We start from the raw sequence: 60,948 nt of genomic DNA, 5'->3' as shown, positions 1-60,948 counted from the left end.
CCCAGCTCCTGAGCATCCTCATGGCACAGCAGAGCAGCACCACAGGCTGCCTGACAAACCCTCAGGAAAGCTGGATTTGGATTTTGGTGCCTGCGCTTAAAAAAACGTCACTTCTTGTGGTGAAATGACAACCTGGGGCAGGGTTAGAGGTTCCCCAAATTGCAGTAACTGATGTGAAACCACGCATTCCTCGGGGCTGGGGGAAGTCATTCTGCGTGCTGCATGCTCTGACAGCTGTTAAATTCACCTTCTTAAATGGTGCTTTTGGCTCTGCTGGTACCCAGAGCCCAGACTGAGATGTCATTTGCTCCTCAGTAAGAGCTTCTAATGGATGTGATGGATTTTCCCTCCACGCAACGGGGCTTGTTTTAAAATAAACACTTGACTTTGGGGCTCGGGAAGCTATCAGGGAATGAATGCATCTGATGCACACACAGACAGGGCCGTGATTTGGCATCTTAAAATGTTTTTCCCCCGAAGCTGGTTGGGATGGAATGACATGATTTATTTTTTAATGGCCCTAGACACCACAGCCGGGAGTTTTTGTCGGTTTTTTTTGTTTAGTTTTGTTTTTTCTTTTTATTTTTTTTTTCTTCTCATAGTTGATGAGGAAAAAAGGTCATTTGGGATAATTTTGCCCCCTGTTTCCAGATCCTGGTCTAGTGGAAGGTGTTGGGTTTTTAAGGTCCATTCCAAGCCAAATCATCAAGTGATGTTCACACCCTCTGCACCCCATCACCCCACTCCCTGGGAAAGGGTTTTTTAGCCAAATTTCTGAGTGTCAAAACATTGTGGGGCACAAGGAAGAGTCTCAGCCTCTGCTGGGGGTTGTGGAGTCAAGAACATAAATCCCAAACCCTCAGTAGCTGCATGACATCTTTATTTTTACTGGCAAGAGAAGCAGTATACACAGCGACATTGCAGTCTCTTAGCTCGTTAAAAATATCTCAATAAATAAAACAAATAAGCAACATATACACTGGAACAGAAAATGAAAACCAAAAAAAAAAATTAAAAATTAAAAAAAAATCAAAAAAGGGGGAAGGGGATGAGCGGTAGCAAATCATGGGGCAATAAGGGAGAGGTGGCAGAGTGTGGAGGGCAGTCTGTAATCCAGGCTGTACTTGAAACAATTCATGCAGGGAGCTGGGGGCATTTTTTCCTTCTTTTCGTCTTTTTGCTGAGAGCCTTGGTCCAGTTTTGCCATGACTGTACAAGAAATCAGGTTTGGAATTTAAAAAAAAATAAAAATATAAAGAATAATACAGTTAAGGGGAAGTAAAACTCGAACCCAAAGATGCCTCATAAATGCGTTCCTGAATTAAGATTGTTTCCAGAAAAAAAAAATAAAATAAAAAATTAGCGATAAAACACCAAACGCACGGACAGACAGACAGACACAGAACCTCAACAACAAAGAACAACCAGGAATGTTGCTTCTCCTTCTCTCTCTGGTCAGTCGTTCTGGGGAGAGATGCTGCAAAGGCTCAGCCCCTTCTCTTCGGTGCTGTTTTGCTACTCAGTCTGAAATGCTCTGCAAGAGTTCAGAGCGAGGGAGGTCAAGAGGGGTCTTTCGGACCAGTTTTCTTGAGGTTTTTAAGGTTTCAGAAGCTACAAACTTGGATATATTCCAATTCCACTTCAGTCGCAGACACTGGACAGTCTGGAGAAAAGGAAAAAAAAAAAAAAAAAGAAAAGAGAAGAAAAATAAATACACCAAAAAATGCAGGACATCTTTCTGAGCTAGGTTGTGTGGGAAGGGCTTTTTCCCTACAAATCCAGGCTGTGGTTCATCAGCAGGTGTTGAATCCTGCCCCTGGTTCCAGCAGCGTGGAGTTAATCCAGGCACTGGGCAAGATCCAGTGTGCAAGTGGAAGCACAATTCCTTAGGCTTTTGGATAGACAGGCTAAATTCAGAGTCTGGTAATGTCACAGCCTGGTTTGCAGTGGGGTTTAAAATGGTAAATCTCTAGGCAGGGGCAATGTATCCATCAAAACAGCAGAATCCCAGAATGGTTCGGGTTGGGAAGGACATTAAAGCTCTTCTCATTCCTCCTCCCTGACATGGGCAGGGACAACTTCCACTATCCCAGATTGCTCCAACCTGGCGTGGAACCCTTCCAGGAGCAGGGTAAATTCTGTGGGACAAACTCCATGACCCAGCAGTGCCCCTGGGATCCCCTCTCCTGCTCAGGGCAGGGATGGCTTTGCAGGCAAGGTGCTGTTCCTGCCTTCAGCAAAGCCACCTCAGCTCAGATATCAAAAAGCAGATATAATTATTTCCTCCCACTGAGGAAAGCTTCCATTTAGCTGATTTCCTTTCCTTTCCCTCTCCAAGTTATTAATTATCTAATTACAACCACATTCTGCAGACCAGCTCGGGGACTTGTCAGGCTGCCCAGGAGCACTTAGGAGAGCTCCACCTCTCCCGGTGGTTTGGGGATGCCCACGTCTGACAGATGACAGGCTGACCCTTTCCCCATCCAGGGAGGGCTCCAGGAAAGCAAAATGAAACCCAGGGAGGAGGAAGATACCACGGAGCAATTTGCTGATTTTATTATTTTTTTAACTTATTATTTTTTCCAGCCAGCAGAAGGAAGGGGTGGAGGATGGTCACACGAGGTTTTGCTGTGCCCTGCTCCTCTCTGAATATGGCTGACACAAAACTGAGGTAAAACCAGATAAAAAGCTGGTCTGGTTCCAGGGATTTTTTTAAATCCCACCCAAGAGCAGAGAGCTCAGCACAAAGCTGCTCCTGGGGCAGAGCTGACGTCTTTAACCCTGGCTAGGACCCCCTGCTCTGGCTGCTGCTGCCCTGAGGCTGCTCCTTCCCACTGATTCTTTCTGGTTTCCACCTCCAGCTGGAGAAAAGTGGGAATTCCACAGCACTTCGGTGCTGAGGGGCTGATTTTTGAGGGGATGGTGATGGCCTGCCCTGTGGATTGTAGATTTTCCAGAGCTCTGGGATGGCTCTGCCACATTCCACCTCATGCTGGTTCCCTGGAACTGGATTGGCTTTGAGGAGCCTTTCGACCCAGACTGTGATGTGATTCTGTGAAATGGTGCTCTGAAATCAGACTCTGAAATAAGGGTCTGTAATCAGACTCTGAAATCACTCTGAAATCAGGCTCTGCGATCACACTCTGAAATTGGGCTCTGAAATCAGACTCTGAAATCACTTTGAAATCAGACTCTGAAATAACACTCTGAAATCACACTCTGAAATCAGGCTCTGCAATCACACTCTGAAATCACAGTCTGAAATCACACTCTGAAATCCCTCTGAAATCACCTTCTGAAATCCCTCTGAAATCACACTCTGAATCTGGCATGTGATCCTCATGTCAGCAACCTGGCCCTGTTTGGCTATTGCAGGGGGAAGGAAGGGCTGAGGAAGTGCGAAAATGCCCCAAAAACCTCTGTGAGCCATCCAAGCTGGCCTTGCACACTCCCAGGGATGGGAACTGCTTTCTCCTGGGATTTCTTGGGGATTTCCAAGCATTTCTCTTATCCTAACACAGAGCCCAGCTGTGATGCTCTGCCTCAGCACAGCTTCCTCTGTCTGAGGCCTTTGCTGATCCATTTTTCCCTGTTTTTGAAGCATTCCCCAGCCCAGCATGGATGTCACAGGAGCAGGGAGCTGCTGGCCTGATGGAAGGTGGCAGCAGGAGCACGGCCCTGGCTGCAGGAAATTTCCCAACAGGTCCCCCAGGCCTTTGCTTATACAGGATTGGGGTGGGTTTGGTTACAAAAGGATTGAAATCATTTCCGTGACATGGCCGAGAGTGCAAATGAAATGTGAAATGCAGGAAAACTGCTGGAGTTTGTTTGGGCTTTTTGGTTTTGGTGGGTTTTGCTGTTTTGTTTTGGTTTTGGTTGTTGGTTATTTTTTTAAGGTAGCTTTTGCAATTTCTTTTAAAGTTGAGGGTGTAGAAAAAAGGCTCTGCCCCCAGGGCCTTTTTGTTTTCTTTCCCTACATCCCAGGCACGTTTTAGGGTGAATGGCGAAGGAGAAATCCCATGTGGGGTTGGTTCTTCTCAGAGGTAAGGCCTGAACAAGATGGGACAGAGCAAACACATCAAGGTGAGGAAAATGTGGCATTCATAGAATCCCAGAATGGTTTGGGTTGGGACGGATTGTAAAGTCCATCCTGTTCCATGCCTGCCATGGTCAGAGACGCCTTCCACTATCCCATGTTGCTCCAAGCCCTTCCTTAAACACTTCCAGGGATCCAGGGGCAGCCACAGCTCCTTTGGGCACCCTGTGCCAGGGCCTCACCACACTCAGAGTGAGGAATTTTATTCCTCACTGAATCTCTCATCTTTCTAGTGTAAAAAATTATTCTGGAATAGTCCCACCAGTAGCTTCAAGCAATGCTGGGTTACAGCACAAAAGGTGATGCTCCTGCTTTAGAAAATCACTCAAATCCCATTCCTGGGCTCAGGAGCCATAATTCCTAGCTGTTTTGGGAATAACTCCCCTAAAAAGCCCTGTGGCACAGAGCAATCAAAAGATCTACGGTCAGGTTTGGACACTTGGCCTTGATTCCTTTGTTGCTGTTGTTTTTGTCTTGTGGGCAAATAAAAAATACAGCCCAGCTGTTTCAGGGTATGGGGAGAGTGGGAAACAGCCAAAATTGCTGATGGCATCCCGATGACTGGGAGGATCACTGCTGAAGGCATGTTCCCAAATTATTTCATGAAGTTCTCAGAGTTCTCAGCTCTCCCTGGAGCCAGAATCGATGGCAGCCACTCCAGAGGGTGGTTTGGGCTGGAAGGGACCTTAAAGCTCATCCCATTTCATGGGCAGGGACACCTTCCATCAGACCAGGTTGCTCGGGACCTCATCCAATCTCTCCTTGCTTAAGTTTAAAATGCTCAAATTCATTTAAATTTAAGCTTATTTAATTTAAATAGAAACATGTTTCAATTTACAAAAAAAAGACACCTTAAAACAGCAGAATTCCCTTGATTTTTTTGGGGGGATGTTTCCCACCGGAAAAGCCTAAACCCAGAAGAAATCCCTTGATTTTTGGGGTGTTACCAGGAAAGGGTAAACCCAGCAGAAATCCCTTGAGGCAGGAAAGGAGGGAGCCCTGGAAAAGGCAGCAGGAGCAGGCTGCAAGGCTTCAGAGGGGAGGAAGCAGCAGGGAAAGGAATTCAGATAATTGTGTCCGTGCGAGGGGGTGGAGAGAGGGCCAAAATCAGATCGAGTGCTGCGGGTAGGGACAGACTGAAACCAGATCCCCTGGCTCGGGCTGTGCTGCCTCTGCTGCTCCATCCTTATCAACCATCCGCTCTTGAAGTCTCCCAGATGAAGGCAAAGCCACAATTATGTGCATCTTACAGCTGGGAAACCATTTCAAAACACATCCCTGGCAGAGGCTCATTCCTGAGCCCCGGGGAGAAGCCTCTCTCTGAGTCAGCCCAGCCTTTGCAGAGCTTGGGGGATTTATCTGCCCATGGCTGGCTGGGGGTGAAACATCCTCCCTGTGTCCTGCAGCTCCCCAGTTTGTTATCAGGAGCAGTTTGATGGGTGTGTGGCATGAGGAAATGGAGACTGGGGCTTTGTCTCCTCTCCCTGGGGCTGTTTCTTCCTCTCCACACCTTCTTGTGCATCAGTTTGCTGACACCTCACTGTCCAGGGAGGATCATAAAGAGGTGATGCCACAAGAAGAAGCCAAGGGGAGAGCCCTGGTCCTTCCTGCCTGGGTCTGCTCCCAGCCATTGGAGCAGCATGGAGCACGGCCACGAGGTTAGAGAGCTCCAGTTGTGAGTGCTCCTCTCACATATTGCCAGGAATGGCTCTGTAATTTTGCTTTAAATATTTTTTCCCCCCTCACACAGCTGCAGAAAGGGTTATTGTTGTCCAGAGAATCCCAGAGTGGTTTGGGTTGGAAGGGACCTTAAAGTCCATCTCATTTCACCCCCTGCCATGGGTAGTGACAGTTTCCACTATCTCAGGTTGCTCCAAGCCCTGTCCAACCTGGCCTTGAATGGAAAGAACCCCTTGAGAAGAAGAGAGGGATGCTCACCAAGCAGAGGAATTCAATGGCTTCTACCTGTGGGCTCAACAACTTCCCATGGAAAAACTTTGGGAAGGTTTTCCAAAACACCTAGAAGGAGCCAATTCTTCAACATTTCAGGTCAAATCAAACTAAAATATCAAATTCAGCTAAAATCACTCTTGTGGGCCTGTGCTCACCACAGGAAGGAGAAGGGAATGCTGACAAGTGAAGCACTTTGCTGCTGGGATGCTCAGATGTTCTCTGTTAGGTTCTGCCTCCCTGCAGCAATATTTGGGCAGCCAGGAATGTTGGCCCCAAGGTGCTGCGTCCCTCCCTCACCAGAAAGTTAAAACAAATATAAAAACAGCTTTAAACCAACATTTAAAAAAAGCTTTAAACAGCAACGGCGCATTTCCCCCAGCCCTGCACTCCTCCACAGGCCGAGCAGGGCTGGTGGCAGCTGGAGGAGGAGGAGGAGGCAGGTTTGTGGGAGCCCCCTTTTGAAAACCTTGGCAGCACATCACTGGAATGGCAGCTCGGAATTGCCGAGGGGCGGAAGCCGCTAATGAGCAGTGGAGCAGGGAAAAGCAGCAGAGCTGCCCCGTGTAGTTTGGGAGAGCCAGGAGCGGCCTGGCTGCCTGGTGGGTGGTTTGGGGGAACAAGCACTGAAGGACACCAGTGGCATCTCCTGGGCCAGGGATGGGGGCAAAGAGGGGCAGGAGTGGCCCCTACCGGCCCTCCTGGCTAGCAGAGCTCATCATCGCTTTCTCTGGCTCAAATTCACTGCCCCACACCAAAAACAGGAGAGGGGTGTGGAACAAAAGGGCAGGGAATGAGGTGTTCTCCTGGTGCAGCTCCAGGGAAATACCCAGGCTGGGGAGGAGAGCTTGCACAGACACTGATGTGTCCCTAAAAAGCGGCTCTGAGGCTCACACCACATTTCCACCTTCCTCTGCCTCCTAGGTCCCACATCCTGCAGCCTTCTTGGATCCAGGAGGGCTCCAGCTGCCAGGCACTGCCTGAAATGCACACCCAAAACGGGGCCAAAGCAGTGGGAATGGCTGCTGGAAATCAGAGAAGGAGGGTGGAGTTGTCACAGGTGATCCATCTGCTTCTGCTGAGATGCTCACAGTGACATATCCCACCCTGCACAGACACAGCTGGCAGCCCGAGGGAGAATTTAATTTGATTTAATTTAGGACAAAGCTGGCAGTCACTGGGACATGGTCTCTGGTCCCTCTAAGCCTCTACAGGGATAAACACAACTGAGATATGAACTGGGCTGTGAGAACACCCCCCTGCCTCCACCCTGTTTTAGCAGAGCAGATATTATTGGCCAAGGGAAACCTTTCCTCCACCCCCTCAGCGCTCCTGCCAAAATAATACAAATTCTAGGAAAGACACCTTCTCTAAAAATAAACATATACATCTGTGCCTTTCTTCTTTTTCCAAGGGAACTCTGTTGGTCTGGCCTCCTCAGCCAGCAGCTCCTCTGCTCTCACAGTTTTCCTGTGTGCAGCTGCAGTTCCCAAACCCCAGCAGCAGCAGCATCCCTGTGGGATGCTCCGGGATTTTCCTACCCCATGGATGAGACTTTTCCTATGTTTTCCCACTTTGCCTGTCCTTGCACAGATTAAATATTTTGGGAGCAAGTCTGGCTGTACCTGTGGCTGAGCATAAAGAGGAGCAGCCTCAGTTTTTTTCACCAGTGCAGCACAAAGGCTCTATAGTAACCTTTACTCCTAGGAGTAAATCAGGGGAAGGATGACAGCCATCCATTATGACTGACTCAGCTGCGTGGATTAATGCCAGTGGAATTAATAACAACACAACCCCCCTGTTTTAAAAGCATCTAGGGTTTAAACTCCTTCTTTCAAATAAAATAATGGAAAAACAAACAAACAAAAAAAAATTGGGGCCACCCACTAAAAAGCAGAGACAAAAACCCCACGGAATTCTGGGGGCTTCTGGGAACAATCCACGGGACAGGTACGACTGCCCCGGGAACTCGGGGTGCTTTTTCATGTCCCTGACACAAAGCAGCTGAGACACCTGCAGGCCAGATGTGCACAGCTGTACGTGTGCTGCTGCCCATCAGCCCTCGGCTCCCACCCCGCTCCAGATGCCGGCCCTCACAAACACAGCTTGGAGCGGGGAGCTGGGAGCTCAGGCGTTTCCCCCTTCTCAGGAGACTCCTCCGCACGCAAAGTCCTCAGCAAGAGTCCCCCTGGCTTGCACCATGCAAATCTGGGCCAGAGACCCCCAGGGGGAATTTGGGGAGAGACACTGGCACCCCACAGCTGTGAAGTTTTAATGTTCCTGCATTAAAAATTGCCCCTGGTGGGGGAGGTTTTAGGAGAGCAGATATTATTGGCCAAAGGGAAGCCTTTCCACCACCCCCTCTGCATTTAAGACCCAAAACTTCATCAATACCTGCCTTGGAATTGGTGAATTCTGGTGTTTATCCACAGTTTTGCCATCTCCCCATGGGCACACATGTAAAGGATTTTACCCTTTCCTGCAAAAAGTATGGCATTGGTGCCTAAAACTCTGGGAAGCAAAATCTTGCCTGTCCTGAGTTAGCCTTGGAGATGATTGCTGAAAAAAGATCCTTTTTCTTGGCATTTGGAGTAGGAATGAAGCTGTGTTTGCTTCTCAAAACTGCCAAAGAAATGCTGGGGCAGCTTTTCCTGAAGCATGGATGGATTTAATCCTGTTTTTACTCTTATGGATCCTTACAAAACACCACATGGAGCCCTCAGTGGGAAGAAGCAAGGAAGATTCCCCATCTCCTTGCCCACTGTGCTCAATGCCCAGGTTTTAAGACTCCCATCCCAGGTGACATTCCCAGATGTCTGCAGGAGAAAGGATACTACTCTGGCATCTTCCCCCCATTGTAAGGCACACCCTGAAGGTCCCTAAATTCCTCAATCCCAATTCCCTGGTCCCATCCTCAGTGTTTCCCACATGGCAGGTGCTGTTCCTTGCTCCTCAGTAATTCCCTGGGCTCTGAGCAGTGGAGGTGATTCAGCCCCAGGACTTTGGGAAGTGATTGTGCCTGGCCAGATCTCCATCTGGGATTAATCAGCATGTCTTCCTTGAAGTCAAGGGGCCAAATTCTCACTTGGAATAAACCGGCTTAACCCTGCTGCAGTCAATAAAGGCCCTCTGATCTTTTTTTTACGGCAAGAATTGCTCAACTCTTTAAAATACCTGGGGTTAGAGGGTGCTGCCCTCGTGAAGGGGGAGTTGTATTTTATTTGACAAACAATCCTGCTGGGGGAAGGAGTCCTCGGCATGGAGTGAGCCACTCTGGGTTTTGTGGGGCTGGGGTAAATCATTGGGATTGGGGTTTTGGCACCCTGGGAATGGTGACAGTGAGTTGGAATTTGAATAGGTGTGACAGGCCTGGCTTGCTCTGCTTGCCTTATCTCCTCCTGCCCCGGGGCTTTTTCTCTCCCTTTTCCTTGGCCTGGCAGCTACATCAGCACAGCACAAGCCTGGCAAAAGCCACCCTGATTCCCACATCTCTCCTCAGCCCCACATTTCTTCCAGCCTTTAGTGCAAATACTGCACAGAATGGTTGTTTTTCCTAAACTTTACAGCTGCTGCCTTCCATGCAGATGGCTTTACCCATGCTTAGAATCACAGAACATCCCATTCAAAGCAGGTTTAAAACCCTTAAACCTTGGCTTCTTACATCAAGCCCTCTGGATTTCAGCCCCAGTCCTTTAAGGTACTCAACCCATTCCCTGCCCTGGTGTTTATAATCATCTCTACCCCTCTCTTTCCTCTTCTTCCTCCTCTCCTTGCCAGCCTCTTCCCAAGGGCTTCCTGGGGGTGCCTTGTGCAGGGCCAGGAGTTGGACTTGATGCAGGCAACAGCACAGTGGCTGGTCAGGGTGGGGATATTTATGTTTATTTCTGTGGGTTTGGATGCTGCCATCCTCCTCCTGTGGTCAGTGCATCCCCCCTGCTCCCTGTCCGGGCTCTGAGCATCCATGAATCATCTTTCCAAGACTCCCAGGAGCGGCACCACTGCCTTGAGCCCAGCATGGGGCTGGCCAGCTGCTTTATGGGCTTCTCTGAAACTTCTCCATGGGTCCAAAGGCAAACCGCAGGGAGCAGGACAGGGAGCCAGATCTTACTCACACTCTCTTCAGTTTCCAGCCTGGATAGCACAGGGAGCTTCCCAAACCTTCTGCTCTGCTCCAAAAGCCTCCCCTCCCATCAATGGACACCCTGAGGGGTCTAATTCCCAAAGCAATGACTGACTAATGATTTCTAGAATCTTGTTTTATTCTGCTTGCTGTCTGTGCCGCTGCTCCCTGCTCCTTTCCTATCAATAGATCCCTTCAGATCTCCTGTGTCACCTTTTGATTACACTTCTGGATTTTAGAGGTAAAACAAAGTTATCACTCCCTTGCTGCTGCTTTCCAAAGGGGAGCAAACACCAAGTTCAAATTTTCAGAGGAAGAAGCGTGCAGAGGTGGAACCTCTCTGCTCAAGGAGCAGGCAGATTGGCTGGGCAGTGTTTAGCAGAGGATGGAATCAAATGTTCAATATTTCAGTGTGTGCTGCTCGAGTGTGGAAACCCAGGGCACAGGAAAGATTTCTCTGTCTTCTCTGGGGTGCCCTGACCCCCAGGGCAGCACTGACTTTGACCCTCATTTGTGGAGAAAGTGTCCTAGAGTTCAAGATAGACTGGAATCCACAAAAGTGTGAAATAGAGAGTAGTGTAGGTGTATCACTTGGTGAGAAATTGAGGTTTTGGGATTTTTAGTATGTTGTGGATGGCAGCAAGATGGAGGGCACAGGGGGTCATCCTGGGTTTCTTCCTCATTCTTCTTCATGGGTTTGGGTGGCATTTTGTAACTGGGCAGAAAAGCCCCCATTGCAGCTCTGTGGGATCAGTTATTGGGTTAAAAGGGGAAATAATCCAGGTGTCAGCTCTTAATTGGATGGTTTAGCTTTAAAACACCTTGTAACAGGAGATTGTTGGCCATTTTGTGCCTTCTAATGAAAAGCTGCAGAACTCACAATAGTGAGACTGTTTTACTGATAAGAAATAAGAAACACTTGAGTCCAAACATGAATTCCTATCTCAAGTGCCTTCAACCAAGACACAGAGAAACCCACAACTGGTACCTCCACACTCGAAGAGCAGGCACATCTGCTGGTCAGTGTTTAGCAGAGGATGCAATCACATGTTCAACATTTTAGTGTGTGCTGCTCAAGAAGCAAAAAGATCGGCTGGTTGGTGTTTGGCAGAGGATGCAATCACATGTTCAATATTTCAGTGTGTGCTGCTCAAGGAGCAAGGGGAGGATGCAATCACATGTTCAATATTTCAGTGTGTGCTGCTCAAGGAGCAAGGGAAGGATGCAATCACATGTTCAATATTTTAGCGTGAGCTGCTCCAGGAGCAAACAGATCAGTTGGTTGCTGTTTAGGGGTGGATGCAATCACATGTTCAATATTTCAGTGTGAGCTGCTCAAGGAGCAAACAGATCGGCTGGACAGTGTTTAGCAGAGCATGCAATCACATGTTCAATATTTCAGTGTGAGCTGCTCGCCCCGCTGGCCGGCTGGGGTTTAGCACATGCTCTGCTGACTCAGAGCAGGCACAGCCAGAGACTCCCAGGAACATGATTTGTGTGCAGCAGGCACTCAGCAGCCGAGGGAAAAAAAGCCCTGGAAAATCGGTTTCCACGGTCCTTTCCAGCCTGTCATGCTGCAGAAGGGCAGATGTGTGTTCTCCTGTCTGCAGTTGTCAGGTTTTGGGGGTTTGGGTGATTAAAGGAACGGGTTAAGTGGACGAGCGAGCGCGGCTGACTCAGCTCGGCAGCAGCTGGCTGGCCTTGTTTAGGTTTGCCAGCTGCAAAAGCTGGGCTTGTTTGAGCCTCGGCGAGTGACCCCTGCGAGGTTCCCGCTGGGATAATAACCTGTGGCACTGATGCAATCCCTGCTCTGGGGGGAGCAGGAGGAGCAGCATCTGCTCCCAACAAAGGCTCCGTGCTGGAGCTTGGCCGTGCTTCTTCTCTCTGGGCTCCGCTGCAGGCAGAGCTGAGCCCAGCTGAGCCCAGCTGAGCCAAGCTGGTGCTGCTGGGAGCCAGGGGCTTGCTCAGAACTTGCTGATGGGCTCCTCTGCTTGGGTTTGCAGCTCAGGGAATCTCAAATTGGTTTGGGTTGGGAGAAACCTTTACAGGTCGTCTGATCCGACACTTTCCTCTAGACTGGGTTTTTTCAAGCCCAGGGGTGAAGGGAACCTCTGGTTGATGCTGAACAGCTTTTCTGCTCTGTACAACTGAGTTTTACACACGGTTTATATTTGCAGTACAAGATGTTTAAGTTTGGAATTCTCCAGGTTAAACCAGCGTGTGATATTTGTGAAGGGAGGGAGGCTGGGTGTTACATTTAGTGACTGAAATGGGGGTTTAGAGGCTAATTAGGGAATGAGATTGAATGCAGGGAGAGAATAGGGAAGCTTGGATCTGTCTCTGTCTAGAGAAATATGTTCGTGCTTCCGCACACAACACACAGATGATCTGTGATCCCAGATTCCATTAAATATCTGGGTGTGGAGGATGTCTGGGGTGACTCAATTTAAGAACTTCTCACTCCTCTGTGTGCTTTTTACCCATTAAAATGCTTTGGTTTTCTTTTGAAATTCCTAGTTGCCGTTGTTACACAGGCACAGATGGGTCTCACCATACCAGAAAATCACAGAATGATTTGGGCTGGAAGGGACCTGAAATCTCATCTTGTTCTTCCCTCTGCCATGGGCAGAGACACTCTGCTATCCCAGGCTCCAAGCTCCATCCAACCTGGCCCTGGACACTTCTAGGGCTGGGGAAGATCTGTATCTGTATGTGCTCTGCACTTTTCTCCTCCAATACAGCCCTTCCCCAGCAGTAAATATCAGTGTGAATCTATGCACAGACATTCAGGTTAAAGCAGCCCTAAAAGCAGCAGTAATTGAGATCAACCCCAATAAATGAGATGATTTTGCCTGAAATGGCAGAAGAAATGCAAGTGCTGGGCCAGGCTCCCCTCCTGGAAGTGCACGGATGCACCCGACAGGAACCCTAACCTGACATCCCACACGCTTTGGCTGGAAAAAGTGATCTTTGCCCTCTCCATACTTATTTATATTTTCAGTTGACTGCATAATCTGGCCCTCTAGAAAGTCCCTTCAGGAGGTCACACAGCTGAAATAATAGCTAATGAATTTGTAAGAAAATTATTTCAGACTTATTAAATGCTTTCTTCCTTCCCTTCCAAGTGTTTGCATGCTGTTCCCAAGCTCTGTGGGGTTGGAATAAGGAGGCTGGCAGGACTGTGCCAGCTCCAAACACATCAGGAAAGCTGCTGGCATTGCTTTTCCTTCCAGAGATTATCCTCATTCTGCTCCCATCTCCTCACTTCGCTGTTCCACCTCTGCTTTTGGGATGGCCATAAGTCCAGGGGATGAGGCTCTTGGACTCCTCCAAATGATTTCCATCTCTGCTTCATTAATCGTGGATTGGTTTGGGTTTGAAGGGAGCTGAAAGATCTTTGAGGGTGAAAAGACCTGAGTTTATTCCTCCAGTGCCTGGTTACACAAGCCAGGCCCTGGCTGCAGGAATTGGTGATTTGTGTCTGCTCTGAGGGGATCTGCTCCCCTTTTCCATGGATGCCAAGATCCTCCTGTGTGCATGGGCTGGGGACAAGGGGCTTAATTTTTGGGGAACTCACTGCCTGGCTCCCTGGTGAGATCCAGCCAAATCATCTTGATGAACTGAGCAAGGGAATGCCTGTGGGATTTTTCTTGCCAGGAAAAGGAGCTGAGACCAGACATGGAGACAGCCTGGGACAGCTCTGAACCAACTTGTCCCTTCACCTGGACTTGAGCTGTGCATTCCAAACTTGACAATGCTGCTTCATCCTTACTTATGCTGCTCTTGTGTGTCAGGGATTTTAGTTTTTCCTAGAGAGCCAAAGAGCAACTAAATGGTAAAGGCTGCTGAATAGGAGTTTAGGCTGGAACTCTCAAAAGGATCAAGAAAACTTGGTGTCTTTCAGAAAACTCCCAGCTCTGGAGGGGCCCTAAATCTCTTTAACTTCAGTCTGCTCATCATCAACCCCAACAGATTATTAACTTAATTAATCAGTTAATGTAGTATTTTTAATAGGGTAAATTTCCATCCTTTGGTTTTTAGGTGGAAAAGCTTGAGTACATAATCTTTGAGTTCTAAACAAGCAAAAAAAGAGCTTTAAATAAATTTTCTGGAATCCTGCCTTAGTTCATGTCTGATTAGAACTGGAAATTGCCTTGGAATAAGGAGGGACTGGAGGAAAATTACTCCAAGAGGTATTTGGGCCTGAATTATCCAGCAGCACTACTCAAGCAGTTTTCCCTACCCTGAGTTTTACATCTCTGTGCTGACCAGAGCAGTGACTTTTATTTTTATTTGAAGCATCCCCATCCCTACAAAAACCTCTGGTGGTTTGTGAGCCACAGCTCTGCCGATTTAAATCACGCCCAAATCTTTAAGGCCAGCCTGATTTATGCTGGAACTGCTGGCTCATCATCTTTCCCTTTAGTCACTGGGGTTGTTGGGACTATCCAGCCCCCCTCAGTCACTTTGCAGGATCCTGCTCGAGCCGGAGGCCTCGGGATGGCTCCAGCCCAAGTGACCTCCTCGGGATCCTGGTGCAGAATTCTCCTGGTGGTACCCTGAGATCAGCAGATGCTGGCCTTTCTCTCAACTCCCACTCAGTGCCTCAAATCCCAGGGAAGGCTCTCCTTCCGCTGCTACACCCTCTGCTTTGAAGACAAAAGATGATTCAACAAGATATTTGAAGTTGGGGGGGGTGGTGTGTGTGTGTGTGTGTGTGTGTGTGTGTGTGTGTGTGTGTGTGTGTGTGTGTGGAGGGGGGGGGGGTTGGATGGTTCAGCTGCATTCCAAAACTCACAGGGCTTTCCAAAGCTAGAATTAGGACATTTCCAAAGCTGAAATCAGGACATTTCCATGCCCAGCTTGCCCTCTCCAGAGCTGCCCTGGCACTGATGCATGGCAAGACCTGTGGCAAAGCTAATTCTCCTGCTTGCAATTCTTCTCCCAGCCCTTCCCCAGTTATGTGACTGACATGCCTTCTGCCTCCCAAAAGCCCCAGAAAAGGAGCCTGTGGATAAATGATTTGGGGTTGTGATGGGTGTGAGGAGCCTGTGCAACTCCAAGGAGAGTCTGGGTGCACCAAGTGGGTGCCTGTGGAGCCAGAGTCCCGCTATTGGTTTGGGGTGTATTTTATTTTATTCATGGCACAGCCTGTCTCTTCTTGTTTGGGAAGTTTTTTCCTGCCTTTGCTGCCTGGAGCAGGTCCCAGAGAGCAGCACAGCCTGCTCTCTTCATTATCTGCCCCACTAATCCTCTTTTTTATTTTTCCCCTCCCTCCTTAGGTCACTTGTTTTGGGTCACTTTATCCTCAGAGCTGAACCCACGGCAAGGTTTTCCAGCTTTGTTGCTTCTGTGACTCAGGAGGGATGTTTTGCTCTCATTTATTAGTTTTTCTGGACAGAATACAAGAGGTTAAACACTTCAGAGAAGCTTATTGTGTATTTACAGCCGAGGTAGGTTTCTAAATCAACAGTAGGTCGTGTATTGGAGTGACTCACAGAGCTGCTTAACCTTTTTCCTTCCGTTTTTTGTCCCCCTCCAAATGTGAGGCACAGCAACATCTGCAATTCAGATCTCTGAGATGAGAAGCTGTGAAAGGAATATAAAGGGCTGAATGTAAATCCAGCCCTGGTGGCATGTGAATCCTTTCCCTCTGCTGGCAAGGTCCTGCCTGCTGGGGAGGGGCAAGGCGGGCACTGCAAGAGTTAATATTTGCTTTTTGGAGGGGAAACTGAGGCACCATCCAGCAGGGCATCAGCTGGAAAGAGCCTCAGTGTCCCGTGGCACTTCTGCTGCCTGCCAAAAGCAGTGGAAAACAGGATGGAGGTGACCGGATCAGATGGGAGCAAGCCGGGGGCTCCCTCCTCACCCATCACCTCTGCAATTTGCTGTGCTTCCATGTGTATGTGTGTGGTTTTATTTTTGGGGGTATATTTAATGAATATTTTGAATAAAACAAACATTATTGAGAGAGGAATAGAACTAGAAACAAGTTTCAAAAAAACAACCTTACAAATTAACTAGATGCTTTAGAGAAATAGTTAACTTCTGATTGTAATAGCATAAATTATAACATCTATACTCTCTCACCCTTCTTATCAGACTAAAAATAAAAAAAAAAATTTAAAATGCCTGTCAATTACCCCATTTCTAAGTCAAAAAAGGGTAAAATCTGACACTTCAAACCCCCTTTTTTCAGTGGGGAGTTACAGACCCCCCTTGTTCCTTAGCAGCAAAGCAGGCCTGAGACATTTTCACTCCCAAATCCCAACCAAACCCCTGCATTTCTCCTGCCCAGCAGCATTTAGTGACTCTCTTCTAAGTGATCCTTGAAATCTTTCAGATTTTGGGGTTTGTCCCTCTCGTCTCCCTGCCCCAGGATCTTCAGGATGGTCCTGCCAGCTCTCTGTGCAGTTTTTGGGGTCTCATCTTGTGTTGAGGTGCTGCAGGAGCCCTGTGGGCACCGCATCTCTCTGAGCTCCAGCTGCTTCTCATGCACCCCAGTCTTTGGATTTTTAAGGAACCCAGTCCCTCAGGGAAGGGCAGATGCTTTCTGTGGCTACCAGCAGCTCTGGAGGATGCTTGTCCTGCAGGATTAGGGCTGACCTGGTAGGTTTTGTTCCTTGTGTTTAGGCCACGAATTGCCTTGCCAGCTCTGTGTGGTTTTTCCCTGCTAGAAATGACTGTGCTGCCTGACCTTCTTGGAGTCATCTTTAAAAATTGGGGTTGTTTATTGGAGTGGCTGTTGATAAAGGAAAGCATAAACCTGTGCTTTTTGTGTTTGGAGCTAATTTAAAATCTCCTGTTAAGAGGAGGACTGAGCAGGGTTAATCGCATACTCAGGAAAACACAGCAGAGAAATGAGAATTTATTTTTTTTTAAAGAGTTTTTCTTTTAGAAAGGCAGCTATGACTGCAAGGTGGAAGCACACTCTGACCCTAAATTAGACAATCTGGGAGTCTGCTCTCCTGATGATCACTGACAAAAAGTGCAAAATTTGGTTCCTCCTTTTCTCGGGCAGTGAGACAGCTCCTAGCTGCTCCCAGATATCCCTGATGGACACACAGGAGATGTTCTCTTGGGATGCAACCCCAACCCCACCTGATTCTTTATTTAATGCAGTTTACCCTGCCCTCTAGTGCCAGCAGGTGCTGAGCCAGCAGCTCCTGTGGTTTTCCACTTTTTCCTTCTCCCAACCTGGGAATTTGCAGCTGCTGGGGAGAGAGGAAGGAACGTGGCCAGAAATGTCTGTGCACAAACGTGTGGGGAGTGGGCACCTCAGAGCAGCTTTGGAGCGAGCACGGGCTCTTGGAAGGAGATTTTGGAGATGTTTGCAAGGGAAAATGAGCTTTGTGAGGGGAATGGGAATACACGTGGCAGGCTGTGCGAGGGGAGCCTTTGGAGCTTGTTTCAGTGATGAGCTTGAAGCGAAATCTTCAAGCCTGGGAAGTGCTTGGAGATGAGGGGATGGGGTAACACCTGGAGATAGATCTCTTGCTTTTCTCTCGAAGGAAAGGGGGGATAATTTTCTGTTTAAGAATTCATCTGAGAGCCTTTTGTCCCTCTATCTGCCGGGAGGGGAGGCTCCCTCAGCCGCGGCCGGGGCTCTGCAGTCACATCGGTTCTCCCCAAATTCCCTTGCAACCCATCACACCTCCTTCCCTCTCTTTGCTGTGACCCTCCTGGTACTTTGAAGAGCCCACCAGAACAAAGTTCTTTACAATGTGGGGTGCAGTAGTGCCACCTTTGGTGCTGGCTGCCGGGCCTGGTGTCCCTCCCTCCCTCACGCCGGCCGGGCCCGGGCCCGCCGCAGCCTTTGCACAATTTCCTGGGTTATTTCAAGCTGTCGGGAAGGTCCGGCCGAGCTCGGGAGGGGCAGGCAGGGCTTCGGTACGCCAGCAAAATATGGAAAAACAGCCTCGGATAAGTCTGCTCCTCCCCTGTCCCCTCATCTTGGATCCCAAATTGGGGAAAGGCAAAGGGGGGGAAACACCAGGGCAGCACCCCGAGCCTGTGGGGTGACCCCCGGTTCTGCTGTGCTGGCGCTGGCGGAGCTCTTAGGGTGGGTTTGTTTCTTTAAGGTGTCTCCCAGAGGGAGGATCAGCCAAATGCGATGTGGCAGCTCTGGTAACTCCTCTTGGCTTTCAGCACGGCCCTAGCTGATCACACAACTTGCTAGTGAAGAAGGTACAGCTGTCCAGGCCTTGGCAGGCATCCCCACCCTCCGCTCGCTGCCAAATCCTCGCTCGCTTTTTTTATAAAAATTCTTAAGTTTCCTAAGAGAATGGAAACGGAGCAGCCTCATCTGTCTCCCAGTCCTATCCAATGCCTCCTGGACCTGCTGGAGCAAAGCCTGGTGTCCCTGCATCCCTCCATGCTGCTGGGATGTTGGCAGCCAGGGAGAGGGAGAGCCCAAATTCCAGGCTTCCTCTCCTGCTCCGAGGGGCTGGAGAGGGGACCAGGGTTAAGGATTGGGGTGCCAGCAGTGCCAGCGCTGTCATTGAGGGTGGTTTGGCATCCCTGGCTTGGGCATTCTCCTGGAAGAAGCTGGGAGTGGGGGTAAATCTCGCCACAGGGTCACAACTCTCCTGAGTTCTGCCCTGCTTGTGCCTCATTGTCCCTGTTTGCACCTCAGTGGAGCAGCTCCAAACACCCAGGTCCCAAATTGTCCCAGCAGCTTTCCCCCTGAAAAGTTTTAGGCATTGATTTCTGGCCCAGGCTCCCTGTGACAGCTCCAGGAAACCTTCATCTCCTCCTCTCCCTCTTTCAGAAACGGCCCAAACCCTCCTGGTTTTTGGAATATTTTAGCCCTGTGTGCAATTTTAAGGATGTGCCTGAGCTGCAGAGAAGCTGCAAGGCAGCCTGAGCAGTGCAGTGAATGAGTAATTCAAGGCAGGGGGGGAGCCTATGGATTTCCTCTCCAGAAAGAGATTTTGGATCTTCAAACAACATAAATGTGGCTGTAGCTGTGTGAGAAACTGTGCAGTAGCATTTCAGCAAAAGATTAAGGAAAAACAGCATTTGGGGGACAAAAATACATTTCACAGCTGGTGAAATGATGGCATTAGGAAATAGCTCTGAATGTGCTCTAAACAGGAGGTTTTATTTTCTGGAGGAGCAGGGGTGAGTGTCCTTGGGACTTGTACACATACCTCGGGCATTGCAGTGGGCATGAAAACCTCGCTAATTGCAGCAGAAAATGAGCCAGTGATGCATATGTGAGAACAATAAACCAGTATGAAAAAGCAGGAATAGATTTCAGACTGTTGTGTTTCAGGCCAGGAGATTTTTCTCTCTGATTCTGACATGATTATCCCAAAAAACCATATGATTCCACAAATTGATTCTGACATTATTAGCCTGAAAAATCTTACAATTCCACGAATATGCACAGTTAAGGAATAGCTACAGTTTTCAGTCGTGTCTGTTTCCCTCGGCAACTTTAAAATATTTACCTTTTTCCACTCCTTGGGAGTGAAAGTATTGCCTGGTTTACAAAATAACAGCGCTTAGGAGGAAAACTTCCAGATTAACTCGGTCCTATTGAAAATCAGCGTGTTTTGAGCTCCCAATTCCCTACTCTCAGCCTTCTGGGCACATGGCATTGCCCTGGGGGTGCCTGGAATTGTGGGTTTGGTGTGACAGGGTCTTTTTGAGGCGCTTTCCACTACCAGCTTCCCTGGAGTGAACAGGAAAAGCAGCGGTGAGCTATTCATTTGCGCGCATTACAACAAGAAATATTGATCATCAGATTTTTGATTGTAAATTTCCAAGGGAATCACTGGAAAGGGATCTCTGATCTCCCCTGTTCATGAGGTCCGAGCTGATTTAAACAGTTCAAAAGCCTGAAACTCTTCTCAGTCCCAAAACCCAAGTGCAAGCTCATCACACCACAATGGAGGACAGAACGCGGCCGCTCCGCCGCACTCCAGCTCCCTTCCAGCAGCAAACATTTCAGCCCCATCTGGTATAAAATGGATTATTTAGTACTGCATCTCTTAAACAGCCCCTTTTGGGGTCAGGGATGAAAAAGCCCTTGTAAAATGTCGGGTTGTTCTGTGCACAAACCCCCACGGAGCTGGAAAGGAGCTTTGGAGATCGCGAGGCCGTGCCCGGAGCACCGCGCTCACAATTACTGCAGCAAAAAGGGCTTGGTGCTATCAGAAATTTCCTGGGCTTATCAGGCAAGATAATTAAGCAAAATAAATTAAAATATGCAGAATAGCCATCTTATCCAATGTGCAAAAGTACAAGTTAATATGCTCTGTGCAGAACGCTTTTTTAATAAACTGCTGTTATCTCATCCGGCCTGTTTTTATGATGTGGTTTTATGCCCTGGTTTCTCACTGGGAAATTTCTAAGGGGGTGATTCCCTGGTGCTCCCAGAAGCACTACCATGGGTGAAAATGCTCTGCTTCCATGCAGAGGCTCAATTCCTGCCATTCATCCTACACTCGGGAGCCCACTGATGGGCGAGCTCACCTGTGTGTTTGGGGGAAGAAAGACTCAAACTCACAAGAACTGGCATAAAAATGCCTGTAGGATGAATTTTGGGGGGTTACGGGGTGGAGGTGGTACTGGACATCCTGGTGGGCTACACTTGAGAAGGACAGCGGGGCAAGTGCTCAGCTGGGACAAATAGAAAACCTATTTTCCCCATCCAAACCCCTTTGATTAAGGGGTCATTAATAAATTTTGTTGCATCTCTGTCCTGGCCATATTCACGGTGGGATTTTTGTGCTTCAGTGCAAGCATGGTCCTGACAGCATTCATGGGTGATGGTACTGGAGTTTCTGGTGGGCCCAGGTGGGTTTTGTGCTGGTAGATTAAACTATAAACTCCTTTCTTTCCTTAACAAGGTGGCTTGTCTCCAGTTGCCAATGCCAGGTTGTTTGCTGGGAAGCATCTCCCAGTTCATCTTCTTCCCAAGTCCACTATTTTCTTTGTTTTATTCCTTGCATTTCTGAGTTTCTCCTCCCAGACAGAAATTCTGCCTAAGGAGCCGAATTTCTCACACAGAGAAATCACATCGTGATGTGCATAAAATTTGCCATAAGGGTCAGCCTGAAATGTGAGTTTTTGTGTCTCTGTCAGGTTAGTTTTGTTGAGGAGTTTGGTTTTGGGGACACTGGGTGGATACCTTGGCGACCCCCTCACCCCAGCCACCCAAAATGCTGTTTTTCCTATGAAAGCTTCTCCCTGGCTTCATCCCACCCTACTGAATTTTCCAAGCTGGATTAACTAATTATTTTTAATAGGAGGCTCAGCACAGCCGTGATTCCCCCATTTCAGCAGAGCAATTTGGTTTATTTACATTTAAGCACAAACATATGATTTTTAAAGGAGACCCGAACAGCTAAAACTGAGGGCATAATCAGATAAAAGACTGCACGAGGATTTCTGGTGGCTAAACTCACCCAAAACCCAATTCATGCATTTTAAAGCATGTGTTTGGCAGGTCTGATAACTCTTAAAGGAAATGCTTCTTGGGGGTGGCAGCTAACAAGGCAAAACTATCTTATTAGGAATTCAATTAAAGCTAGGCCAGGCTTACTGGACCTCTTCCAGTAAATATATATCTCAAGCTGAACCCGTAGACATCTGTCTCTTCTCTCGCCCCCACCTCCTCCTTTTCTGTTTTCCAGGCTGTGGTTGAAAGGTGGAGAGGAGATGGGAGGAAGAGCAGGGACTGTCGCTCACCACAGAGTGCAGGGCACGAGGATTATTTTCTGTTTTGGTGTTCTGATCACTTTTGTGATCTGGGGGAGAGCGGATCTTCCTCAATCCCACTCCTTGCCAAAGCACGGGGGTAAAAAAAATTAAATTTTAAAATCCCAAATCATGTAATTATAGCAAAGACAGGTTGGATCCAGGTGGATCCCAGCCCCTGGGCAGTGCCAGACACTCCCTGGCCGCTGGTTTGGAAATGAAGAATCCGTGCTGCCTTTCCTGTGCTCGTTTTGGAGTACTAGATCAGCAGACCTTTTCCACAAAAAAGACCCGGAGAAGCCAGGGAACAAATCCGGAGAATTCAGGGATCTAATGGCCACTTAGAGCCCTCTGTTAACAGCAGGGCTTAGGAGTTGTTGCCGCTTATTTCACGTTTTTATGGGACTGGTAACCAAACCTCTCTGTCCCGTTTGCACCCTCCTCCTGCAAGGAACCTGTCTCCAAATTCCTGACGCGGCTTCCCTTGATGTGACAGAGAAAGACTGATTTTTTTTTTTCCTCCCCCATTCCGGAGGGAAAACCCTCCTTCCTGCTAAACACTGATAACCTTGGGCTCTGGGTGGCAGATCACAAAATTCAAAGAGGGATCCTCTGTTTTACCCCCCAAAGGCAGGAGGAGAAGCACATCCCAAAGAGCTCGCAGAGCTCTGATTCCCACGTTTTTGCTGCACAACTGGCAGGGGAAGGACAAGGACATCGGGGCTGGTGTAAAAGTGGTTAAAGGGATGGGTCTGAGGGCAAGGGCTGCCTTGCCTTGATTTATGGGCTGGCTGAGTTAATTTGCTCTTTCTGTGTGATTAGTTGTTGTTGCTGAGTGGTCATCGTCCACAACTACAAATCTAATTAATGCCGGGATGCCAAGTGTTGTTTTGGTGTTTTGTTGTTTGTTTTTTTTCGTTTTTTGCCTTTTTTTTTAATCCCTGGCATATATTTCTACTGTTTTAATTCTTGAGAACTGATCATTAATTAGCGCGAGCCTGCTAATATCCAGCTGGATGGTTTCTTGGTTTTCGTCACTTCCAAATTTGCCTGAAGAAGGGAATTAGGAGCTCCGAGCAGCCACCGAGGTGTCTGGTGGGATCAGCACCTTACAAGGAGCAATTTGCTTTTTCTCCCCCCTTCCCAACTTTCTGCAAAACCTGGGAAGAGGGGTGAAAAGGGTCCCTGAAAGATCCGCTTTCCCCATCCAGCTGTAATTCCCTGACGGCATTTCCAGCTCGCTCTGTGTTTCGGGGAGCTGGTGCCGATCCTTTCCACGTTCGTGGCCTCATCAAACCCTTCCTGTAGCTCTCCAGCAAGACATAAATTCTGGAGGGTTTGGGCTCGGAGATTTCAAAGCCGTGCTGAAGCACATGGAAATGATTCTGAGGGCTACGGCTATAAAAATAATTATATTGCCGGGGGAAAGAGTGACATGAAATGTACCCAAAAGAGATCTCAGCGGTGGTTACAGGATCTGTCCCAGCTCTGTGAGAGCCCGCTGTGATCTCCAGGGCTCATTTATCACCACTACCTAGAACTGCAGGAATTATGCCCCCAAAAAGCACCGTAGGAAGGAATGTGAAGGGGAGGCTGCTCAGGAGAAGCGTTTCAATCTCTCCCTTCGTTTTAATGAGGATGCTTTGAAAATCAGGGCTGCTCTGCAGAGCCGAGCGGTGTGAGGATGACTAATTTGGAGACAAATTAGGTCTACTTAGCCCAAATGTCTGCCTCGATTGTTCCCTTAATGACCCTTCAACGCACATCTCTCCCGATAGGAGTTTCACCGCAGCTCTGCCTCCAGCAGATTAAGTAATAACTCGTTTTTACCACTTTTCTAAGCGTTCCTTCGGACCCGATCCTGCATTTTCCCTCCGCCATGCGTGTCTCCAGCTCTTTCTGATGGGTAATTCATTTATTTGCGTCTAGCCCCCTGGCAGATTTGTCTCTTCGCATGTCTGCTTCTCCGGAGCATTTCCCTTGCACCCTCTTTTTCAAAGATCCCCGAGCCTGAGCGGTTTTTGGCTGACTGCAGCGTGTTTGGTGTCTGCTGGCTAACAGATTTATCCTTTCCCAAGGAAAGACACGAACGTAAACAGAGGATCCAAAATGCATTTTGCTGGGCTTTTTAAATGCACTGAGATGAAACCCCCACCCCTCCCCGCCGCTACAAGGCTATTAATGTAAATACCAAACTTTACAATCCTTCCTGTCAAGGAAACTTATTTACATTTTTTGAGGGATGCGTATAAAAAAATGGGGCTTTTGGGACAAAAAAGGGCTTCGTTCCAGTGTCACTACACCCCCAGTTAACTGTGCAGACACTATAGAGTTAGGTTTTGTTCCCAGGGCCAGCAGAGATAACATCTGTTTGCTCCTTTAAGGAGAAAAATGAAATAGGATGCTGGTGTTTTATACTGGAAACAGCCCTGCAAATCTGAAGGGGAGATGGGATGAGGGCTCTGGGTTTAACACACGCATTAAACGTGGCTTCTCCAGCATGGAAAAGGTGGGAAAAGCGTTTCCCAGTGCCAGTGCCAGCCCAGAGGACGCAAAGAGCTCGTCCCCAGTGAGTGGGAAGGAGCAGCAGACTGGTCTTACTGGTGCGGGGCTCAGGGCTGTGCTGCTGGTCCTGCCATCCCAGCTGGACAGGTTTAATCCCTAACAAAACAAATATCAGGAAATATACTTTTTTTCCTGGTTTGTTCTTTTTCAGTTTAGAGCCTGTGGAACATTTCAAAAGCAAAAGGGAAAGGTGGCTGCGAGGGGAAGGGCGCAGGTGCTGGCGGTGAGGATGGGGAGATTTTGCGGGAAAGGAAGGCTCGGCTGAAACATCCCACTGCAGTCCTAGAGGTGCAAAATCTGCGCCTGTTTCTCCTGCAACTCCCGGAGTCAGTTGTCTGGAATTCCATGGAGCAGAACAGGAAAAGCTCTCGTGGCCAGGGGAGCGAGCAGCAGCGACCTGCTGACGTTCGCAGGGGCCAGGTGGCATTTTCCCAGTTCCCAAGGCTCTGATTTTCTAATCAAACAGCTCCTCTGATTTTTGTTTTGCTTGCAGCCAGAGGGGAATGAGCCTTCCCCTAAGGAGAAAACCTTTCCTTGCTTCTCTCTTCCCAAAACCTCAGGAAAAGGGAGGATGGCAGCCCAGCCTGCGCGGTGCTCACCCCACGTTTGCAGTTCCTACTCCCTAGGAAAGGCAGGCGCTGATCCCAAACCCACACAGCAATTTCTTATGGATGTTTTGTCCATTGGGGCAGCACAGGCTGCTCCCCTCCAGCCCATAAAAAGTCCCACCACCCAGCTAAACTTGCCTGTTCTCAAGGGTTTCTTGAGGACCTCGTTGTAGCTTTATTTTTTATTTTCTGGCAGCCGTAATTTCTGTCGCCATAAACGATAGAATTTGACACCGCACCGCACCAGGCCATTTGTCAACAACCTTTTCAACAGTCCAACCACACGCGTGTTCCTGCACAGCACAGGCACAGGCAAAGGGGCAAAGTTTGGGATATTCCTCTGCAAGAGCCACCTCGGAGCACTGGGTTATGGCGAAGGAGCCGAATTCCGATTTATTCCAAATCAAACCAAAACGTGCTGGGGTTTGGTTCTGCATCGCGATTTTTCCATTATATCCACACATTTTTTTGGAGATGGGAACAATCTGAGCACCTACCCATAAAATCTGCCTCATCAGAGCAATGTTAATAATAATTTAACCAATGTGGGGCCTAAAACACGGTTTAAAAAAGGCAAGTTTTGCCCCGTGTGCTAGGAGGGTTGTGTATTAGATAACAGATTTCCAACCATCCTTGGCTAATGGCAACACATCATTTGGGAAACAACAGAATCAATGCATTGTTCCAGCCCAGCACTTTCCTATTCAGCCAATCTAAACTGCTGAAGAAATATGTGTTCGGGACATTTTACATCTGGTTTTGACAAGAAGCCTGGGTTTTTGTGTGGGGATTTTTTTAAAAATCTGTTTGCTGCAGTTTTTTAGCCAGATTAGCATGGGAAAAGGCTCTCTGTTGCATAAATGGAGGGTTTTGCTTTTGAAAAACCCACTCAGATTTGGATTTCTGCAGTTGAAATCGGGGCACGACATGCAAAATATAAAAATGCCAGAGATGGCCATGAACCCCACAACAACAGTGTTACCTATTTAAATAAAATGAAACAACAGGCAGCTCTTGCAGTGGACAGAATAACCAATTTTGAGACTTTTTTTCATATTTTGGGGAATCACTAGAAGAACTTAATTCCAGCACCAAAGTGCAAATTCCAAACCATTTCAGGATGCAAGCGAAACATTTACATTTAAGATGGTTTTAAGTCCGTTTTACGCCACTAGTAAGTCCTGGTTTCACGATTTTTTACCTTTTTGAAGTGAGGCACTGCAGTTGCATCAAGTTTTTGCCTGGTTCTATATATTATTTATTCAAAGGGGCCGTTCATTGCTGACTGAACAAAGATGGATTTGCCTCTTTAAACAAGCCCGGCCAATGGGCTGGGATAAACTTTCCTCTTCAACTCTGCACATGATGAAATTATTTCATTTTTACATCATAAGGGTGGCGGGGAAAAATGTCCCTTCAGAGTGTTTGCTTGGTGAAATGGGTTTGTGGGCTCTGTTTTATGTAGGGAGCCCCAGACAGCGCCTGGCCAGACCCAAACTCTGGCTGACACTACGCAGAGCTGCTCTGCTTAATTAGCTGGAGATGAGGGTGTTATTAAAAGGCTTTTTTCCCCTCTCCTTTCTGACTGTTTATTCCTCCCTCCCAGAATATTACAAAGGCAGCTGAAGAGGAAGTAGTTTTCTGCTAATGGAAAGTGACGAGGAAGGGTTTGGTGAGGAGAGTAAATAAGAAACTGCGCCTAACGCCAGCCGCTGCTTTACCGTCACTTTGGGGAAGGGAAACTGGACAAACCCAAAAATTTAGCAGGCTTTCTCCTATGTCTGTTTGCTTTCTGCTGTGTGAGGGGGAAGGGGCACAGCCCGGGACTGCAGCCGACATCTGCTGCTTGTTTCTTTTAAGAGAAACACAACCTGGGGCGAACCCGTAGCCGAGCTCTGCATGGGTCCTGCTGACTCCCGGCCCCCCAGCTGGGAGGGGATGTGACCACCACGGGGCTCAGCACTGGGGTTTTTGGGGTGCAGGCACGCACAGAGCGGGGCAGCAGCTGTTTTGGATCCCCTTGTCAGCCCGTTGTGGCCATCACCTTTTCCTCTCCGAGCCCTTCTCCAAAGCAGCGCTTTCTGGCAAATGTCACACGGTGACGGTTTCCCCTCTGTCCCTCATCACCCAGCTCTCAACACCATCCCCCTCTTACTCCCCATTCCCACAGAGCAAAAGCATGCTGATTATTATTTCCCTCCCCCACGCCCCAAAATTTTGGAGATATCTCATTTTTTGCCTTCCTGGAAGCTCCATTTATTTGAATTTCCTCCGGCACAGGGGGGGAGCGGGAGGAACTGGACGTGCCTACGCTGTCCTCCAGGTCGGCAACCCCAAACCCATCAGCATCCCCAGCATTCCACAAAGGGCAAAGAGAGGGAGACAGACCCAGAGCATCGTTCAGGAGAAGAGAAACGGGTACCTACCCCTTGGGCTGGCCCGGCCCAGGCGGTGGCTAGTGGGAGGCCGACATGGACCACGCTCCCTCCATCCTCCACACGGAGAAGGCATAACTGAGCCTCTCGTGAGCCACGTAACTGCAGCTCGTCATCTTACTGTCCATCTCGTCGCTCTGTAGCACCTGGTAGAGGAAGTCTATGTACCGAGCCGCCAGCTTGAGCGTCTGGATTTTACTCAGTTTGTCAGAGGGCAGCGTGGGGATGATTTTCCTCAGGGCGGCAAAAGCTTCATTGAGCGACTGAGTCCTCTGCCGCTCTCTGACATTGGCCAGGATCCTCTGGCTCTGCAGTTCTTCGTAAGATTGGGAGCTGGGACTGGACTTTTTCCCCCTCTTCCCTGGGTTGGGGCTGCCATCTTCGCTGGACTTCTTACTGTATCTTCTCTTCCTGCCAAATCTCTTTGGCTGCCTTTCCAGCTCCTCTTCACTGGTCCCCAAGCTATCCACAGGGGAAACAGGAGAACTGGAGCTTTCTTCCATGCTTTCTGCAAGAAGGGGAGGGGAAGAGCCTTTCCCCCCCTCCTTATGTTATGTGAGTGTGTGTGTGTCTTAAATGTGCTTTAAATTCCTGAGACAGATCCTTTGGAAAAACAGGAGGACTCTTTTTCTCTTTTTTTTTTCCTTTTTTTTTTTTTTTTTGCTGACCAAACGTTTTCCAGGTTGCTTGAAGGGCTCTTATTTCAAGGACCGAGGTTGTGTAAAAAAATTGAGGTCTTGGAGAGAGGAAGTTATTCTAACTTTTTGGAAACTTTAGCTGAGCTCAGTTGCTAAATAGTTGTCAGAAGTGAGGGAGGTGCGGGGCTCCCTCCTGATTGGCCGGCCAGGTCGGTGGGAGGAAGGCTTTTCCCCCGCTAAACTTTCACAGTTTTATGTTACACTTAACTAAAATCTTGGGAATGCACCTCGAATCAAAGATAGCTGGCGAACGCCACCCCCGGCCCCCGGGGATGCTGGGTTTGCAGCACCCCTCCGGGATAACCCCCGGGGTTTTTGGGGTCCCGCTCCCAGCTCCGTGGCCAGGCTGCAGAGATTCTGGGGTGCAGAGGCAGCCAGCCCCCCGCACATGAGAGTGTGCCCCGTTTCTATGGAATGGGGCCCTGTTTCCCAGCCCCTGGTGCTGGGGGTGCTGCAAACCCCCTGTGCCACAGGGATGGCGTGGGGACCTGCCTCCCCATCCCACAGGGTGACCTTGGAGAGGCAGAACTTCCCCGGGGCACGCTAAGTTTGGGAATGGTGGAGATTTGGGGAGAGAAGGGCTAAGCTTCTACTTGTGGGGGCAAAAACTCCTCCTGGACAACCTCAAAATATAGATCAGCTGGAAAGCAGCTAATAGTTCATGGAAACCCCCATGGAGAGGACCTTGGAGAAGCAACACTGGCTATTCGTTGCCATTTGCTCCCAGCTTTCCCCCCGTTCCACAGTACATTTTAGGGAATCAGCAGCTAAGGTAGGTAACAGGACATTTTTTCCTCCTCCAGAATATCCCGCTGCTGAACTTGTGGTATCTCAGCACATAAAAACTGTGATAGCGGGATTTCTGCTCTATCCAACAGAAGACAACAGGTCTCTTTTTTCCTCTCCATCACGCCGTGGGGGGAAATGTGGGAAAACTCTGCTTGCTTCTGTGGAGCTAAGGCAGAGAAAAAATCAGATTTGGACCTCTGACTTCAGTCACAGCCCAAATTGCAGGAACAGATGCATTCCTGAGCGGCAAAGATCATGTTTTCAGTACGGAGCAGGGAAATAAAATAGAACAATAATAATAATAAAAAAGAAATAAGACAAAAGAAACTCGTAAAATGTCAATGTTGTATCAGAAGAATTCGTTTAGAGTGGATTTCTTTACAAAGTTTTCCAGTAGGTATCAACACTCATTAACGGAAAAAAATAATGTCTGGTTTGATTGGAAAGTGTTCCTTGGTAGGAGAAGGAATTTTTGGCTTGCCTGGGGCTGGCTGCACTGCTGGTAGGTAATGTTTATAGTGGAAAGCCTTCCCCAGGCAGCCCCCGGGGAGAGCCTGTGTTTGCTTTCCGAAGGAAAGGTTTTCAGGTGCAGCACAGAAGTCGGAAAGCGAGGCCATTCTGCAAATAGATTTTTAATCCAATTTAAGGCCCCGGTGGGCCGGGCAGGGCCGGGTGCTGCTCCCACTCACACCCCAAATCCCCCTTCCAGAAGGGTTTGGGGGTCTCCAAAACCTGGAGTTCCATGAGTGCAAGTGGGCTGGGATGGTGCCTACCACGGACCTCAAAGCTGATGCCGCCCCTTGTGAGGCGAATTTGGTTTGTTCTGGGGTTATTTAGGAGCCTCCCGAGTGCCTGGGATCCTTCCCAAGTATTGAGGGAAGCCATCACTGGAGACTGGAGGGGCACCATTCCTGCTTTTCCCAGCAAACAGGTTCCCAGCTCATGGCACCGCGTTTTGGGGATGAGGTGCTGTGGGTTTGAAGGGATTCATGGAGCACGGGAGGGCAGGGGGGATGCAGGGATTCATGGAGGATGGGGGGATGAAGGGATTGATGGAGCACAGGAGGGCAGGGGGATGCAGGGATTGATGGAGCACAGGAGGGCAGGGGGATGCAGGGATTGATGGAGCACAGGAGGGCAGGGGGATGCAGGGATTGATGGAGCACAGGAGGGCAGGGGGATACAGGGATTCATGGAGCACAGGAGGATGGAGGGATGCAGGGCTGAGTTCCTGGGGTGCCCTGCCCAAAAGGGCTGCAGGTGCCCACAGGGAGGGAGCAGAGATGTTTTGGGCTGTGTTTGAGAGCTCCAGGAGGATGGGAAGATGATCCCAGCTGGTGAGGAGGGTGAGTGGAGCTGCTGGTTGTGCCTCTCCTCTCTCCCTGCTCTGCCAACGTTTATTTCCCAGCTTTTTATGGCCCTGCCATGACCACCAAAAGCGGGGCTTGTTCTCCCAGAGCGTGAGGTGTTTCCATGGGGTGGGATTCGATCCTACAAGTGACAGAGAACTTCTGGGACTGGACTGTGTGGATGGATCTCAACATGCCCAGTTCTCAGCTGGCATGGGGTGTTTGGGATAATCCCATACAAACACGGCAACAGCTCCTGGGCATTTCACTGGAGCCATGCTGGGAAAAAGCTGTGGCCACGTGGCGTGATCCTGGTCTGGGATGTGCCTCTCCATGCTGCACAGCGGCAGCAGCAGAGCAGCCCCGTGCTCCTCTGGGTTAAGCAGCTAATATTAAGTAAATAAATTAAATAAAAACCTGCCTTGCTTCAGCAAACGAGACCGAAGGAGTGTTTGCAGGACCGAGGCAGGATTTCCCCCTGAGGGAATTGCTGCTGTGCATAACCTCTAAACGTGCAAAGCCTTTTAGTATCAGGCAGGCTTCATTAGGGGAAATTTATGGTGGGATTTGGCCGTGGGGTAATTATGGAGTCTCTGAGCCCGGCTCCGGCGAGCATCACTGCAGAGCTGCTCTGTGTGTGTGTCTGGACCCTCCACTGCCAGCACTAAGTCCCGCGGTGACAATCCCGCAAATATCTGCCCTGGAGCAGAGCAAAGGTGCTGGACCAGCCCCGGCTGAAATGTGACCCGGCTTTCCTGCAGGAAAGGGGAGTTTGGGGAGGTTTGTGAGGGAAGCAGCACCAAGGAGCCGCTGCCGAAGCGGGCTGGGCTGGATCCATCCTTCCTCCCGCCAAGGTGGGAGAGGAATAAAAAATGTGGAATAAACAATTCCACTAAAATTACATTTTTATGTTGCATTTTTATTCCCGTGGCTCGGGAATAAAAAATGCAACATAAAATAGTAATTTTAGCGGAATTGTAATGCCCTGTTTGAATGTGACACTCACTATCATGTTGTTCCCCTGCCTTTACCAGGCTCACAGATCTTTGTGTTAGCGGGCAATAATGAGTGTGGATCGGGATTTGGGGTCAGTGCTTGTTCTCCGTAGGAAACCTGTGGTCCAGATGTCCCCTGGGCAAGGTTGGCCAGAAAATCACCCTCTGGCATCCCTGTGTTGAAGAGGAGAAGGTTTGGATTTTCGCCTCCTATCACCCCTCCCTCTGCTTGTCGTGGGGAGCAGGAAAAGATTGGATGCCCTGACAGTGCAGGTAATATCCTTTCAGTACATCCACACCAATTTTTGGAGCAAACTGGAGGAAAAGCAGACGCTGTTGTGCTTTTTGCCTCCCTCCTGCTACAGAGCAGAGAGGATAGCGTCCCTTCTCCTTCCAGAAACACCCCGCTCCCAAATTTCACCCAGCACCCAACCACCTCTACTGGGTCCCACAGCTTGGTGCTTGAGGAGCCTGGAAATAGGGATCTTGCTCTCTCTTTGCATGAGGCTGCAGGAAAAAAAGGCAAGGGGAGGGCTTGGAGATTTTCCCAGTGGATGTCTCTTTCTCCCAGACCTGATTAAGCTGATTCACTGTTCCCCTCCTTTTTTTAGAGGTTAATTCCTCAGTGCTTGTGGAGCCACCCGGCGTGGGCACCTTCCCCTGCTGTCTTGGGACTGTCCCTGCTCCTTGTGGTGCCTGGCTTTGTTCTCTCCTGCCCCGTGTCCTCCAACAGAGCCCTCCCCCGGTGGTGACAAGTTCATAATCAAAAGCAAAGCAGATAAAGGGGCGGGAGGTGCGGGCAGCGGGGCTTTTAGGGATGAGACGCTCGGGGCGGAGCGCGCTCCCAAAGAAATTGGATCCGCTCCGGCCGGAGCTCTGTGCAGGAATGTACATCTGTTTCTGAACTGTTACCAGCTGATGTGCCCGCTCTGTTCCCCTCTGCTTCCTCCCCTTTCCAAAGCCCCGGAGCAGCGGGGCCAGCAGATCCACCTGGATCCCTCAGCTTGGTGCTTGAGGAGACTGGAAATAGGGAGCTTGCTTTCTCTTTGCAGGAGGCTGCAGGAAAAAAAAAAAAGGCAAGGGCAGGACTTGGAGATTTTCTCAGTGGATGTCTCTTTCTCCCAGGAAATGCCCACAAGCCCTTTGTCCATCTCCTTTATGAAGGTGGCAGCACTATCCAAGCTTTGACCAAGCCAGGTGTGAATTTAAAGGGTCATCCTGGAGAAGAGAAGGCTCCAGGGAGACCTTAGAACCTCTTCCAGGGCCTGAAGGGGCTCCAGGGGAGCTGGAGAGGGACTGGGGACAAGGGACTGAGGGGACAGGACACAGGGAAAGGCTTCAAACTGCCATGGGTAGGTTTGGATGGGATACTGGGGAGAAATCCTTGCCTGCAAAGATGATGAGGCCCAGAGAAGCTGTGGCTGCCCCACTGGAACATGTCTTGGAGAGGAGAGGTTCTGAGCCCTTTTAACCCCTGTAGGACACATGCAGGTCTTCAAAGCTATGGGTATATTAAAATCAGGCCTGAATTTCTCCGCCTCTGGAATAAGAAGGGAAACCTTCAGTGTCTTCTACAGGTTTTGGGTCGGGATCTCCAGCACGAAGCTGTTGGGGTCCCGTTGCCATCTGCACCAGTGTCAGCAGGACAAGGAGAATTTGGGCCAGACCTAGTTCAGCTTCAAACATGGGGTGCAGTGTGTCAGATCTGATCAGGAATTTCTGGCAAGATGGGAAATCTGTGTAATTCCCCACGTTGGCAGCACTGGGATGGCAGCACTGGGATGGCAGCTAGTGTCCTGCCACAGGAAAGAAACCCAAAGGCAGCAGCGTGGCCCTTGTGGGTTCTATTTTTAATGACAGCACACAGCAGAGAGCAGGGGTGTTCTGGGGAGTAAAACGTGGTGGCTATCACCAGTCCAAAAATAACATTTCTATTTTAGATCGTTTGCCTGAGGCCACTGCTAATTGCAGATCGGAGTGGAACGTCTCCCTGGGAATCCACGGGCAAGAAACTTTATTTTTTCCCCTCTTTTTGGAAGGTGGAATATTAATTGTGGCTGCAGCAGTAGCAACCGTAGCTTAAAAACCTGGGCTAGGAAAAATGAAAATATTGTTTCATGGGCTGGAAAATCAAAGCACGGGAAATATTTCATTCTCCTCACCTTTTCCTCCCCCATTTCCGGCCTTGTTAAATTGGGAAAGAAGGGCTTCCCACTAATATAAAGGTGAATCCAAAGCCAGCCTGGGTGTTCCAACTGCATTCAGGAATGGCTGCAAGGGTCAATCTTCCCTTAATGTTTTTTTGGATTGCAGCACCACCTTCAAGAGGGTCTTGCACCTTCCACTACACCAGGTTGCTTCAAGCCCGTTGTTTGTATTCCTGCATTCCAGTACTTTTGAGGATTAACCAGAATCCTAGAGGTGAGCCAGCCTTGTAGTTAACAGCAGTGTGAGGTGAAAAGATAGAAACAAGGTGCTGGGAAAAACAAAGGAAAGCCCTGGAGTGATTAAGCTGCTGTTGCAATAACTGGTTTTCCTCATGGGCCCAGGGAAGAAGCAAAGTTTTAACTCCTAGGGATGGAATGGAACTGTTGGCTCTGGAATTTGAGCACCAAGGTGCAGCACCTGGCACAAGGTCAGATGTAGGGGAGAGGGAAGCCAAAACAATCAACCTAGCTGGTATCTCTGCCTGCAAGGGGAAAACTGCTCCCAGGAAGCTGGAGAGCTGGGAGCCATGTTCCCTGCTGGAGCCTACTGGGATTTTGGGAATTGCCACTATTTGGAACAGTCACAATTTTGAACCCTAGGGCCAAACAAAGGAAGATTTGTTGGGGTTTCTCGAGCGGGCAAAACTGAATTTTCCTGGAGAAGATGTTGAAGTTTGTTAAAATCAGTCATTTTCAGGTTCTTTGGCTGGCTATGAACTTCACCTTGGCTCTGGTGAAGGTACCTGAGCGAGCTGCTCAAGGTTTGCAAGGCCTGGAGCTCTCATTTGCCTGCATAAAACCAGGCAACCTCTGCCCTCATGTCTCATCCCACAGCACTGCAATTCCCTTGTAATTTCTTCTTTCCCAGCAGTGAGAACTCCTGCCTTTGGAGTGCTCCTATTCCCTGTGGGATCACAGAGATGAGACGTGGGTTCCCTGTACCATTGGTTTGGCAATTGGGCTCATCCTCCCTGAATATTCATCTGCTTAAACCAGGGAGCTCCACCTTCTGCCTCAGGGTTTGGGTCCTCTGGGCATTGCTTTCCAGGATTTAAGAAGTTCACCAGTCACCCAGCCCTGGGTGACTGGTGAACTTCTCTCCAAGGAGATAAAGGAAAACCTGATGGGTACAGAGGGGAAAAAATGTTAGTTTCCTTAATAGAGCAACATTTTGTGACCTGTGCCAAAATTCCTAGGAAAATATGATTTATTTTGGAAAACCAGGCACCCTGAGTCCTTCACCTCCACGTGTTGCAGTTTAGGTTTCTGCTGCAGCAATGGGCTGGTGCCTTCTGATCAAATTTCTTGGCTACCAACTGATTTGGTTTCACTTTGGTGTTTAATTTGATGCTGAAAGCTTGAAATCTTCCATTTAAGGAAAAAAAAAATAATAATTACTGAGTAAGTACACTCACAACATCACAAGGCAGAGCCAAATCTGCTCAGCTGAGAGAGGAAATTATTTTTCTTAGACTGATTAAAACTTCTGCTTTTTTCTTTGTCTTTACCAACACCTGTTTAACTGAGCACCTGAATAAACTTTGAGGAGAAAAGATAGTTTTGTTAAAGGCTCAACCAGACCCCCAAAAGCTCGAGTTCCACTTCTGGGACCCTCAACAAATCCAGGGGAAACCGGGCTTGACATTCCTAGTGAGATCTGGGAAGGAAAAAGCAGGAAAGGCCCATTGTTTCTTTCAAAAACGATTAGGTGGAAGAGCCCCAAGCCAAACAAACAAGTCCTCAAAACTCGAGGCTGTTTGAATTTAAAAGAAGAAACCATAAAAATTAATAAAATGAGCGTGATTGGGTTCAAGCTGCTGTTCCAGAAATATTGAGTGGACTGCCTGTTTTCTCAGGGACAACAAGCCTGTTTGTTGGGATGTCAGGAGCCACAGCACGAAGTCTCCTGGACGAAGGTGTGGCCGTGGACACAGGACCTGGGGAAGCCGGACTGCCGTGAGGGAATGTGTGCATGGCAGCCCAAACACTGGGAATGAAACGATCAGGGAAACAGCTGCACCCCTCAGAGGCACAGGAAGAGCATTCCTGCAGAACATCTGTGGATTTGCATGTGTAGGCTCAGGGAAGATGTCTAGATGAGGCAGCAGGTATGAACCTCCCAGGCCTGCTGCACCCATGACATCCTTCACCCTTCCCATCGCATCCCTTGATCATTGTTGTCCTTGAATCCCAGAATGGCTTTGGTTGGAAGGATCTTGGAGGTCCCATCCCACGCCTTCCAGTATCCCAGATGGCTCCAAACCCTGTCCAACCTGGCCTTGGACACTTCCAGGGAGGGAACTTCTGTGGGCACCCAGTGCCAGGGCCTCCTCACCCTCACAGGGAAGAATTTCATCCCAATATCCCATCTAACCCTTTCTGTGTCAGAGTGAGGCCATTCCCCCTTGTCCTGTCACTCCAGGCCCTTGTCCAAATTTCCTCTCTAGATTCCTTACTGGCCTCCTTTAGGTATCCTGAACCTCAGTGGGATTAGCTGGTGGGAAGCAGTGCTCCAGCAGAATTCCTCAGCAGAATTCCTGGCCTCTAATTCCTGTCCCAGCTGCCCACACCCTGCCTGCAGCATCTCCCAGGAGGGGTGGCCTTGAGAAACACTCCTTTGGCTGAAGCTGTGAGGTGCATTCCAGTGCTGGATGCATCCTCATGGTGGGACAGGTTTTGGTCAGGAGGTAGAAGGACAAAATCCTACGTGGTCGGCTTCAAATGTATAAATAAATCACTGCATGAAATTAAAGAGGTGATTGGTGAGATCAAACCTTCTCCAGGAGGTGACCTGGGCAGCAGCTGCAGCCTGTGGATATGGCCTAGTTTCCATGTGTGCCAGCCCTGGAATTAAATACCCCTCCCTGGTAGCCCTCTCCACCAGGAGGACGAGCAGCCCAACCTGTGCATTTTTGTGCGTTTTAGCTCAAAACATCCTTGAAGTGGCTGCTGGAGGAGGAGAGCTATAAAATATACCTGTCCTCGGCCTGAACCTCCCCCCCAGCTTTTTCATTATCAGTTGAGCTTTGCAATTTGTTGGTTGCTTTTTTTCTTTTTTTTTTTTTTTTTTCTGGCATCAATCCGATGGTGAGGTTTCATTTCCTCCTCCTTGGTGCTCTTGGCAAGGCTCGAGTTTGCTGTCGGTTCCACTCTGGGCCCTGTCAGGTGACTCGGGGTCTGATCCACAACCTGCACACTCAGCAGAAAACTTTATGTTGCTCTCAGCAGGCTTTGCAGCGACCTTTAATAATTCCCTCCTTCCAAGGGGGCTGGAGCAGGGGATCCAGTAGGCATTTGTCGTGCCTCGCTCTCCTCAAGGGCCAATAATTCCATGCAATATTTTCGTAGGCCTTTGATCCATCACTGTTGCTTGATGGTGCTTTGAAGCCTTAATAGCGCCCCATATCCCGCACTTATTAAATTCAAATTCTCCAGTCGCATTTCCCTGGAAGATACATAAAAATAACACATGGAGGAAATGGAGCTGGAAGATCCTCTGTATGAGCTGGCTTACATCTCCTGTGTGGGGAAGACACCGAGAGAGAGCTGCCTTTGCACTCGTGACAGAGCCATCTGCACAGTTTTCAGGGAGTGGGGAATATCTGAAAAAGCAATAATAGGCTCAGGGAGCCGTGAGCCGGCTTCAAAGCCTGATTTCCAGGATGCTGCTGGGCAGCCTTTCATTTAGAGGGAATTAGAGTTGGAGGCACTTCACTGCACAGAATGCCCTGGGCTCTGGAAATGGATGTGTCTGGTGGGCTTTAATGCAGCTCTTCTGGAGTTCTTCGTGGCAGATATTTCAGGGTTGGGATAAAGGTGCCATGGAGGGCTCTGGAATCAAGTTGGACTCAAGGATCTTGAGGCCTTTTCCAACCTAAATGATTCTGTCTCGTTGGAGAGGGAATGGTAAAGCAGTGGGATGAGCCATTTACTTGTGGATAGCAGAGAGTGAAGTGGGAGAGGCAACAGATTTTGGGGGGAAACTCAGGTCCAAGCAGGAGGACAAATGATCCCTTAACTACTGGAAGGACTGGGGGAAAAAACCAGGAATGTCTCAAGGATCCTTGATTTACAAAATCCCTTTACATCCTGCTCAAGTGTTACATCCTGCCAATAGCACATTCCACGGTGAATCAGGGAAACACTTGTCCCTCTTGATTTTTGGGACCTCACAAGGAGGCAGGGGGAACATTTCTGATAAATTCCAGCAGAACCACCTGATTTCCATGCAAAGTCCTCCATGAGGACCGAGCGACTCGCAAGCACATGAGTAGCCACCTCCTCAGAGCTCACCTCCATAAAACCATGTTTTCCCTAGAAAACTCTCCTCCCTGTCTGAGCAGGGAAAGCAGCCTGAGGAGAATGGAGACAACTTGGCTGCACCAAAAACAAAAAGGGTGATGAGCAGCTTTGGGTGGGGTGTGATGCTTCCATCAGCTCTGGTGTATCCAGGGCTGGCATTGCCTTGGGAGCTGCGGGATTTGGGTGGCTCACAAAGATCCAGGGTCTCCAGTTCATCACCACACAGGCACAGACAGCACTTCCCAAACCTTTGGCATGGCTGGTGGGACAAATACCTTCTGGTTTATGAGGCAAAGCCCGAATTAGCAGCCAGAGACGTCAGCGTCTCATGGCGGGTTGTGCAACCAGAGCACTGATATTTTGTAATTAGTGTTGCTCCCTGTTTTATATTTCTTTTCTTAAAGTGGGGTTTAATATTTTCACGGGGAGCACATGGTGAAAAACTGATTCAGAAAGCAAATAATAATAATAATAATAATAATAATAATAATAATAAATTGGTTGCAAATAGACACCTTGTTTTCAAGGAAGCTGAGAACTTCCTAAAGGAAGTTTTCAGAAGCGTGGAAATTTCTCTTTGGTGGAAAGCAGAAGTTTGATGCAGCAGGGACGCTACAAGTGTTACAAAAGATCAATCTTCAGCCGTGACCTTGCTGACATGAGAATTTTGAAAGCCCCAAAGTGTGACTGCTCTACTTTGTGCAAAAACACTTCTGGGGATGAGGCCTAAGGGAGGTTTGGTGGTGCCTTGGCAAACATAGAAACACAACGGGCAGCTGAGGATGCGTGGGCCGCTGGAGGAGATAGCTTTCATGTGCTGTCTCGTGATGATGGGAACCTGCTGGTGGAAAAATGGACCTCTAAGTGACAATTTTGGGTCAGCCAGCCAGATGTGCTCAGTGTGTGTGTGCTGAACCCCGACACCCCCAGACCTTGGGCACATCTCAGTGTTGGCGCCGTCGTTGTGCTGTGGGACAGACTGAATGCGGCGGATGGAGATGGGGTGGGGTTTTTCTCCATTCCAATGCATGTTCCCAGCACTTCTCCCAGCTCCATTCCCAGGAGTGCTGCCCCTGTGGGGAATGGGGAGCACCAGCTCCCGGTGAGCCCTGCAGGAGCCGGGCGAGGCCGGCGCAGAGCGATTTGCGAGCAAACATCTGCCGGGCACGGAGCACACTTGGAGATAAATCCCAAAAGCGGAGCGGAGCAGACATGTGATGAAATCCTTGCAGGCAGAGGGGAGGGGGAGGGGGCCAGCCATCCTACGTGTCCCAATATTTTCATTATAGAACCCAGCGTATCAGTAACACGCACACGTGAAGCTGTGGGAATGCCGGGCCTGTGGCCGTGCCATATGTTTTAAATATCATCGAGCAGGCCGGTTTTGGGGGTATATTTGATATCCCGGCCGGTGTCACCGGGACTGGACGAGCGATTCATATGGAATATGAATTGGCCTTGAGCTCGGTCTCATCACTGACCCAAGGAGGGTTTTGCAAAAGGCATTTCTAACCTGAGGAGCGATAGGCTCGGTCTTGCACCGCGGGAGGAGGGCGGGCGGACTCTTGACCTAGATTCAAATCTCTGGGGTTAAAATTCAAGAGGCTGTTGGATAGCAGGGACCAAAACATGTCGCTGATAAGATTTGTTCTCTCTCTCTCTCTCTCTCTCTTTTTTTTTTTCCTTTTTTTAAAAAATGTTTTTGCTGGAAAATACACCTCACACAAAAATCCTGACTGCTGTTTCTTACAAGTTGCAGTTTTCAATATTTTCTCTTCAGTGTTTCTCACCATGAGAAAGTAATGAAATGTAGATATGTCTACATTTTTAATTTGGAAATTAATGTGAAACTCCCAGTTTCTTTCAGGTCCCCTGGATTCTTTTTGGGGAACAATTAAATATGGAAGAAATCTTACTTCTCGTATTTTTATGTCTTCTTTAAAAGAACCCTATCCAAATCTTCATTTCGAAATAGTCACATAAAAGTCTCCCAAGTTTAGGAGAAAATCAGAGAAATATTTCTGAGGACAAATTCTTTAATTCCTTTACTCTGTTCCCTTTTGCTTTTCCTTTGGGAAGGTCTCCCTGTCAGCAGAAAGGGGATAAAACAGAGAAAATCAGGGAGCGGAAAAAATACATTTAAGATATATTTAAACTATATTATCAAGCCATTTGTGGTTCTCTCCCTTTTTTTTTTACTTTTTGAGGAAAGGAAGGATGAATGATCTTGGGAGGGGGGTAGTGCATGACAGATCCTTTTCCCTCTTACCCCCACTCTTGGCAAGGAAACGGAGTTCACAGCGAGCTGCAGAGGAAAGCACTGTTCTAGGGGAATTTTTGGGGGTGGGAAAACTCGGCTCCCATGTCTGGGCAGACCTGGTGTCTCTTTGCAAGACGTGGGCTGGGACCCGAACATCTCGCAGGGCTCCTTCCTGTTCCCACGTCCGTGCCAGGAGCCGGGCTGGGTGGGAGGATTTCGGATAAGGCGCCCTGGGAAGCCGGGATCCAGCAGGGGGATGGAGCTCCCTGTGAGAGCCCACCTGGATCTGAAGCTCCAGCAAATCCAGCCTGGATCTGTGCTGTGCTTGGCAGCTCTGGGTGCTGGGAACTGCAAGGTGCTGCTCTTACGGACACTTTGCTGGCTACAGAGGGAGTTTGGGGTCACCATGTGAATCCTGGGTGTGAAAGATGTGTTTTCCCCCAAGGGAAGCCTGTTGGCTCCCAGGTTTGTTTTGGGACGGGCAGGATTCACTCATGGGTGCAGTCAAGATTTGCTGTTTCCCTGAGCCTCTCCTTCTTTTCCTATCAGCTTCTGCTCAGGGAAATCAGTGCAAGGGAATGAGGGAGTGGATTTGTGTGACTGTAGCTCAGCCTGCAAAAATTACGTTGCCAGTGACGCAGAACCAAAATGCAGGAAAAAAAAAATCACCCCTCACCCTGATTTTTAACCCTCTGTATCAGTTGGTTGTGGTCATTTGCTGCCAGCTCTTTTTGCTGTCACATCTTGCATTTTGCCTCCCAGGTTCCTGTTGGGCGCAGAGGCAGAACATGTGGGCACAGCTGGAGGAACCTGGGATGGACCAAACCCTGCTGGTCTGGTGAAAATTCAGGCTTGGCCTCCTGGGAGCCATTAGAGCTTATCACTGATTTAATCCAGAACTTTAATGCCAGAAGGGACTGTTTGATCTCTTGGACCTGGAGAACTTTGGTGAGACAACTCACTGAGGTGTTTGCCTAAAATTTGTCACTCCCTACGTCTTCCTTTTCATCTTTACCTACTTTTTTTTATTTTTCCCTTCATTATTTTTCCTTTCAATCCCCTAAGGAAGGTCCCTAGCAAAGAGCAGCCTCCCTGCCAGGCTGGACGTGTCTCACCCAGCCCCATCCTGAGCCGCTCAGCCCGTGGCAGCCTTTCAGTCCACTGACCCAGTGTGACAAGAGCAGTGCTGGCTCCTTCCCTGCAGTGACTCATAAGGACAAGTTATTAAGGTATTAAGTCCCAGGATGGGGGCCAAGAGGGTTCAGACACCGCCTGCACCACTGTTGCTGTCTCCATACTTCTCTGGGCCGTGTTTACAGATCAGCTGGAAATTTCCTAAATAAGTTGATTCTATCCATCAACAAATCCCCTTTGGATAATGCACATTTCGTGGCAGTTTCCAGTTTTCTGCCTACAGGAGGATATAAAAACTCCTTTTGTTATAATATAGCCTCCTTGGCAGCTTGTAACTCAGTGGGAAAGGCTCTGGATTCCTGGAGGAGCACACTGTGTCAGCGATTTTGGGGATTTCAGGCAGAGGGAGGCCTCACTGGGGAAAAAAAAAAGGAAAGCCCGAGCAAAACTGTGCTCTCCTTTTGAGATGAATGGGTAAAAATTAGGTTGGAGATAAAAAGAGTGTGAGTAAGGGGTGTAAAAAGATGTTCTTGTCTTGGGAAATCCAGTGGGATTTTGCAGGAAGCGGGAATTTGCATTGGATGTGTGTCAGTCAGATTTCATCCCAGAATGGAAACTCGAGGGAGCAAAGGCTTCCATGAACACTTTCCCCAGGGATTTTGTCACCTGAGCAAGGTGGTGGCAGCAATTCCTCCATCCCTGAGTGGGTGCATCCCAAAGGGAGATGCTGAGGAATATCCAGAACTTGGGGTGGGATGACTTCCATGGAGATTTCCATGGTCTCCAGTGGTGTATCCAGCCAACACTTCTTCCAAGAGTTTCCCATTCTTCTTTTTCCCAAAGAACATTTGCATTTCCAATGCCGTTTTGTTTTTGTTTTGGGTTTTTTTCTTTTTTTCTGAATTCAGCTGATCCAATCTAACAGAACATTCAAATAGGGATAAGTTCCCTGGTGAAGTCAATTCCCTTCATCCAATGATTTTTTTTGCATTATCAAAAGTGTTTTTCTGGAAGGGGTCTCTTTTCCCTAGAAATTTGAGTTCATCTGGAAAAAATGCCTCCAAAGGTGGGCAGAGGATGTAAAATTTTTTTAAAATTTAAAACCTTCCTTGCAAATTTATAATTTTCACTGGAAATCTAACCCTCACAAAGTATGGACTTGGGGAAGAAAATTCTGACTGGGAGAATTTTGTGTCTTTCTCTTTTTCTTTTTCTTTCTTTCTGCCTGTTTTTTTATTTTTTTTATTTTTTTATTTTTTGTTTACTTTTCCCCTTATCTTTTCATTATTCTTTCTCCTTTCTCTTCCTCTCTTCATTTTTTTTAATTTTAAATTTTAAATTCACACAGAGCACTGTTCTCTGCCTTCTCTCTGCCCACCTCCATAAAAACCCAGAGAGTTCATGTAACCACCTATAAATTGCACTGCCTCATTTTCCTACTGATTTTTCACAGGAATGGCTTAAATTTTAGTGCCTCAAAGGAAAAAAAAAACAATGATACAATGATTTCTTCATCTTCCTTCTTTTGCCTTTTGCTGATCTGCACACAAAAAGTGTCTTTTCAGACCAGTGCTGGAGGTGTTGTGAGTGGCTCCCAATGAAAATACTGCCAAAGCAGGGAAATTTTCATAAAAATTGAATCTGGCAATGTTTTTTTTTTTAAGGTCTTTTGTGTTTTTCTGGAATCTGTGGCTTGTGGGATGGGTGAACCTTGGATGCTCTCAGATATGCAGTAGCTCTTCCCTGTGATCTTTTTAAGTGTGGAAGAGGCAGGTGATCCCTACTCTGAATTTCAAGTTGACAAGGAACTTGAAATGTCATTAAAAGGTGGGAGAAAATCCTGAGGGATGAATTCAGGATGGGTCTTCCCAGCCCCTTGCTCAGGGAAGCAAAAAGCTGAACTCCTTGGGAAAGTGCTCTTACAAGTGCTTTTGGTTTTTTAGCTGCCATATTAAAAATGAAAGAGAAAGATCCTCCAAAATATTTCTTTTTCATAAGGGCCCTTCTGTCAACAACAGAAAAAGATAAATCAAAGGAATATTTCAGGCAGCTGCTTTTAATTAGCCCACGTGACCGGCTGGTGGAGGAATTAAATTAGAGCCGGTCGCTTTCCTTCGGCAGCGGCGAAGGTGAGAGGCCGAGCCCAGGTGTGGGGAGCCTCCCTGGCACTCCAGCACCTCCCAGCTGCCCCCAGTTGGCAATTTGGCATCTGCCTCTCCTCTGCCCAGCCCCGTACCTTGAGCTGGGTTTATCTCCACACGTTTCCTTCCAGCCTTGGCAGAGGGCCGGCGCGGCCCCACCGTCAGCGCTTTTTTGGGGAGATAATTACCCCAGTTCAAAGCCCCCTCAGCCAATCGTGTCCTGCTATTCATGAGAGCTGTTTCATAACGCTGTTTTGAACCCTGTTGGTGGCATAATTAAGATTTAATTAAATACAGGAATAGAAACATGTTGTTCATTTGACCATCTGTGAGTCAATGACTGCGGTGGTTTTCGGAGTTTCTACGCTACATGCTGTTAGTGAGTGTTTCATATTATTTTCCATCTCCCCAACCATACTTGCACGTTCTCGGAGCCACCAAAGAGCCAGAGCAGATATTATGATGTTATTATAATCTTGTGTGGGTGATCATCTCTTTCTGCTGCTCTTTGTTATTGATCCTGTCCCTCAAATCAGGCCTCAAGTGTAGCTGGAGCTGCTGGGACCATGGAGAATGGGGATGCTAAAAGAAAGATGGCTCTATCCAAAGATAAAAAGGAAAAGGAGGGGAATTTTGTTGATTTGTTTTGTTGGTGAAACAATAATAATAACAATAATAATAATAGTATTTTCATATATATTTTTATACATGATAATAATAGTATTTTCTATGTCTTCTACCTCACCTGACACAAAAGCAGCCCAGGACAGACCTGGCAATAATCAAGAACCCAAAGTGTACATCAGGACCACAGAGCGGCGACTCCTCCGACCAAAGCCCAGGAAATGTTGAGCTGATGTGCCCAAATTGTGCATTTTTCAGTTTGACAAAAACTCTTTGTGAGCTGGTGTTGAATTTAAGTCACATTTAAATGAAAAGGGTGGGGTTTCCCCTAATTAAAACTGGTTTATTTCTGAAACTTTAGATGGGAAATATTTGGAGTTCAACAAAATATTATGAGGCTAAATTTGGTTAAATGTTGTGTTTTTAAATAGTGTAAAATTCACCCTGAGCCAAAACTGAAACATTTTGTCTCAGATACAATGAAATGTCGTGTTTGATCGGAACATTTCTTTCCCTACTGTTTGCTGGCCTAAGGGGTGAAAGTAAAAGAAGTTTAACTCAAACAATATTGATGCCTTCTTGGATTTTTCTTGGGGAGGGAGTAAGAGGTGTGTCAACCACCCAGCCCCAAAATAAATGCTTTACAAAGCTTGTGCTGAAGCACCCAAGAAAGCATGGCAGAATTTCGTCTTTGTTCCTCTTGATTCCCTGTTTTACACTGCCAAATTAATCTACTTTTTTCATCACATACTGCTTCAAAAATCAGAATTTTAGTGCAATAATTCCTTTTTCTGATTGTTTTTTTTTGTTTGTTTGTTTTCACTCTCGTTTTTGGGTTTCTGCTTCGGGGCACACATGAGGGTGACCAGTCAGGCTAGCAACAGTAACAGATACTTCCAAATATTTAAAAAAATGTTTGGGGAAATGAACCGTTTCTGAAATTGGGAGGGAAATAAGTGGGAAAAACACTGATGGTTTATTTCAGACTCAATAGCAGTGGATCCATGTTCTTTCTTAATAGAGAAGTTTGGGTTGAAGTTCTGTGGTATTCTTCCTAATGATGCTCCACGAGTACGTAAAGCACACAACTGTGACATCTCCTCTGCCTCTTAATTTATCTCATTTCCATGAATTTTCAGAGCTCCAGGAATCATTGTTATCTGCCATCTTCCTCCACCTCGTTCCAGCCTCTCCTTAAATGGGAGGTGTAGAGGGATCATGGTGTTCCAAAGGGACATTTTGGTCCCCACCATCACTGAATGGTGACACCACCCTGTGACCCCAGCTTCCAAACCAATCCCACTCTTCTCCTCCTCCAGTGTGTCCCAACCATCTCTGGCTCTGTTGCAGTTCTTTGTGCCTTTATCATCATCCAGGACACATCACGGATGGCCCATGGCTTTCCAGGCCATCAGCAGGTTTTGGGAAAACATGATGGGGTGTTCCAGGGAGCTGCGTGAAGGGGCTGAGAGAAGGCCCTAAGGCAGCAAGGAATTGGTTTCATTCTTATAGATAATCTCATCCCAATTTTAATGGTGTTTGGAAGTCCCTGCTGGGCTCAGTCCCACTCTGTGGCAAGCCCTGAGATTTGGCAGGTGCTGGGACAGCAGGAGTTTCAAAATGTTTTGCAATCTGTCTCTGCTCCCGTTGAAATTGCTGCCTTGGAAAAATCCCACTTTTGTTTCAACTAGTTGCCCTAAAAAATGAGCGGAAAGGGCTCATTTTGCCCACAGTGAGCGGCCCTGGCCGATGGGACAATGATGGGGCATTGCTCATCCCCAGCCTCGATTTCCAGCAGCCGGGAATTTGGCTCGGCACCGGAGCCGAATGGAGCCACCGGCCCCGTGCTGGGATGGGGATGGACAGGATCCAAGGGGCTCCGACCTTCCCAGCCCCACAGGCTTCTCCTCTGCTCCAAAGCTCCCCGGGATTGAGCAAAACTCTGGGAAATGCAGAAGAAGCTCATAAACACCTGAAATCCTTTTCAAAGGGCACCAAGAGAAATTTATCGCTCACTGAGAGCTGTAATTTATTCCAAGTGCTTGGTCTGTGATTTGAATATTATTTGACTTTGGAACATCTTTTCCTTTTAAAAAAACCCTAAATGCACACAGTGCATGGATATTTCTTGTCCTCAAAGTGGAGCTGAGCTGCATTCTTGCCATCCCTTTAACTCATCCCTGACACGGTGTATTTACAACAAAAAACACACATCCAGCACGTGTAGCTGCAAAACAGAATTCCCTCTGGGAGAATTTGCCTCTGGACAGATGCGGTTCAGGTCACCTTTCTGTCTGACAGAACAGATGAGCTCCGGCAGCCCAACTTCCATAGGCAAGGAATGATGAGAGGCAGAAACGGGACCTGCGTTATTCAGATTTTCACCCTTTCCCAGTTGCTCTAAGAAATGGCCATTTTTAAAAATTTCCATTTCCCCCAGCAAAACTACATTTTCTGTGTAAAAGAATGTTTGTCTTTGCCCTGCATTTTGCATGCAAAATTAGGACTGTAAAATCAGAAAAACACCATTGGTTATAAGCAAAAGTCTACTCAGTTTTTATGAAACATTTTTAGTGTGCCATAAAATCAGCATTTGGCTTCTAAAAACCCAGATATTGTCGAGGAAAACTTTGCATTAATATTGGGATGGGTACATCTAATTTCATTTTTTAAAGTCAGGATTATAAATCTAATTAGACTTTAAAGTGGAATTCTAATTAGGCTTAGAATTCTAATTAGACTTAGAATTATGATTAGACTTGGACTTAGAATTATAATTGTACTTGGACCTAGAATTGGAATTCTAATTAGACTTAAAATTCTGATTAGGCTTGGACATACATTTATACTTGGACTTACAATTCTGATTGGACTTGGACATAGAATTATAATTAGACCTGGATTTAGGATTGTAATTAGATTTAGAATTCTGATTAGACGTGGATGTAAAATTATAATTTGACTTACAATTCTGATTAGATTTGGACTTAGAATTCTAATTAGACCTGGACTTAGAGTTAATGTTCTAACCAGCCACTGGAATAGGAAAGCTGACGGACATTTCCCTTGCAGTTTTTAAGCATTTCTGAAGTTGTAACTTCAGCTCTGACCTAGTGGAGGGAAATGTTTGAGCTTGGCTTTATTTAAGGTCCTGCTTAACCCCTCTCTGGGTGTGGAGGGTGTAAAGATCCCACAAGCTCTGGTTCTGAGGTGGCCGAGGCCTCGCTGAGGTTTTTCTCTCTCTGCACCGAGATTCCCTGAGCTCGTGGAGCTGCTCGGAGGGAATAGATCCCTGCAGTATCAGATAATTCCTGGGAACTGGGCTCAGTTGCAGCAGTAACGCTTTCCAGGCTCGCGTCTCAGCTACCACCTATCCACAGGGCATCTCCTGAACCTGCCTTGACTCCTCTGCATCGCTTTGAAAAATGCAGGATTTTGGGAGGAACATTCCCTTCCCGATGTTCTTCTCCTCCCTAAGTGGAAATGTCAGTGTTTATTTGCGAGCGGCCGAAGAATGCCGTGGGGTTTTCTCTTTTCCTTTCTTCCCCTCAGGTGTTTTTTTGGCACAGCTACGGTGTGATTTAAGACGAATAAATAAATAAATTTAAAAACAGGCTCAGATACTGAAAGCCCCGCCGGTGTGGCTGTCAGAGGGGGCACACCCGCTCCTCTCCGTTACCGTGTTGCTCTCCCATTTCCCTCTGAACTCTGGCACTCCACATCCCAGGAGAATGGCACAAACAGTGCCTCTATTCCCAGCGAAGGCCGCTGGGTCAGGTACCTCACATCCTGGATCAATAAGGATGCAAGGCTGGCTTCCCCTGCCCGGGATGACTGCGAGCGGGGTCTGCTCTTGGAGGCCCATGGAAGATGCCGAGGGATGCTTTGTGCTGGAGGTAGGAGAGCAGGGAGGGAGCCTTCTATGTTTGCTGTCTGTGCAGGAGCTGCTCACATTCCAGCAGGTTTGCAGCCACGTGCCTGCGTTTATCCAGGCTTTCTCCTGCCCATGGGAAACTTTGGGATCGCAGCAAGCCGTGGGTTAAAGCCTCGTGCCTCTATCTCTGCTGATAAGAGCGTTTCCTGTGTTTAGGCACAGTTTAAACTGAGCTTTCCAGGTGGAATGAAGGGTTATTTGGCCCTGTGTGTTACAATAAAGCTAATTTTCAGAATATCCTGTCCTGTGTCCAAGCCGGCAAAAGCCAGTTCCAGATTCGGGCGTTTTCTGGGATCAAAGAGGGCCCAGCTACGGTCATTACAACAATGTGGGGACTGAACATTTGGGAACAGCAATCCCTGTGCCTGAAACCTGGTTTTATACCTAACATATCGTTTGGGGTAAATTGTCAGAGCAGCAGGTGTGTCACTCCAAGCCTATATTTAATTCGATGCGCAGTGAAACATTTCAGAGTGCTCAGATGTCTTGTAGAGAAAGATGCCGTGAAAGGGCAAAGCGGTTGCATCGGATATGAAATATGAATAAAGGGGGTTTTGTTTTGTCTCTGTCTTCAAGGAAGCAGAGAAAGAAGAGGTCTCCTCCAAGACAAGTATATTTCTATGTTAAAAATAATTTGCCAAGCAGAAGTAAAATGATGCTCCGCAGCAGCGGAACAAAACAAAATTCCTCCATGAGCGTCCCAGTAGAATATATATTTTTTTAATTTAATGGAGTTAATCCTTGTTTGTTTACCTTCTTGATTATATTAACCAGCAAGGTAGTGATTAAAGGCAGGAGTGTAGCTCATGCTAATTATATTTAAAGCCCCTGAACCTGTTTCTTTTTAGTTGGAGATGATTGCAATAAACACACCTGCACTATTTTACAAGCAGGCTCGGCCCTGGCTTGGGGTGCCAGGAAAGGCCAGGATTTAACCCTGCTTGGCAGTGTCCTCATACAAAGTGGGGTTTTTTCCAAGGAAAATCTGGGAATTGCGGCATGGAGGGACTGGAATGAGTCGCTGGGCAGGTCTTGATTGAAAATAAAATGTATTAAACACTGATTAAATTCACTGTATCCTTCAGCAGGTAAGGCAGAGGCTAAATGTGCTCCTGTGTGAACGTTCATGGGTGTGTTGGTCAACATCAAGTGGCTCTGCAGGACCCGTTCTGGTCTTAGCCTAAACCAGTACAAACCATTGCCCCTCCTGGTTTATACAGGAGCTGGCTGCCTTAATCGTGGAGCACAGAAATATTCTCATAAAAAGTAAATTTCCCCTTTAGAGTGCCGGGTTTGGGTTAATATGTGGGGGTTTCAAACAGAAATAAGGATCACAGAAGTTAATTCACCGCGGCAGAGTGGTTTGGGGAGATAACATCTTCTATTCCTGCTGTTTAATTAAACCCAGATTTCTATTTGCTGTACCTTTTAATTAAAGAGGAATAAGATATTTGCCCTCCTAAGGCATCTGGTTGATTTTATGAAATGGGGGGTTTGGGGTTTTTTTGTTGTTTTACTTTCTAGTTTGAGATGGAAATGCACCACTCTGCTGCAGCACATATTTTACTGAGGGGAGGTAAGGCAGCTTTTCCTCAGCTCTGGAGGCTGGGAGACAGCCACAACCATGAAATTCCCCTCCGGATTCGAGCTGATCTGCTCACAAAGCAAGGAGGAAAAAAAAAAAAAGTCCTCCCTGCAGCTGTGAACTTGAGCTAGGAATAAGTAGCAAGGTAGCAGATATCACAAAGCAGAAGAAGTAGGAAAAAAAATCAAGTAAGGCAAAAAACCACCTCTCTTGCTATTTATTCAGGGGCTTAAATTTATTTAAGCAGTGAGAGTATTTTTAATAAGTACTTATTTTGTGTTCATATGGTAGTGAGGAATTAAAATAAATTCCCTGAATGCTTTTTAAATGTGGTTTTTAAGCTGCTTTTTACTGCTTGGAAAAGATCAGTATTTATATTATTATGAATTTGATCTCACTATTTGTGCTAAACACCTTTAGAAAAGAGGCTGCTGGGCACTTCCATGTTTAATTTTATGAAATCTCTCAAAAGTTAAGGGCAGCCTCAAAATAAGATCAGATCTCTTCAGATTTCACTTGAATGTTTCACGTTATGTTTGTAGGGCACGATTCTTCCTCCACATTATTTAAAATACCTTGAAAGCCGATAATTTCTGATTATTATTTTTTCAATTTATATCGGCAAAACTTCCAAGGCTTTTTCAGCTTCTTCCGCCAATTTGATTTCACAGTTTTGTGGGACTGCAGAGTTGTTATTGATTTTTAACACCCTCAATTCGCTGGGAAGGTACCAACCACGTATTACTTTCATTTTCCAGAGTGGTTGAGTTCCAGCCCTGGCTCGGAGTCGTGTGTTTTCCTGATGTTTTACCCCAAGGAGAACGGTTTGGCTGTGGAAGAGCAGCACCAGGAACGCTTCACAAAGATGTAAGAGCCGGGAGAAAAATATAATGTGGAAAAAGGAAAATTGAGTTATTGAGAGGGCTTTTTTTTTTTTTCTGTTTTTTTGTTTGGCTGGGGGATTTTTCACCCCCTGGAAGCAGATCCATCACTCTGCTGGGGCAGTGTAATGTTTCTGAGCCTGAAATTCCTGTCACGATGTGGCAGAAATCCTACCCCGGGGTGTCAGAAGGAGAGTTGGATAGTGTCTGTTGGAAACATACTGATAATATGGAATTACCTTCCTGGAAAAGGTGGATTTAGGAGTGCAGCACGTATTCCTACAGCAGAGAGGAAAACTGATAAGCTGCTCCCTGTAAGGTGTTGATCCATCCCAACACAGGAGTTTATCCTCTGTGCTAATTGCACCCTCATGTCAGCTCTGCCTAATTTAAGTGTAAGCCAGGCTTCTATTTAAACATGTGCTTTGTCACTTCCCTGGCCTGATAAAGTGGGATTAAATGCTGCAAATCTGCCCGTTGGATGTGCAAAAAACAGTGCAAGGGCTCCTTCCAGCTGGGAAGTTCTGCCTTGTCTTGCTGCATCACCCAAAATGCTTGGATGGGTGGTGTGCACCTCCTCAGGAGGGGGAAATTATGGAATGGAGGGAATAAATGCAGTACCAGAAGTGTCTGTGATGTTTCAAACAGCACCAGGAGAGAGGTGCTGGCTGGAGAGCGTCTGCGAGCCGAAAACCTTGGGAGCCACAGGCCAGAATTCCAGGTACCCGAACAACAGCAGAGTTGGATGCTTGTTGGAAAGCAGATCTGGGATTACGTCCCTGCCTGGCCCTGGTGCTGTAACCTCCAGAAGTGGCTGCTCCAGTTCATATAATTTCATTTTCCCCCAGAGAGCCGCGCACCGTGGGCCGGGGAAAGCTCTCCGGCGGGGGAGCGGGAACAACGCGCTCCCTTCTCAGCAGCTCGCTTTGCAAAATGCCCTGCCTGGGATTCCCAGCTGGAGCCACGAGCTGGGAATGGGGTTTGGGTAAATCCCTCAGTGGGACTTGTTGCTGGAAGGGCAGAGAGAGGGGAACCTGCTGGGCAGGGCAGCGGAGAGGCTGCAAGGACAGGCCCACCAGGCCAATGTCACCTCATGAGGGATAACAATTCCTGATCTCCGTATGTAAGGCTTTATTATTCCCTCTTTTTCCAGGAGACTGGGACATGAGTGCACCCCAAAGAGCCAAAACCTGGGGTTGCCCTTCCCATTGCTCCATTTCCAGCAGTGTCTGACGGGAACGGCCTGGGCTAAAATTTTCCATGCTCAGTGTCTGCCTCAGCCTGATTATGTTTGGAAAGGGCTTTTGGAGGAGATGGCTTATCCATCCCTGGGAGCGGGATCAGAGAAAGAGGCATCTCGCCATGGCGCGAGCACTTCCAAGATGAGCGCAGAGGGAATGCTGTGCTGCTTCCTGAGGGTGTTTGGGACCAGTGGATGCTCTGCCTGGAGGCTTTTTGTGCCAGCTCGTGGCATCTCGGCTCCCTCAGGGAAGTATTTCAGAGCATTAAGGCCCTGCAGAGGAGGGCATTGTAAGGGTAAATTTTTTTTATTGTTATTATTATTTTTTCTATCATTCTCTTTCTCTATGCAAGGTGTATAAACAGGACAAGGATAGATGCATAAAAACGGCTTCAGAAGGATAAAACACAAGGGTTTGGGGTGAGGAGGCATAAAACATGATCCAAGTGCAGGATGGATAGCTGTGCACAGCCTTTACATGCAGTTTTTGCAGCAGATGTTTCTGTTCACTCCGCTCCCCGAGGTGATGATCTGCTTTCCCGGGGCTGAGCTGGAGCAGGGATGCTGCCAGGAGCCGTCCTCTGCCTTCGGAAAGGCGAGATTGTTATCCTGGACCACGAGAGGGCACTGCCTGCAGCTGGATTCCCCTCAGCTCCAACACCGGCTTGGATAGTGGATGCAAAACATTATCTCCTCTTATTCCCGTCCCCCTCTCCTGGCAAGGAATTCTCTTTGAGATTGGAATCGCTTTGGCGCTGGAGTTTCCCTGTTCAGATGCACTCGGGCTCCAGCAAACAGGCTGGGTGGGAGTCATCTAAAATTAGCCATCCTGGTGGAAATTACACTTTGTTCCCACAGAAGGAGCTGATGTGGCTTGGAAGGCTCTTCCCAAGGTTAGGGCTTGCTGGTGGCCCCCACAGCCACATCCTGGGTGCCTACATATGGTTTTGTTGCACATGGGTGCAGTTGGGAAAGCAGAGCTGAGTTGTTGCAACGGGACTCCCACAAGGCATTTAGGAGGCTGAACCAGCTCTGAAAAGCCACGCCAGTGCCTGTTTGCCTCTTTTGCCACCTGTGTAAAGGGACTGTCCTGCTCCAGGGAGCAGCTTTGACCTCGGGGATGGCTGGATCCACTCAGGGAACAGGTTCATTGCTTCCCTGCCAGTGTCTGACCCAGGAGCAAACACCTTCTTTGAAAGTGAATGAAGGTTGGGATGAAGTCCCTGCCATCCCACCTGAGGGCACACCACGGTGGTTGCACTCTCCAGGTGAGGGATTTTGGGCATGAGAGGTAGAGAGAAACTTCATTCTTCTCTGCAACAGGAAGGAAATGAGGGAAAGAACACCTGGGAGCTCCTTCATTAGCTGCAATTTTCCCAAATATTCCCATTCCAAACCTTCTCTTTGAGGCCCTCAAAGATCCAGGGCTACCCCTGGATCCCTGGAAGTGCCCAAGGCCAGGCTGGACAGGGCTTGGAGCAGCCTGGGATAGTGGAACATGTCCCTGCCCATGGAAGGAGGTGGAATGGGATGAGCTTCAAGGTCCCTCCCAACCCAAACCCCCTGCCATGGGCAAGACACCTTCCACTATCCCAGGTGGCTCAGAAATGAAAACTTGCTGTTGTGGGTCTGTGGCCAAAAAAAAAAACCAAACAAACTAGAAAACCAAAGTGTCCTTTCACTCCCAAATTGTCCCTGAAACTACCAACACCTTCTCAAAAGAACAGCTCCCAGTGGGGATGTGATTCCTTTTGTTCCAGGGTTTCCAAGTTGATGGAGAGCCACAGAGTATTGTTCCAGAAAGGGTCAGCAATTTACTTTTGGAAGAAGGAAGGTGTAACAAATAATTCTCACATTTCTTGGCAAGGAGAGCGGCGGGCTGGAAAGGGGGCTCTGTTTGGAATGAGCAATTCTCCTGCTGCTGCTCTCGGGCCCCTCAGCTGCTCCTCAGAGGCTGGAGACCAGGGTAGAACCCCTCAGCACCTCCTGGCACCCTTCCATGGGAGGTTTGACTGTGGAATTGCAGAGGAAGCTGGGCTGAGAAAGACCAGCAAGGTGGAGCCTGACCCTCAAAACAGGTTGGTCATTGGTATTCCCTGTTTGGGAATGTGCTGATGGACTGAGGAGCCTTGGATAGGCCTTCATAAAGTCATCTTAGAGTCTTGATCTGGGGCTGCTGTACAATCAGGTTGTGTGTGTACACCACAGGATTTGTGTAATTTATTCCTGGAATAAAATGTCAGGGTTCAGGATGTCAGATGAAGGAACAGAAAAATGAGGGTAACTTTCAGAGAATCTCACTGTGCAGGCCTGTTGGCAGGAGAGTTGTGACCCAAGGAATGTCGCAGACATCTTTTCATGAAAATCCTTTCCTTAATATTTTTTCCTCCTGAAAAGCTGAGAAGCCTCAGGGACAAAATGTAAATAGTGGTTATCTGCTGCTGTGGAATGGAACAGGTGCATCTGTGATTGGTCTCATGTGGATGTTTGGAATTAATGGCCAATCACAGCCCAGCTGGCTCAGACTCTCTGTCTGAGCCACAAGCCTTTGTTATCATTCTTTGCTATTCTATTCTTAGCTGGCCTTCTGATGAAACATTTTCTTCTATTCTTTTAGTATAGTTTTAATGTAATATATGTCATAAAATAATAAATCAGCCTTCTGAAACATGGAGTCAGATCCTCGTCTCTTCTCTCATCCTAAGACCCCTGTGAACACCGTCACACAAGGAATGAGCCAGAACTGTGAGGGGAGAGGGGTGGACATGGAGCATATCCACAAAATCCATACTCAGCGGTTCCCCTGGATTGGCACAGAGTGGAAATGTCCTGCACAGAAATCGATTCCCCCTCCTCTTTCTGCCTGGTAGTCCACGTCCAGGAGCTGAAGTTCAGTCAGAAAAGGGCAGGGTTGTTCAAGAACAAATGTGTGTCCAGCCCTGGAGCTATTCAGGAATGGCTTTCCTGGAAAAAATCCCTGAAGATCCAATTTGCTTTTGCTCAGTTTAGCAGGAAGGGAGCCATAGCTCCAGGCAGAGAGAGCTGATGCCCTCTTGATTTGCTTTTATTTACATGAAGTTAATGGGACCATCAGACACTGACCTGATTCTGTGGCACGTTCAGCATTTCAGCAGCCAGTTGCATCCAAATGATTTAACATCACCCTAAAAGCAACCCTTGCTTTAGCAATTTGGGATGAGGCACCAGCTGGAAGAGCCTGGCAGACTCCAGGTAGCTTGGGGACGGCAGGCAGAGGTGGTGTCCCCTCAAGGCAGCCCCATTCAGCATAAATCAAATGTGGCTTTGCTGAAGGTGATAGAGTGGAACCAGTGTCTGTCATGGCGAGTGTGAGGAGAAGCATCTTCATCAGTGGCAATAAATGTATCAACCCCTACTCACTGATTCAAGAGGCCAAGGTTAGGGTTTCAGCTCTGAAAGGAATATTATATTTCTGATTTTTACTCCAACCCAAGCCCCAATCCTTCCATAACCTGCTGCAGGGTTTATTGGCTGCTGTTTTTCCAAGCTTGGAGCCATCGTGGAATTCCAACAGCTTTGTTCCTCAAAGCCCTGCTTTGTGTGATCATCACATTTGTGTGATGATTCCTTGACAGCAGCAGGGATAGGTGGGAGTGACCCCATAACAGGCATACCCTGCCAGCCTGCAGACCCCAGCCCAGCTGACAAATCCTGTGGGAATTCCAAGGTGGTGCTGGTGGGACTGGGCTGTGGGAAGCTCAGCAGATATTTCTGTCCATCCTTGCATTGTTATTTGAGAGTGGAGCACCAGTGGTGGGTGTTTGCACCTCAGGAGGACTTCAGCTTTATGTTCCCTCGTCAGCTGGAGGCACCACGTGGAGGAAAAGCTCTGAAACAGGATAATTCTTCCTGCTCTGTCAATATGATGCTTTTGGTACCAAGGTTTGCTGTCCATCCAAACAAGCAGGTTCCCCCAAAGATCCCCCAAAACCACCTTTCTGTGGATGTGCTTTCCTGCTGCTACTGCACACATCCACTTGCTTCCAAAGCCATTATCCCGGATTTCTAGGCTGGAGCAAAAGGCAAAGAAAGGTATTTCTGCTTGTAAGCAGGTGCCTGCAGCAAACATTTGTTTCAGGACGTGGCATTATCATCCCTGTGCCCAAAGCTCTGCTGCAAGGTAGAGAAAAGCAGGGCAGAGATTCACATCTTTGAAATGAGGCATATCTGGAGACAGGGATTCTGGATGCCCAAAATTAGCTTGGGGTAAAGGACTTTTTAGTCCTGATGGGAGATGAGTCCCCCCATGAGCCATGACAGCCCTGGAGAGGCATTTTTGTATCCTGATGATTGTGCAGTGTGACCTGAGGGCTCTGGCTGAAGGCAGCTTGGAGGGAGGAATCCCTGCTGCCCTCAGTGGGACCCTGGAGAAATAAAGATCCTGATGAAAATCCATGGAAAGCCCTACTGGGATTATTTGGGCACTATTTGGGCCACTGAGATGGGCATGGAGCTCTCAGCCCTGGCTCTGGTCCCAGTGAGCCCTCACCTCACCAGGAAGGTGACTGTGTCACAGCTGCTCCAGTGACACTTTGATGACATGGAGGATCAGCATTTCTAGAGTAGAGAACTAGGTAAGAGCAGAAAAAATTACATTTTCAGGTTTGTTTGTTTGTTTGTTTGTTTGTTTTTTAAGATTTTAAACTTTTCAGGTGCTGTTCCCTGTAAGAATTCACCCAATTGTCTGAAGCGGGTGAGAAAGCAGAGTCAAAATTTGATATTGAATGTTTTATTCTAAATGGACTGAAATATATTGTTGCACCCAAGCTGAAATTCCCCTTTTCATTTTGACAGAAAAATTGAAAAGCTAAAAAGGTTTTTCAGAGTTTCCTCCTCTAAGGGCCCTCTTCACTTTCCCCAAAGCCAGAACCAGAGCAGAAGCTCAGCTCCTGACATGCTTTTGCTTCGTAGAGATGTGAGATGAACTAATGAGAATGATAAACAGCAAATACATTTTATTTTCTTTCCTGCTACAAAATACCACAATAAAGAACATTAAGGTGGAATGGTTTCAGTGGTGGGGCCCTGGCACAGGGTGTCCAGAGAAGCTGTGGCTGTCCCTGGATCCCTGGAAATGTCCCAGGACAGATTGTATGGGGCTTGGAGCATCCTGGGATAGTGGAAGGTGTCCCTGCCCATGGCAGGGGGTAGGAATGAATGAGCTTTAAGGTGCCTTCCACCCAAACCTTTCTGGGATTCTGTGCGGACATGAAAAATTTTGGATACCTACAGAGCCATGTCTCACCTCCTGGACTTTCATGGTCTCTGAATCCCTGGTGACTCTCACAACCATCACCCTGGATACCTTAAGCCAAGCACTAGATTTTCAGAGGTGTTGCTTAGCTTTTTTTCTTATAATCTTGTTTCTCGCATGCTGGAAATGGGATTTTGACGCAACCCTCATCCAATGGAAGGGAAAATGTTGGGGCTGTGGTTGTGCTGGCACTGGCTCTCAATGTTTTGCTGTTCTTAAGCGAGTGCAGGTCTATCAGAGTGAGAAAGAGAAGCAGGAGGCCCCAAGGAGCGATGAATCAACAGAGAGAGGGGCTGGGTGCTGGAAATGAGGTGGGGAAGTGCTCTGGGAATTGAGCAGCTGGAACCCAGCACTCCAGGTTTTCCTGCCTTTAAAGGCCTCTCCTTAATCCCACTTTACCCAGGACAGGCGGGCTGTCAGATCTGCACAAGGGAGAGAGGAAAACACAGTCATTTCAACATTTAAATTAACCTTTAATGAGTCAACTATCCAGCCTCTCCAGAAGAGGAGCCTCATTCAATTGGATCTTTCCAAGTGGAGCTCTTCAGGACAGGAAGAGTGGCAAAAGGGGGATCCCTATGAGAAATATTTGTGTTATTTTAAATCTGTTAAAAGCAGGCCACTAAAACACAAAATTTTTTTTGTAGTCAAGAGACATAACCAATGGTGTATTAGGAGTCATTTTCCCAGATAATGAAAATTAATAGGAAAGGAGAAAAAACTCAATTAACTTTTCCTTTCAAGTAAACTGATTACTTTTCCTCTGCTTTCTCTGTTCCTTTAGCACTTCCCCGTAATATGAAAGAGGAGTATTCCCATTTACTGACTTTTCTCCTTCCTTTCTTGTGCTGTACATTTTGGGGACTCATTTTTAAGGCCCCTTTCCAAGATCCAAAGGAACATATACAGCAAAGGAACAGAGTTGGAAAGGGGATTAATTAACTTAAAATGCAAAGTACCAAGAACTACTGAAACCTCCCCCTCTGCTCCTCCCTGCTCTAAGCAGCAAAAAACCTGTTGCCTTCTGAGATTGAGGCCCTGTGTTGGGCAGTTTGGGCAATTTCCCATCTTCACCACTCAGTGGCCTGATGAAAAATATATTCTGGAGGAAGAAAGGCCTAAATTCATTCCAGCTAAATCAGGGATTAAGTACAAACCGAACAGAAAACTGAATAACAGCCCTCCAATTTAAAATAGAAATAATTATATAAGATTATAAATTGCAAATAGACATTCACTTCCCCATATTTTGAAAATAGCTCGAAATTTGAACACTCTGATTTGTGTATCCCGGTTCATGTGTTGAACTGTAACCTCTGAGAAACTCTGGGTTGCTGGGACATCTGTATTTTAAGAAATGAAATGTTGTTTGTGTCCAAACCAAGGTGTTTTCCTCTGCCAAGTACAAGCTAAAGAAAACTTCTAAAGAAAACGTAGAAAAATCTCTAAGGGCTCCATCAGAAAAGAACAATTTCTCACAGAATTTTTTTTAAAGTCCAAAAATATATTCTGAGACTAAAAATCTTTCCTCTTTGTAAAAAGAACCTTAGCAAGTTGCTTTTGGGTGGGGAGTGGGGAGAGTGTTTATTCAATTTTTTAAAGAAAAAAAGCAAGTTAGAGAAGAAGGATAAGTATGATTTTCTGCTGCAACCCGATTGAGATTTCCTCTCTTTGAAGGAAAGAGAGGAAATCCCAATCGTTTCAGATCTCAGATTCAGCAAAAAATCAAAAACCAACAAAATCAACTGTGCCCAAAAACCAACAAAACCAACAACTGCCCAAAATCGACTCTCGAGTGTGGCCCTGCTCCCTCAAGTGCCGCCCACCCTTGCTCACCGCTGGTGTTCCAGGCCGCCCGCTGCAGGCCCGGGGCGCCGCTCCTCAGGCACTGCTCCACGTAGGCCCGGGGGTGGCAGCCGGACAGGAGGATGTCCCCGAGCAGGGCGATGTAGGCGGTGGCCAGGCGCAGCGTGTCGATCTTGGACAGGCGCCTCTCGTAGGGGAAGGTGGGCACGCGGCCGCGCAGGGCCTCGAAGGCCGCATTGAGGCCCAGCATGCGCCGGCGCTCCCGCAGGTTGGCGGCGCGGCGCTGCCGGGGCTGCTCTGGCGGGGCTGGGAGCTTGTCCAGCTCAGCACCACCTGGCCCTGGCCATGAGGGCTCTGCCAGGCACTCCAGGAGAAAGTTCTCCAGTGGTGCATCGGGATCTGCCGGCTCCCAGAGGAGAGATTCCGCACTGGGGCCTCCATCCTCGAAGCTGTAGCAAAGCTCCTCCATGCCCTGGCCCACCAGGCTCACAGCTTCAGGTTAAACTGGTTTAATGGGGTTTTAATTTCGACAAATGTGGGCAGGGAGTTCTGGTTGTGTCCTCGTGGAAGCTAATGGAAAATTTTTCCACGGTTGCAAATCCGAGTGGGAGTCAGGATTTAAATACTTTGTGTCTTCTCAGCAGGAAATACTTCATGGCTCCTATTCGCCTCTCAGAACTAATTAGTGCACGTGCTTCCCTTTTTATTAGCTGTCCACTACAAAACAATATGAATGAATTGAAGATAGAATGAGGTTTCTATTGACTTTCTCCTGAAAAATTCATTGAAGCAGTTATTGAGCTCTTCCACAGGTCCATTCTCTCCACCTCCTGTTTAGAGGAGGTTCACAGAGGGATTTTGTTTGGTGAGGAGTGCTTGGAAGAAGGAACAAAATAGTCCTTTATCTTTTTGGTGAAGCCCACAAAATGGGGACAAACAAAATGCTATTGTATTGCTGTCACAAACACACGCTCCTGTGTTTGACAGCACAAGACAGTGGCATCTTCTGCTCCTCTGGAGAGGGAAGGTGTGGGATGAACTGCTGTGCAAAACTGTGGTACCTCATTAAGTGAGCCAACACCACCTCCTTTGGCTGCTGCATTTCCCATTTGAACCACACATTTGCTCTGTGGACATTCGATGCTCTGTCTCACACCAGGGCTGTCAAACCACGCAGGGTGAAGGCCTGGAGTGGTGGAGCAGGTGAGCCACACCTCTGGAACAGCTGGAAACTGGGAGAGCAGCAGGTATCCAGCATGGCAGGGATAATGGGGTGGAAGGTGTTAAGCACCACCAGAGCTTTAGGGCAGGTACATAATGTGTGTGCTTCGTTCTCTTTTATTTCCATAATGCTTACTGCCAATGTCTAAATTAATTCAGAAATAGTTCAAGTCGTATTTTTAAGGACTTGAGTGAATGGAAAGGAATCGTGTTTAAAGTTGGAGCAAGCCTAAATGCTTTTCCTGAAACAGGTCATAAAGAACTTTTATAAAGGTACTTCATCACGTGCTTGACTTTGTGCACAGGCTCCCATCCTGCTGCTGTGTGGTGAGGTTTCAAGAGACACCTGTGAAGCTGGTGAGCCACAGGCAGATTCCTGACGGGACGGAGCTCAGCAGCTTCAGGTAAAGAGCCAGAGAGCAGAAAACGACCTGCATTTATCATGGATCCCGGAGGATTCTCAGGTTCTCCATCTAACAGTGTCTTAGGGTGCAGTCCGGGCAGCTTTGCCTTGGGAAAAGAGGGATTGACTTTAGGATAAGGCACAGGCTGTTAAGGTCCCTTCTTAGCAGCCTGGCATTTTCCCTTGTGGCAGGAAGCTTAAGGCAGCCGAAAACAGGCTGCCAGAAAGGTTCTTGCAGAGAAGTTGTGAGAAGGTGACACTTTAGGAAACATTAGGGCTGCCTGTGTTCCCCTTGTTGTGCAAATTAAACAGGAAATCCATTACCTGTAAATCTGCATAAGAAATAAAGATGCCAAGTGTGACAATTCGAGAATCGTTAAGGCTGGACAATAGAGGACAAATGGCTGTTAAATAATTCGAGTTTGTCTGGTCGGCTCAGGGTGGGAATTTTGTGCTGGTTTTGTACAAAGCACATAATTTGTTCTGACAAGAACATAATTTGTTCTGAACATAATTTGTTGTGTGCCAAGGAACACAAAGTTTTGGTGTCGTGAAAGTTCACCGTGGCAGTTCCCCAACAAGGAGCAGGGCAGGAGGGGATGG

General features: G+C 47.8%; 2 protein-coding genes across 2 annotated transcripts; both read right to left on the bottom strand.

Moving 5' to 3' along the window:
- Positions 1–895: 895 nt before the first annotated feature.
- On the bottom strand, positions 896–28,233 carry TWIST2 (twist family bHLH transcription factor 2). The gene is made up of 2 exons (XM_059476319.1): positions 27,475–28,233; positions 896–1,663 (listed from the first exon to the last, which is right to left on the bottom strand). Exon 1 carries the CDS (start codon positions 27,984–27,986, stop codon positions 27,504–27,506), a length of 483 nt encoding a protein of 160 aa, XP_059332302.1. The 5' UTR covers positions 27,987–28,233; the 3' UTR covers positions 896–1,663; positions 27,475–27,503.
- A 29,066-nt stretch (positions 28,234–57,299) lies between these two features.
- LOC132075262 (helix-loop-helix protein 13-like) lies at positions 57,300–59,190 on the bottom strand. Its single transcript, XM_059475492.1, has 2 exons — positions 58,752–59,190; positions 57,300–57,337 (listed from the first exon to the last, which is right to left on the bottom strand). Exons 1-2 carry the CDS (start codon positions 59,188–59,190, stop codon positions 57,300–57,302), a joined length of 477 nt encoding a protein of 158 aa, XP_059331475.1.
- Positions 59,191–60,948: the final 1,758 nt, after the last annotated feature.

This window comes from Ammospiza nelsoni, chromosome 7 (assembly GCF_027579445.1).
Source record: "Ammospiza nelsoni isolate bAmmNel1 chromosome 7, bAmmNel1.pri, whole genome shotgun sequence".
Classification (NCBI taxonomy): Eukaryota; Metazoa; Chordata; class Aves; order Passeriformes; family Passerellidae; genus Ammospiza; species Ammospiza nelsoni.
This window is presented reverse-complemented; position numbering and strand designations above follow the sequence as displayed.

Excerpts from the sequence above, each read along its gene's own strand:
- TWIST2 (XM_059476319.1), bottom strand. The coding sequence starts at position 27,986 with ATGGAAGAAAGCTCCAGTTCTCCTGTTTCCCCTGTGGATAGCTTGGGG.
- LOC132075262 (XM_059475492.1), bottom strand. The coding sequence starts at position 59,190 with ATGGAGGAGCTTTGCTACAGCTTCGAGGATGGAGGCCCCAGTGCGGAA. Across the intron at positions 57,338-58,751 it reads GGCGGCCTGGAACACCAGCG|ATCTGACAGCCCGCCTGTCC; the intron begins GTGAGCAAGGGT and ends TCCCTTGTGCAG.